Here is a 69,236-nt window from a genome sequence, read left to right as displayed (position 1 = left end):
CCATGTGCAGCTGAAAAGAAGGTGTATTCCTTTTTGTCCCTATTTATTTTTCTCCACATATCAATTAGATCTAATTTTTCTAGGACTTCATTTATCTCTCTTATCTCTTTCTTATTTATTTTTTGGTTTGATTTATCTAGATCTGAAAGAGGAATATTTAGATCTCCCACTATTATTGTTTTACTATCTATTTCCTTCTTGAGCTCTGCCAGTTTCTCCTTTAAGAATTTGGATGCTATACCACTTGGTGCATATATATTGAGCAGTGTTATTTCCTCATTGTTTATACTGCCTTTAATCAGGATGTAATGACCTTCCCTGTCTTTTTTAATCATACCTATTTTTACTTTGGCTTTGTCAGAGATCATGATAGCCACTCCTGCCTTCTTTTTCTCATTTGATGCCCAAAAGATTTTGCTCATACCCTTAACCTTGAACTTGTGTGTGTCTACCCGCCTCATATGTGTTTCTTGTAGACAACCTATGGTAGGATTTTGGTTTCTGAACCACTCTGCTATTTGCTTCCGTTTTATGAGTGAGTTCATCCCATTCACATTCAGAGTTACAATTGTTAGTTGTGTATTCACTGACATTTTTTGTATCCTCCCCTAGACCCACTCCTTCTTATTGCACTATTTTCTTTTACACCAGTGGTTTGCTTTCAGCCAGTATCCCTTATCCCCTCCCTTGATTGACTTCCCTTTCTGTCCCCTCCCTTGTTGTTCCCTTATTTTTGTTTTTTTTTAAAGACCGAATGAATTCCCTCCCCCTTCTTCTTCCCTCCCTTTTTGGCCTCCCCACTCCCCTGCTCCCTTTGGTTTATCCCTTCTGACTTTCTCAGTAGGGTTAGATGGAGTTTTTTATCCAGATGGATAATAAAGCTACTCTTCCTTCTCCGGGTTGATTATACTGAGAGTAAGGTTTGATTATTACCTCTTAATGCTCTCTTCCTCTCCTTCTTATGGTAGTATTTATCCCCTCCCCTTCCCATGCCCTCTTTGTGTGTAATAGAATATCTTATTTTTCTTATTTACTCGGATTTTTCTTGGTGTCCCCTACTCTTCCTCCCCTCTTTCCCACCCCCCATGTCATCTTAGACCATTTAGTATCCTGTCCTCTCCCTATGCATTATTCTTCTGGTTGCTATAATAGTGAATATTATAATAGTGTATAGAGTTCACTACAGAGAATTATACATAGCATTTCTCCACCTAGTAATACAGATACTTAGATCTTATTTATGCCCTTAAAGAGTCAAGCTTAAAAGACTATGAGTTTTCTTTCTTTTCCCTCTGTTTCTTATTTACCTTTTCATCATCTTTCTCTTGATATCTGTGTTTGAGTGTCAAACTTTCCAATTAGTCCCGGTCTCTTTTGTGCAAAAACTTGGAATTCTTCAATTTTGTTGAATGCCCATACTTTCCCCTGAAAGTATATGGTTAGTTTCGCTGGGTAGTTGATCCGTGGTTGCAGGCCCAGCTCTCTTGCCTTTCTGAATATTGTATTCCAAGCCTTGCGTTCTTTTAGTGTTGAGGCTGCCAGATCCTGTGTGATCCTTATTGGTGCTCCTTGATATTTGAATTGTCTCTTTCTGGCTTCTTGTAAGATTTTTTCTTTGACTCGAAAGCTCTTCAATTTCGCTATTATATTTCTGGGTGTTGACTTTTCTGGGTCCAGTTTAGAGGGTGTTCTATGGATCCTTTCAATGTCTATATTGCCCTCTTGTTGTAGAACTTCAGGGCAATTTTGCTGAATAATTTCTTTGAGTATGGAGTCCATGTTTTTATTAATTTCTGCCTTTTCTGGAATACCAATGATTCTCAAGTTGTCTCTTCTAGACCGGTTTTCTTGGTCTGTCACTCTCTCCTTGAGATATTTCATGTTTCCTTCTATTTTATCAGTCTTTTGACTTTGTTTTATTTGTTCTTGTTGTCTTGAGAGATCATTGGTTTCTAAATGTTCGATTCTAGCCTTTAAGGACTGGTTTTCGGCTTTAATGTTTTGGTTTTCGGCTTTAATGTTTTGGTTTTCCTTTTCAATCTGGTCATTTTTGGTCTTCAGTTGTCTTGTCTCACTTTCCAATTGCGAAATTCTGCCTTTTAAACTGTTATTTTCTTGCCAGATTTCTTCCATCTTCCTTAGCATTTCATTTTTAAACTCTTCCATAACTTGTGGCCAGCTTTCATTTTTTTGGGGAGGTTTGGATTTTTGTTTTCCCTCCTCTGTTGTCTGGATTTTCTCTGTGTAGAAGTTGTCCAGTGGTCCAGAGTTTCTCTTGATGGTCTTTTTCTTCTGGATTTCCTTATTGCTGGCCATTGTTAGCCCCGCCCCTTTTCCGCTTTGTCTTTGCACTCCGGGTCTGCCTGGGCCTTGCAAGCTTGTGGGGGGAGGGGGCCTCCGGTCTCCTCGTCCTCTGGGTCAGGCCTCCTGGTAGTTCCCGGTCTGCCCCTCTGCCCGAGGTTCCTTCAGCAGTCTTTGGGGCTGCTTCCACAGCCGCGCTCCGGTCTGCACCGGGTCCTCACTGGAGGTCCAAGCCTGGGCTGGAGATCGTTATTCAAGCCTAGGGCACTGCCTTTGCCTGTGCTGCTGCTCTTAGCGCCCTGCTTTCACCCCAGCAGAAGGTAGTGAAAGTCCGTGGGCTGGAGATCTTTATTTGCCCCTGAGGCGATGCCTTCAGAGCTTGGGAAAGGCTGAGGTTTAGGGGCCTTTGTCCTGGCCGGAGGCGGTGCCTTCACCCACGTGGGCGCTCAGGGAGAGTCCCAGCCACTTGGGGTCCCTCGTCTTGCAGCGCACAGGTACAGGCTCAGGGGCTGCCAGTGATTTTCTGGTTGCCCCAGTCCTGTTTACCCGCTTGTGCGGTGTGGGGGGTGGGGGAGGGGCTTCTTCCTCTCGTGTTTTAGTGTGAACTGTTTCACCCCTTTAAAGTGTGGAAGTGCCCCGATTCTGCGTACCTTCAATGCTGCGCCCTGTTGTGGGGTTCCTTCGTTCCTCTGGACTCGTTTTTATTTCCCCTTGAGGGGTTCTGTGTGGTTCGGTCAGGAGAGATCGAGCAGCTGCTCCTTACTCTGCCGCCATCTTAACCGGAAGCCTAGCTCAGTAATTTTTTGCACATTATTTTAAACTGATTTCCAAAGTAGTCAAACTAACTCATACCTTTACTGTCAGTACAGAAATGTGTTCCTTGCAGTCTGTCCTGTATTTGTCATTTTCTTCTTTTGTCATCATTGCCAATTTAATGGGTATGATTTGAAAGTTTAAAGTTATTTTAATTGGCATTACTCTGAATATTAGTGGTTTGTTCCATTATTTTCCATTATTTTCAGGGTGGCTGTTACCTGGGTAAAGTTTTCCACTTTTTGTTCTAAATGATTTATTGATTTATCTTCATTCTAATACTTTATACCATTTCTCTTATTTCACTTATATCTCCCATTTTTTCCCTATTGCTTTAGTTTTTCCAGATATTCTTTTTGGACAAGCCATTTTTTTCCTCAAAGGTTATACTTGGTATTACTGTGGAGCTACTCTCTTCTTCTAGGATCCAACTGACCAATATTCATTAAGCCCCTACTTTGTGCCAGGCACTGTGCCAAGTGATGGGGATATAAAAAAATGCAAAAGACAATCCCTGCCTTCAAGAAGCTTACTATCTAGAGATAGTAGAGAAAACATGCAAACAAATATATACAAAGTAAAGAATATACAGGATGAATTGGAATAGTCAAAAGAAGGGAAGCACTGGAATTAAGAGGACTTGACTTCCTGTAGAAGGTAAAATTTTAGTTAGAAGCCAGGGAGATCAGTAGTTAGATAGAAGAAGGAAGGTATCCTAAGTATGAAGGACAGCCAGAGAAAATTCCCAGAGACAAGAGATGGAGTGTCTTGTTTGTGGAACAGCCAGGAGACCAGGGTCTTTGGATCAATGAGTATGAGGTTTAAGATCAATGAGTAAGGTTTAAGACTAGAAAGTGAAAAACTATGTTTTATGATCAAATAGATAATTTGAGGCAACTTCTCTGAGCAAAGTTATGTTTTATTAATGGGGTCATTATCCACCAATAAAGCAGATCTCTTGGCCCCCTCAAGGGGCCAAAAGACCCCAAATTGGGAATACACTTTTTAAAATCTTTTTAAAAATTTTATTATCATGCAAAACACATTTCCATATTGGCCATTGTTATAAGAGCAAACTCATACAAAACCAAACCCCTAAAATAAAACTACAAATACATTGATACAAAAGATATCATGATTTGATCTGCCTCTATCTGACTCCAACACTTTTTCTCTGGAGGTGGATAGGATTTCCCATCATAAGTCATTCAAGATTGTCCCAGATCATTGCATGCAATACACTTTTATAAGCATAGAACAAAGAATGGTGCAAAAACACATTATTGATTTTAAGATTGGTAGCATCACAAATTTTGAGAATTATGGTTGTTTGTATAACTGATGCACAGAGAATGTGATTGGTTGGAAGTTTGGAATTGGGGTTAGCAACAATCTACCTTCTTTTCCTGGGAGACTAAGAAGGGATCTTTGTTGGAGTCCAGGTTAGAGCAGTCCAGACTTCTGGACAGCAAACCAGATATCCTTGAAGGATAGCTTAGAAACTAAAGATATTGGATCCAACTCCCTCTTTTTCTCACAAAATTCTCAAGGTTAGCAAAATACCTTGAGGTAGGAGAGCTGGATTTCTAAACTTAACATATTATAGACCAGTTGAATTCTGAATTGAGTTCAGAAACAAAGAACTATGACTTAAGCAGTTACAGGAAAAAGTAGTCCAGTCAAAATCAATTATTTTTAAATAGGATAAATAAGAAAATGATATGGGATCAGTTTTAAACTTCTCAAAAGTAGATAGGGGCTAGGGTTTTGAATTCCAAACAGAATACTTGCTTCTTGTGGCAATAGGAAGCCACTGGATTTTATTGAATAGAGAGGTGACGTGATTGGACCTGAATTTTAGGAAAATCACTTTAGTGGTGCGATGGAATGGGAAGAGACTTGAGACATGCAGACTCACCAGCAAGCTACTGCAATAGTGTTGGCATGAGATGATGAGGTCCTGCTCTAGAGTGATGGCAATGTCAGAGGAGAGAAGGGAGAGTATTCAAGAGATGTTGCAAAGATGAAATCATCAGGCCTAGTCAAGAATTTGGATATGGGGAGGTGAGAGACAATGAGGAATCTAGGATAATATCTAGTTTGCAAATCTCATTTGCATTACCCTCTACAATACTAGGGAAGGTGGAAGGGGATGGTGAGGTTAGGGGGAAAGAGAATGAATTTTGTTTTGGACCTACTGCGTTTAAGATACTTACTGAATATCCAGTTTGAGAAGTTTGAAAGGCAATTGGAGATGTAAGATTGGAAGTCAGTAGAGAGATTAGGGGAGGAAAGGTAAATTTGAGAATCATCTACATAGAAGTGGTTATTAAATCCATGGGAGATGTTATATAGAGGGAAAATAGAGGAAGGTCCAGGTTAGAGCCCTAAGGAGCTCCTATAATTAGAGGATGTGACCTAGAGGAGACCCACCAAAAGAGACAGAGAAGATAGTGGTTAGAGAGCTAGGAGGAAAAGCTGGAGAGAGTGATATAGAGAACACAGAGAAGATCAAGGAGGAGAGTGTGATCTACAGTGTCAAAGGCCACAGAGAGGTCAAGGAGAATTAGGATTGAGAAAAGGCCATTGGATCTGGCAACTCAAACACATGGGAATCTTGCTAGGGTCATATCACATTAGCAAAGGGAAGGGCAAACATATAAACAAAGGCAACATAGTTTTGCATAGACCTATCAGAATACTGCTAATCTTTAAAGATCCAGGGAACTCTGAGCTCCACTAGAATCTGAAACCTGTAAGAAATGCTGCCTTCCAAATATTGACTTTCTTTTTCTTTCCCAAGCAATTCAGTGTCAAGGTCCCTTCAATTCCCCTGGAATATGAAACTCTAGACTGTGAAGAGAGGGGGAAAAAAACCATACATACACAACAGGAAATTTGATCTTTTCCTTCACAAATAAAGACCTCTTTCTTGAACAGAGAACCTTTTCTGACTGAACAGAAAGAGTTAAAGGGAAAAAGAAACAAGTTCAAGATCATTTGTTCTGACCTCTGAAAGAAGGAGGTCAGGCTGTTGACATGCAATAAGAACAAATCTATTAGTATTTGTAATTAAAAGAGAGGCTTTATGTATTTTCCTAATGAACTGACAACATTTCCCATCCCCACACCAACATTCATTTATGATAGTCAACATTGACCAGGCTATTAATATCAGATGACAACTTTATACACATACATATACATACACATTAATGTTCCACAAAACTTTGACTCCTTTCGCAATATGTGAATCTTTTGGCCGGGGAAAGCTTTAGATCAATGATTACACATGTGAATCAAGAAGAAAGTCCATTATTCAAAATTACACTATGCTTTGGGAATGTGGATCATTTTTTTGGTGGGGGGAGGGTAGATGTTTAGGGAAATAGACCCATGTAGGTAATCCAGCATCTGGGTTCATAAAGATTACTGAGTTCAATGTGAGTAGTTGGAGGTTTGGTTAAAAAAGAATTTTTTTAAGAGTGGCTTACCATTCAAAACCAGACAGATAATATGGTGCATTGCAGGGAAGAAAAATTTCAAGTTTTTTTTTGCCAGTTTTTAGCATAGAATATCTTGCTTACCAGATCATATCTCAGGTATAATTTTACTCTATTATTATCTTTTTCCTTCCAATGCATTGTATTCTCAATTTAATATATAGCCTGAAACCTCAGTCAGTTCTCACCGAAAAAATCCGATTTTTAAAATCAAACCTATTTGTTCCCCCTTTGACCATCTTCCCTCTGTTCTCAATTTCATCTGTAACATTTAAATCTAAACAGGATAGATTTAAATGACCATTAATGTTTTAAAATATTGGCACATACACTTAAATAATATGACTTACCAAAATAAGTCTTTTAAAATCAGTGGTCACTAAAGTCAGAGGAAGGTGAGAAGATGGGAACAGAATGGCTATCTTCTCTTCTTTTCATAAAGCAAGTGGACGGAGAACAGAGGAACAGATCTTATCCTCCAGGAAAGCACAAGTTGAAGTCTCTAAGACAGACTCATCATCAGCCCCATTCCTATGTTTTGGATGGTTTTTTGTCAACAATGGAATTCTATCCCTGGATCCCCAAGGCAGGTCCCTTTCACTGGAGAGCTCTGATGTCTGAAAATGTTCATCTCAGAGAATACTTCAGCAGGGAAGATGCCCTGGCTTCAACCTCCATTATTTCCTCCCATTTACCAAGGCTGAAGTGACTCATCCTCTCACACTTTTGGCTTGATTTGCTTCTTTTTCTTGTACTCCTTTTTCAAGATCAGAGTCTGAGAATGGTCATTTTATGCTCAGGTAAAGTCTGAAATTCACTCAAAGCTTAGAGAACATTGGCAAAGAGATTGACTTATAGCAGGGAGTCCTATCCATGTCTCTAGCTCTATTCTAAGTCTTTTGGAAGAGTTCCAAAAGATGGAGTTCATGAGAAAGAATGTATTTGGTTTGAAGTCTTGAAGAACTGTAGCCTTCCTTTTTGTTGACGAATATTTAAGCCATTTTATTTGGAATATTCTTTCATATTGCTGTTGGCTTGCATTTTTTTTGAAACCCTTACCTTATGTCTTAGAATCAATACTAAGTATTTGTTCCATGGCAAAAGAGTGATAAGGGCCGGGCAATGGAGATTAAGTGACTAGCCTAGGATTACACAACTAGGAAGTGTCTGAGGACAGATTTCAACCAGGACCACCTATCTGCAAGCCTGATTTTCTATCCACTGAGCCACCCAACTCCTAGCTTGCAATTTCTTTTTCTTTTTTTAAACTCTTACCTTCTGTCTTAGAATCAATACTGTGTATTGGTTCTAAGGCAGAAGAAGTAAGGGCTAGGTAATGGGGGTCAAGTGACTTGCCCAGGGTCACACAGCTAGGAAGTGTCTGAGACCAGGTTTGAACCTGGAACCTCTTGTCTCTAAGCCTGGCTTTCAATCCATTGAGCTAGGTTGCAATTTCTTGAAAAACCATTTATTCATTCCTTTCTACCACTTGTCTTTTGGGAATGGCTTTCAGTCATCTGCATTACTTTTAGATGTCTATATATATCTTGAATGTCAAATTTTATAAAAAATAAATAATTTGACAAAATTTTTTTGCCTAATCAAATTATTCTATTAGCCCAGACATCTTCATGTTATTGGTGTAAAAGCTTTCCAATTTCATGTAACTGAAATAATCTATTTTGTATTTTATAATTGCTTCTATTATTTGGTCAAGAATTCATTTCTTACCCATAGCTGCAAAAATTACATAAGAAACTTCTAATTTTAAAATTGTATGATATTTGATTTTTAGATTGAGTTATCTATTTTGAAATTTTATTGTATAAGACAGATTATGATCTTGAATTAAGACTAATATTTGTCAACCTATTTTCCAGTTCTCCTGAAAGTTTTTATCCAATAAAGGATTCTCTCTAAGAATATTTTCTAATAAGGAGTTTTATATTATCTAAATAATTTAAGCTTTAGGGTTTATAAAATGCTAGGTTATTGAATCCCAGTATTTCTGACTCTTCCTTTTCTAACCTATTTCAATATCTACCTTTTTGTTTTTTATTCAGCACCATGTTATTCAATCAAAAACATATTGAATGTCTACTAAATGGGAGTCATTGTGCTAAGTGCTAGAGATAAAAATAAAAATAAAAGAAAATAGTCTCTGCTCTTAAGGATCTTATAATCTAATGGGAGAAGACATCAAACAAAAAGAAGGGGTAGAGAGAAAAGATAACCTTCCTGATAGAATGTTAGAGAGTTCCAAAAAAAGTCCAAAAGCAGTGTGATTGGTAAGTGGATACTTTAGAGCAGTGCTTCCCAAACTTTTTTGGCCTACCGCCCCCTTTCCAGAAAAAATATTACTTAGCACCCCCTGGAAATTAATTTTATTTAAATTTTAATAGTAATTAATAGGAAAGATATATGTATTAATGTTTCTACCTTTTTTGTAAAATGCACCTGTGGCCTTATCCCCCTCCCTGGATCGCTGCAGCACCCACCAGGGAGTGGTGGTGCCCACTTTGGGAATCACTGCTTTAGAGCCTCTTTAGAGGCTCTTGAACCTGTGACCATGCCCTCTAGTCCCAGAGTCCAACTAGGACAGTTAGTTAGATGTGAGCATATAGTTTGAAAATTGAGTTTGTAACTTTTAAATTATTTTCTAGATATTTTAGAATCTTGATATTCTAAAATCTTTGTTCTCTCAAGTGAATTTCATAATTATTTTATCTAGCTCTCTAAAATATCCCTATTATGCTTCTCTTAAGTCTTAAAATGAAAAATATGGCAAGTCCTCAAAGAGATGAGAGTATCAGATCATCTTGTTCCTGAGAAACTTCTATGTGGGCCAAGAAGCAACAGTTAGAACCAAATCTGGAACAACTGATTGATTTAAGATTGAAAAAGGAATATGATAAGAATGTATATTGTCACTTTATTACATTAAAAGTCAGAATTAAACTTGAAAGGAGAAATACTAATAATCTCAGACATGCAGATACCACTCTAATGGCAGAAAATGAAGAAGAATTAAGGAGCCTATTGAAGAGAGTGAAAGAAGAAAGTATAAAAGATGGATTAAAGCTTGATATTAAAAAAATCCCCAAACTAAGATTTTCACAACTGGTCTCATTATTTCCTGACAAACAGAAGATGGAGAATTGGAAGCAGCATCGGATTTTATATTCCTAGGCTCAGAGATCCCTGCAGGGGGCAGCTGGGTGGCTAAGTGGATTAAGAGCCAGTTTTAGAGACAGGAGGTCCTGGGTTCAAACCTGGCCTCAGACACTTCCTAGCTATGTGATCCTGGGCAAGTCACTTAACCCCCATTGCCTAGCCCTTTCCACTTTTCTGCCTGGGAACCAATATACAGTATTGATTCTAAGATCAAAGATAAGGATTTTTTTTTTAAAGATCACTGCAGATGTTGAATGCAGCCATGAATTAAAAGACATTTGCCTCTTAGAAGGAATACTATGGCAAATTTGGACAATATGGCTATGAGAGTTGAACTATGAGGAAAGTTGAGTACCAGAGAATCCATGCTTTCAAATTGTGGTGCTGAAGAAAAAATTGGGGGTTTCCTTGAACAGCAAGGAGTTCAAATGAGTGAAAATATTTTAAAGTTATATGCTTAATAACCACCACCATCAACAAAAATTTAAATAAACAAATTCATTTTAAATTTATGTGCAAATCCACAAACTCCATACTGTGTACAATTTGTTTCAAAATATGTAAATTACACATGTATGCTAATGTAAACATCTTCTGCTTTTGAGTTCCCTTTGGGTTTGTTTCTCTCAGATATTTTTTTCTCTTAAGGTTGTGACTGTTAAGTGTATTATTCTTATTTGCTTTTCTTCTCTTTTCATTTCTTCATATATTTCCCTTATTTTTCTTTATAGCCCCATTATTTGTCATTTCTAATAATATTATACAATCCATTACATTCAAATATCACTATTTGTTCAGCTCCCCCCCATTCATTGCATCTATATTATTTCCAGTTATTTTGTCAACAAAGTTTCCATGAATATTTTCATACATTCACAGTTTTTTATCCTCTTAATAATGCTGTTAGGCCCTAATCACAGTAATGAGACCCATAGGTCAATAAGCATGAATAGTTAAAAAGCTTTTAATGTATATTTCCATCTTGTTTTCTAAAGAAAAAAATTCACAGCTGCTTTAATAATATATTAGACCCATTACTCCATGTTTCTATCAGTTTAATTTGATCACTTTAACCTGTCTTGTTCTTATTTATCCCACATTACCAGGACCATGTTTAACTAGATTGCCCTTAGGTGACAGAGCCAATCTGTTGCTAGGAGCATACTCTTTCCAAAATCACATCTTTCTAGTGGAACTTTTGTTTTAGTGCTACAATTCTAAGACCACAGGAATGCAGGATCATTTCCATAGTATTATGAGTATTAAAGTAAGACTTTTGCAGAATATTTCTGTTCTCTAAACCACCGTTGACCTAGCAGAAACTATGCTTTGATTAGGCATAAGTTTAGGCTTAAATTTACTACTAATTTCATGTAAGTATTGTTATGTAGACATGGAAAGCATGGAATCCCTGCAAAATACAGGGACAGCCTCACCCAGAATTCCAGGGGACCCCCCCCTGGAGAACTTTGGGTGAGGGGGCAGTTGAGAAGGGTTGAGGCAGTTGCTTTGTGAGGGTTGAGATGAGCAGACTCACTACTTATTGCTCCTGACTTGGGGAGTTCACCTGAGTGGCCATTGTGGCATAAGCCATCGTGGTTTCTACTCAAGGGTTAGCTTGTTTATTAGGATTAATCCTTATCAATACCAATATAACAATTATTTAGTGACTTAGTGATATACACTATTTAGCAAGAAAGTCAGTTCAGCTAGGTGCCTTCACCCCCTCCTGTGGCGGGGAAGGGCAGCTTCAACCTAACAGATCAGGGTCACCTTTCCTTATCCAAAACCCCTAATTATCCCCTCTAACTTTTCTTTTTACTTCTTAATATAAACCTTACCTACAATATCTATGCCTGGGAATTATTTGGGAGATACTCACAGTTCAAGTCTGGTCATCTAGCTTGAATCCTGTCAGCTGCCAGATTTAAGAAGATCAGCTATCTCAGTCCTCAACATTTAGATAACTAGCTTCTTTTAGTCCTCTATCAGACCTGTGGGGAATATAAGTTAAAGAAAAGAAACATCATTGAGGTTCTGCCATAACAGAAACTTACCAGAAGTACCTCAGTCAGTCTCCATTTTTCCAACTGAAACCTCAACTGTGTGTGGGGAGGGGTTTGAGAGTCAAGAGTGTCTTACCCCCTCCCTTCTCACTAAAGCCTGTCAGTCAGTGTCTGTGAGAAGAATTGACTTGAAGGTTGCTGGCCCTGGCATAATCATCAGCTTCCCCAGAATATCTGTTATTATCATCATAACAGTTTGTAGGGGCTTTCCAGATATCTTTCACATTTAACTTATCTAAGAGTCTATTCAAATCCTTAACTTCTTTCTTATTATTTTTTTTGGTTAGATTTGTCTAGTTCTGAGAGGAGAAAATTAAAATCCCCCTCTATAGTTCCTATTTTCATCTGTATCTCATTTAGTTTTTCTTTTAAAAACATGGATGCTATAACACTTGTTATACAGGTGCATATAGGTCCTACAGTGATAATGTTTTCTTTATTCATAGTAACCCTCCTCACCAACATAATATAGTTACCCTGTTCACCCTTCCACATTAATTTTATCCCCAACTCTGTCAGAGATCATGACTGCTACCTCTGCCTTCTCTGGATCAGTTAAAGCATAGTATATTCTGCTCCAGCCCCTCCCCTTCACTTTATGTGTCTTTATCATTTTCAATGTGTTTCTTGTAAACAACACACTGTCAGGTTCTGATTTTTGATTCTTTCTGCTTTTTTATCCCATCTCATTATATCCACTGTCATAGTTACTAGCTGTGTATTTCTATCTATTCTGTTCCTCCTCATTGTTTGTGCCCTCTTCCTTTCTTTCCATCATATTCCTCCTCAGATGTCCAATTTCCTTTGACAAATACCTCTCCAATTCACACTCTATCCCCCAAACGTTTCCTTATCCTTTCCCTTTGTCCTTCTAGTTCCAAATTGGCCCATCTTTTCAAAGGTTCTTCCCTTTCCCTTCCCCCTTACCTTTGATTATTATTCTATCCACCTTTCTAAAAATTCCTTCTTTATTGCCTCAACTGTGCCCTCCTATTTCTTGAAATGAGTTTGGTTCTAAAAATTTCTTCCTTATCTTGTCCTAAGAGTCCCTCCTTACCTCCTCACCTCATCCTCCTACCTCTTGATAAGCACACCTTTCCCCAATCACTTTCTTATTCCATCCCTCTTACCACCTGTTTCTCTGTACATTAAGAAAAATTTTATCCTTCTAACTGTGTATATTGTTCTCTTTTTATCCTAGGTCTGATGAGAGATGGTTTCTAGTACTACTATTGCTCTACCCTCTCTTCCCTTCTTGGTGGCAGATCCTCCACTCATTCCTCTTCTATTTGAGATAACCATTGCACCCTACCTTCCTCCTCCCAGTCTATTTCACTACCATTTTGGCTCATTTCATTATATTCACCTCACCCTCAAGTCCTTTAATCTGTACACACCCCTTCAAAATAGTTCAATTCCAAAAGGCCAGAGATGACATTTTCTCATGTAGAAATCAAATAATTTGGCCTTTTAGGTTGCTTATTGTTAGTCTTTTATTACCTTTGTATGTTTCTTAAATTTTCTACTGAGTTCTGATTTTTTCCCTTAGGAATAGTTGAAACTACCTTAGTTCATTTTTTTTTATCATTTATAATTATGCTTATCTTGGCTGTATATGATATTCTTGGTTGTAAGGCAGTACTTTTGCTCTATGAAATGCCATGCTCCATGTTCTGCATTCTTTTCCTGTTGCAGCTGCTATATCTTGTGTTATTCTGACTGTAGCTTCACAGTATTTAAATTTTTTATTTTTTCTATTTACTTATAGTATTTTCTTCTTAAATTGGGAGCTAAGGAACTTAGCAATGATGTTCCTGTGCATTTTCATATTTGGGTCTCTTTGAAGCGGTGATCAGTGAATTCTTTAAATTTCAATTATACCCTCTAATTCTAGAATTTCTGGATAGTTTTCCTTGAAGATTTTTTGGAATTTGGTCTCTAAACTCTTTTTTAAAATTGTAACTTTCTAGGAATCCAACTATTCTTATATTGTCTCTCTTGGCTTTACTTTCTAGGTCAGTTGTTTTTGTGATAAGATGTTTCATATTCTCTTCTATTATTTCATTCTTTTGATTTGATTTTATTATTTCTTGTTGCCTTAGGAAATTGTTAGCTTCCTCTTGTCCAACTCTAGCTTTAATTTGTTATTTTCTTCTATGTGTTTCTGTATTGCTTCTTCCATTTGGATGACCTTTCATAATTTTCTTGATTTTCTTGCGGAGCTTTTATTTTTATTCTAATTTTCCCTCAACTCTCTTATTTGGCTTTTCAGATCTTCTTTAGGTTCTTCCAAAAGCTCTTTTTGAGATTGTATTTCTTTTCTGTTTTTGAAGTAGGTGTTTTTTGTTTTTTGTTTTTCACTGTCCTCTGAGTTTGAGCCAAGGTCTTATCTGTCCTCATAATAGCTATCAGTAATTGGGTTGTTTCTCCTCTGCTTGCTTATTATTTTTATTTATTTTTTTTTTAAATTTTAGTGGCCAAGCCAATAGATTTAATTATTGCTTTATTACTGGACTCCCATTGTGCTGGGATATGTTACCTCAGGATTCAGGATTTTTTTTTGTGTTTGTTTTTACCTAGGTCCTATTTAGTTATTCCAGTTTTTATAGTCAAGGGTCTGATAGAATCCTGGGTCCCCTGCTCAAGACCCAGTCTGTGACTGATCTCAGGTGTTCTGATCAGAGCCTGAGGGCAGTTCTGCCACAGCCAGTTCATCTTCCACTGTGGCAGCAACCAGGGACTGCAATCTCCCAGGGATGTCCACAGCTGATGGGCCGTTGTCTCACAACAAGAGCATTTGCTGATGTGTGCTCCTTCTTCATTCCCCCTCTCCTACTTCTTCAGCCCAAGAAAGAGCAGATATATATTTCATGTTCCTTGGGCCTCCAAAGTCCATGAAAATTTGAGCTTCTTCCCTTAGGGCCCAGTACCTGAAGACTCTGTGGTGTCCACTCCTTCAATCTCTAGCTGTGGGCCAGTAGTACTCTTCAGAGCCAAGGCTGCAGCTACTCCCAGGGTACCCTGCCTGAGGTTTCTAGTGGCATCTTTGGGGTTATTGGTTCCAAGGCTATTTATTCCAGTCTGTTTACTCTGTTCCTGCCCTCAGGGCCTATGGTAGTAGCACTGAGGCCAGAGAAATCCAAAACCTTCTTCCCTTTTTTCCCTCAACTGTTCACTTCACCCTTGACTCCTGTCTGTTTTTGCAGCTTTTAGCTTTGATTCTGTAAAGTTGAGGAGAGTGAGAAAACTTCATGCCTTACTCTGCCATCTTTCCAAAATGTATCTTTCTAAATCAGTGAAAATTTAAAGAAATTGATTCAGACTTTTCATCAGAAGATCAAATATTGAAGCTGAAGATTAAATACATAATGAGAAGACAAGATTCATTGGAAAAGATCCTGCTGCTGGGGGAAATTGAAGGCAAAAGGAAAAGGGAATGATAGGGTCATAGAAGCATCTAGACAGGCTTGGGGAAATAGTGGTTGATAGAAGGGCCTGGTGTGCTATAGTTCATGGGGTCATAAGGAGTCAGACATGACTGAACAACTTAGCAACAACATTATGGTTTTCAGGTTTTAAAAAAAATATCATGTTCTTTTGAAACATTTATGTTGTCTCTATGCATCCTGTCTTAGAGATCAATGGCTTTTGCTTATATAGAGATCATAGTTTTGTTTGTTTGTTTGTTTTTTAAACCCTTACCTTCCATCTTAGAATTTATACTACATATTGGTTCCAAGGAAGAGCAATAATGGCTAGGCCATGGGGGTTAAGTGACTTGCCCAGGCTCACACAGCTAGGAAATGTCTGAGACCAGATTTGAAGCCAGGACCTCCCATCCCTAGGGCCTGGCTCTCAATCCACTGAGCCACCCAGCTGCCCCCTCATGTGTTTTTTTTAAATTCTTGCCATTCACTTCTTTTCTTCCCTGTTGTCCTTACTTCAGTATATTTGCATTCCAAATTTATTGTTCTCCATTTTATTTCTTTGGAGAAATTTGCCACCATAAATTCAAGTATACTACTTTCTAATTATTTCTGCTACAAAGGCCCTAAGTTCTGACATTTGTTTCCTTTTAACATTTTTCATGGTTTTTATTTCTATTTTGAACTGTTCTGGAACATCTTCCATACTTTCTTCGGATTCAACAATGTTTTATGTTTCATTGGGTTTTGATTTAGTTAACTTTTAATATTTATTTTGACAAGTTTATAATCTTTTTAGTATTTTAGTGTTCATTCTTCCAATTTAAGTATCCATTATGTAGATTTACTTGCTTATGTTCTAGAGTTATTAGTTGAATTTTCTTGCTGCTGAAATATTTGATGGTTTTAGCTCCCCCCATATATTATCACTCATTTTATTCCCTTGATAGTGGGTATACCTTCAGGACTGAATTGAAATGGTGTCTTATATTCTTCCAGAGCTGAAGAATATGCTTTTAACCAGTTTTAGTCCCTGCTCTAAATAGATTCTTCAAAGAAATGACTAGTTCCAGTTGAGTTTTAGCCTTATTTTCTCCAAGTCTACTGCAGTCACACAGTGATCCAGTGTTCTAGTTCCATCCTTTCTTTCTCTACCTGGTTCAAATCAATATCTACCACTTTTTGCAGGATTGAAGGAGAGCAGAGTGGTGTTCTGGGCAGGATTTTTGTAGCTGTAAGGTTACATAACCTAGAGACTACCTCAGGCAAAGGGAAGCTTGATTCTCTGCTCTGATTCCTCCTCCTCTTCTTCTTATGTGCCTGGGAAGTGCCAGGGTCTATGTTTGTTGAAATGAGGTAGGTTCCTGGAAAAGTGTTTGTACCCACATGGAGAGCTTGTGGGGGTTGGGGAGGTGCCTAAATTAGGCCTTTAAAGAACCACATGGAGGCTAGAATGCAGGCCATTAACAAGAGAGTGGGGGTGGGTGGAGGGGGGGGCAATAATACTTCTCAAATCTCAAGCGGCAGCAGCTGCAGCAGTCTCCAAGTCAGGGCAGGGCTGTAGTGGAAGCAGTCAGCACTGTTGGGGCTCAGAACAGGACGAGCAGCACCAGCGAGGCAGGATCAGAAGCCAGCGGTCTGTACTGGTGGGCCAGGCAGGAATGGAGTCCAGGTCAGGAGTCAGGAAGATCAGTATCAGAGGACCGCAGGAAACCCAGGAGTCCGTCAGTGTCCATAAGGGCCACCAGGCACAGGGCATTGAGCAAAATAATTCGCAGCCCAGAGGTAATTAAAACCATTGTCCCTCTTCCCTAAAAGGTAGCCTAAAGGCTGGGGAAAATAGGGAGATGACTGGGTGAGGAAAAAGATCGTTTCTGAGACTCTGGGTCCCAGAGCCACATGGCTTCTTCTTAGGCTATCTAGAAAATTTAGAGTTCGAATTTTGACCTTCTGGTTTGCCAGAAAGATGCCTAAAGACCCTTCACTGGATCATGAAGACCAAAATTGAACTTTGGGTGCTGTTGATTTTGAACTATGGGGGTTGGATGCATTTATTTTGAATGGACAGTTTATGCCAGAAAGGGGGACTGCCCCCTTAATGGCTTTTTGTCAATGTACCAAACATTGGTTTTGTTCTTTCTCCCTTTTATCTCTAAATTATTGTAAACTCTAATTTGATTATGTTTTCCTGATCCATTAGGGAGATTTATCTCCCAAAGGATCACAGGGGGGTAATGTGTTAGTTAAAATCACCTAGGGTTCTATTTGGAAGGATTGAGCCTCAATATATGTATCAATATAGTGTTTGACAAACTTCTGTGGACCTGTGGGGGTTCTTAAAACTACATTTCCCATGATTCCTCATGGCAGACAGGAAGTGTGATGATTTAGAGAGGAGATAAGACTCCTGAAGTGACTTTGAACTGGGTCTTTAGCTACCGGGCGCGCGAAGATACGAAAAGGTAAAATGGCTGAGGCAGGAGTTTGAATACTTACAGGTGCTAGGTCTAATGATTTTATCTCTATCAGCATGGCTTTTATTAAAATACTATTCACCCTTTTAATATCTGCCTTCATCATTTTTAATAACAACAAAGGAAAAAGGTGAGGAGCTCAGAGAATAAACAATAGGTTTAGCGGGGGCATCTGGGTCAGGCTTAGAGATGGGAGGTCCTAGGTTCAAATCTGGCCTCAGACACATCCCGGCTGTGTGACCCTGGGCAAGTCACTTGACTCCCATTGCCCACCTTTACCACTCTTCCACCTATGAGCCAATACACAGAAGTTAAGGGTTTAAAAAAAATAATAGGTTTAGCACAGAGGCATGATTTAGCAGTAGTAAAAGATTTCAATTATCTAAGCATTTTGTTGTAACTCTGGCAAAATTAGAGAAGCTAATAGTTTCTTGGCTTGCCTTAAATTAGGTCTACTTTGAAATGTGAAGGATATTTAACATGTGGAGATCTGTCGTTTTAGACACAATTCTAATCCACAAAGAGTGAGGAATGATCGTTGAAGTAGACTTATAAGAATCCCAAGGAAAAGAGACTACTCCTTGTTAAAATTTGTCATAGAAAATAAGACAAACATAGACTATATTTTTAGATTAGATTTCCAAAGGTTCAAAGAAAGGACAAGTTGGATCTGATGGCCTATATCTGGTGTACTATCTGATTCTACAGAGGAAATAAGTTTGGGAGGGATGGGAAATTCCCAAGAATAATATTCTGAAGACAGGAAGAGAAACAGTTCTCACAAGGAGGGTGTGTGAGAGTCATTTATAGATAGATATGTGGGTGAACATGAAAATCCTTGGCAATTGAAATGGGCTACCTCCTGAGATAATGAGCTCTTACAGAGAATTCCAAGGGTCTTTACTTCACTTTATGCTGGTAAAAATTTAATTAGTGACTTGAAAAAAGGCATAGATGGAATTCTTAATACTTCTACTGAAAACAGAAAACTGGAAGAGGTAGATATTTACAGCAACTGTCAGGATCAGCAAAGTTCTTGGCAGGTTAAAACAGTGGGCCATATGAAATGATATGAAATTTAATAAGGATAAATATAAAATTTTACTTTTGAATTCAAAAATGATTTCATAGGTGCAGAATGGGACTGGGTTTAGTTGGAAAGAAGTTCTTTTGGAAAAGATTTGGGGATTTTTGAAAACGGTAAGCTCAATGAATCAGCAGTATGATATGGCCACTAATGCAACTTGAGGTCAGATTTAGAGGCATAGATAGCATCCAAGTATAAGTAGCTGATAATCTTCCTGTCCTCTGTCTTGATAAGACTACATGGGGGGGGCAGCTGGGTAGCTCAGTGGATTGAGAGCCAGGCCTAGAGACAGGAGGTCCTAGGTTCAAATCCGGCCTCAGACACTTCCCAGCTGTGTGACCCTGGGCAAGTCACTTGACCCCCATTGCCTACCCTTACCAATCTTCCACCTATAAGTCAATACACAGAAGTTAAGGTTTTAAAATATTAAAAAACAAACAAACAAACAAAAAAGACTACATGGGAAGTATTGGGTTCCGTTCTGGGCATCACAATTCAGGAAGAACTTTCATAAACTTGAAGATGTCAACAGGATGGCAGATGGATTGGTGAAGAACATCCAATCCATGAGGATTAATCAAAGAGACTAAGGATGTTTACCCTAGAGAAAATTCTTGTAATAAGGGAATATTGTGTTTCATCACTTGAAAGGCTGTCGTGTGGAAGGATTAGTTTTATTTTGCTTGGTCTTAGGGGTAAAACTAAGATCAGTGGGTGAAAGTCAGGCTTAATGTCAGGGGAACAAAACAGGATAAAACTTCCTAACAATTAGTGTTATCCCCAAATAGACTGGGCTGCTTACAAGGTCTCTTATTGCAGGTCTTCCACAGTTTAGGTGTATTGCTACAGGGATTCTTTTGGAGGCTAGGTATTGACTGAATGATTATTTTTTCCTTCCAGTACTGATGTTATATTATTTTGTAATTCTCTGATAATATTTGAGCACAGTTTTCAACTGTGTGAGGGTAGTGACTAGCATGATGGCTGTTGGCCAATACTTCAAACTAATCCCTGAGTGAAACAAATCATCACTTGACCCTCTGGGGTCAAACTGGTTTTCTATGTTCCTTTCCTAATTTTTCTGTTCTAATTCATGTTCTAATACTGTTCCCAAGTCTCCTGAATCTGGATTCCTGATGTCTGACCATGATGTCTAGTATGCCCCTGGGATTTGTTATCTCCTAACCTTTAGATCAGGACTTTTGATCCTTTTTATTGTTTTGTCCTACTGGCTCCTTGGCACTCCAACTCAGAATTGAGGGCCATATGTGACTTTGCTAGCTCCAGATTACTTATTTGCTAAATGACCAAATTTGAATCATACCTTGGCTGATCTCCTATATACTAGTGCAGAGGATTTTTTACACACTGTTTTTTTTCACAATATCCTAAGTATAACAAAAATTAAATGCTATTTATTGATAGTTTACCCTCTCCTCCTAAATTACAAATTCTCCTTTCAACACCCTCTATAAATGATCATTCAGGGTTTACTTGAAGAACTCCAGTGTTGAGGAACTCACTACCTCTGGAGGCAACCTATTCCATTTTTTGGTAATTCTAAATGTTAGGAAATTTTTCCTCATGTTTAGATAAAATCTATATCCTTTCAGTTTTTACCTAGTTCTGATTATGCAGACAAACAAAAACAAGTCTCATCCCTCTTCTACTTGATATCTCTTCTTATCTAAACTGGCTCCCTGTTGCAGGAAGAGCACAAATACTATTCTTTTCATTTAAGTTTGATAGAGACAATAATCTCAGTGCTTCCAGTCAGTAGATAGAAATTTATTTGTAACATGGCTACTATGTGGCATATAAGTAACTATGTAAGTAGAAACAGGAAATAATTAATGAAGGAAAGGAACTAGAACTAAAAGGAATTGGGAAGGATTTATTGTAGAAGTTGGGATTTTAATTGGTAATTGAAGGAAACCAGGAAAGCCAGGATGAGGAGTATTATCAGCATGAAGAACAGTCAGGGAAAATACCTGGAGCTGAGAAAAGCATCTTGTTTGCGGAATAGCAAGGTCAGTGTCAATGGATCAAAAAGTTAAGCTGTAAAAAGTCTAGAAGAGCATGGAGAAGCCTAGCTTAGGAAGGGCTTTGAATATCAAATATAAGATTCTATACTGATCTCAGAGGTGATAGAGAACCACTGAAGTTTATCTAGCCAAGTAGTGGAGTAACATGGTTGGATTTGTATACCTGCTCCCTTATTCTCGTATTTCTTACCCTCTCTCCAATAATCCACTCTAAAGTTATGTACCCCTTCCACTGTTTCAAATCTTTTCCTTTCCTACTCCTGCCAACCTCTGACTCACATTGAGACCTGACTTCATTCTGATGACACAACTTCTCTGGTCACTCCTTCCAGCACTGGTTACACTTTCACTCGTTTCCCTCCAATTCACTGCTAAAAAGGGAGAGTAAGAAGATTCCTTGCTCCCCATTGCTGCCTCCAAGATTTCCTTCTAACACCATCACTAAGTAACTTCTCCTCCACTGAAGTTCACACAGTCCAAATCTATTGCCTGATCAAAATTCTGGTAGCTGTTGTCTACCAACCTCCAGTACATTCATTTTCTTTCCTCACTAAATTTAGTACCTGGTTCTAAGTCTTTCTATATTTCCCAACTCCTTCTGCATATTAGGGGACTTCAACCTTATTCTACTATTTATCTGTTTCTCATTACCTACTCTTCTTCCCCTCCTCAGCTATACACTGAAATGTTAATACCCTTGATTTTGTTGTCATCATCCACAAATACACCATTTCCATATTTATGAACTCTGAATTTATTTCTCTTATCTGTTCATAATATGTTGTCATTCCACTTCTTTCCTTTGTCTTGAAACTCCAAACCCTATTCATCTTTATCATGATCTTTAATCCCATGCCTCCTCCGTTCTTTCCCAGAACATCACCCCTGCACTGAGTACTGTCTCTCCCTTTCACAATCATGTCCCTTTGGTGAGCCAATTCAATTCTACACACTTTCTTTTTAGTCCTTTTCTTTTATATATATATATATATATATATATATTATATATTACATAATATATATATATTTTAAACCCTTACCTCCCATCTTGGAGTCAATACTGTTCCTTGGCTCCTAGGCGGAAGAGTGGTAAGGGTAGGCAATGGGGGTCAAGTGACTTGCCCAGGGTCACATGGCTGGGAAGTGTCTGAGGCCAGATTTGAACCTAGGACCTCCCGTCTCTAGGCCTGGCTCTCAGTCCACTGAGCTACCCAGTTGCCCCCTCTCTCTTATATTATCAAAGATATTGACCTGCCAAGCCTCACTCCCAACATCTACTCTATTTGCTTTATTTACATGCTAGTAAATGAAACTAGAAAAAAAATCATGACGCCAAACTAATTGCTTTTACTACAAATTTTTATTACATAGTCTCAGTTGGTGATGTTAATAGGTAGATGGTACAGTGGATAGAATGCTGAGATCTGAAGTCAGGAGGATCTGAATTTAAATCTTGCTTCATACACTTACACGTTGGGCAAATTATTTAACCTCTGTTTGTCTAGGTTTCCTCAACTGTAAAATAGGGATAATAAAAAAATACTCATCTTCCATGATTGTTGTAAGAATCAAATGAGATAATATTTGTAAAACACTTTACACGGTGCCTGGCACATAGAAGGTACTATAGCAATGTTAGCTATTTTTAAAAATTTTTATTTATTTTTTAAAGTATTTTTCCATGGTTACATGATTAATGTTAGCTATTTTTATTAATGTCAATTGAACTCTCACTGATGCAAGGTAATCCTTTTATAGCTCCCAAATTGACTTGCTATCTCACTAGAGGGACTTTATCAAACTTTTAATCCTTTTTCAAATCTTCCATGGTTTCCTCTCCTCCCACATTCTCTGCTAAGAATCCTGCCATATATTTCATTGAAAATATTAAGATAATTTCCTAAGAGCTCCCCATTCTCCTCTTTTCCTTATCTCACATCACTCAGATATCTTCAACTGTCTCCTCCATTTTTGTTTCATATGAAGAGATGATATTTTTCCAAGAGAACTTGCAAAAGAGAACTTATTCCATCCTTTCTTCTCCAGGAGATCACTCCTTCTACTGTCATTTCTCTCACTTCTCTTCAGTCTCTCCCTGTTTACTAGCTGCTTCCATATGGCTTTTTATTTACTCTTATTTATCTCATTCTTAGAAGCTCATCACTTAATTTGGTCATCTCTGCTAGCCATTGTTCCATATCTCTCCTCCCTTTTGTGATTAAACTTCTTGAGAAGGCTATTAATAATCCTTGCCTCCACTCCCTTTCATTTTTCTTGATGATTTTCTTCTTAAGGTCCCAACCAGAAATCTCATTTTATCAGGATTAGCTTGGACTAGATGGGGATAAATCCCAATATTTTAATCTACTTCCCTCCAAGAATTTTATCATCCAATCTCATTGCTAGAATTTGAGTAAACAGAATTCAAATACAAATTTGAATAGCTATATAGATTTTAATATATAACCACATACACACTGAGAAAATACTTTAAATAATGCCGTTTTCAAAAATAGCTTTTTTAGAAGAGGTCATAGATTATGGCTGAATATGGAATAGTTTGATCATGAGCTATGGGGCTATCTTCTCTTCCACCTGGTTCTCCATTAGGGAATGGGTAAGCATGGGAGTTTGTTGGATAGCAGCAAGTCAGAGGGTCTCCACTCCCAGGAGAGGGAGGAGGGGCAAAGTGTCAAGTAGTGCCACTACAGTCTCATTCCTGCATCTTGAATGGTAACTTCTGAAATTCTGTTCTTAAGCCTATTATATGGTAATAGTAATGCCTAACTTAGCTTAACCTTAAAAAGCAGAGTTCAGAATGTAGACTCCAACTGGGATGGGGCTCTGATTCCAACCTCTCCTATTTTCCATCCATTGCCTAGGTCAAAGTCTTTGATCCTCTAACCTTGCTTCTATTCATCTCTCTCTTTTTCAACTTGGCTACTCTCCTTAAATTTTTCATTTTTTTTAAATTTTGTTTTATATATTCTTGCTGCCTTGCCAAGTCATTTGCTTCTAGTTGTTGAGTTCTGTTTTTTAAAGACTGAATTTAATCCCTGGCTTTTTGGTCATTCTTCTTCTTCTGGTCTGATTTTCTTTGTAGATCATCTTTTACCTTCTTTGCTTCATTTTCAAGCTGGCCAATCCTGGCTTTTAAGATTTTATTTTCTTGTTTTAGTTCATGTATTTCCTTTTTCAAATTGTCTTTAGTCTCTCTTGCCTCTCTTGATTGCTTTTTGAATTCCTGAAGTTCTTCAGTTAATTGAATTTTGAGTTCTTCCAAAGCCTGTGTCCAATTCACTGGAACTTCTTCCTCTTCTATTTCTATTTCATTTGCTCTCTTTTCACTTCCTTGAAAGAAGCTGTCAATTGTCATTTCTTTGATCCAAAGATCTGGGAGAACAGAGCTAGAAGAGGCAATTTAAGAATTATTGATTTACCAGAACATCATGATAAAGGAAAAAGTTTACACATCATCCTACAAGAAATTGTCAGAGACAACTGCCCTGACATTCTCAAACAAGAGGGAAAAGTGGAAATTGAAAGAATCCACAGATCACCTCCTACATTTAATCCACAACTGACAACTTCCAGGAATATTATAGCCAAATTCAAAAACTACTAGACCAAGAAAAAAATATTACATGCTGCTAAAAAGAAGTCATTTAGATATCAGGGAACCACAGTTAGGATAACACAGGAACTACCAGCATCTACATTGAAGGACTGGATGGCATGGAACATAATATTTTGGAAAGCAAGAGAATTGGGTCTACAACTAAGAATCAACTATCCAGCAAAACTGACTATATTATTGCAGGGGAAAGAATGGTCATTCAATAAAATTGAGGACTTTTAAGCATTCATATAGAAAAAACTGGACATAAACAGAGTTTGCTGCCTAAACACAGAACTCACAAGAATCACCATAAGGTAATTAAGAGAAAGAGGGGAGGAGAAACTCTTTTCTTTAAGGGACCCAATAAGTTCAATCAATTTGTATCCCAAGAAGAAAAGAAGATATTGGCAAATATTAAAAATTGTTATTATCAAAAGGGTAACCAGAAGAAGTTTACATAGAGGGAACAGTGACAAGCTGTATAGGATGAAATTTCAAGTGATACACACACACACACACACACACACACACACACACACGCACATATATATATATATATATATATATATATACATATACATATACATATACAAAATTAGAGGGGGGGAAAGAAGGTAATATTAAGAAAAATAGGAAAACAAACAAAACAAAGTAAATTTATATTCCATAAAGAAGAGCATAGGGCCAACAGGGAAAAATAACAATACACTGTAAGGGTAAAGGTATTGGAGAGAGGAAATATTTAATACTTAAGTGCATTGAAATCAACTTAAAGAGGAAAGAACAATCAGATCCATTGGGGCAGAGAATTGATTCACACCCTATAGAGAAGTAGAAGGGTAACAAAAGGACTGCTGGAGAGGGAAATAAGATTAGGAAAGGAGAGGATGGGGGAGCTAGTTTAAAAAAATCTTAAAGAAGAATAAGAGGGGAATAAGAAGGGAGAGGGGAGAAAGGGAAGTACAATAAGGGAGGGGATTAGGGGAACTGATTAAAAACAAAACACTGATATAGAAGGAAATAGTGAAAGAAGAAAGGACAGGACAGAAGAGAAAATCAAAATGTTTGGGAATACACAGTTGATAATTATAACTCAGAATGTGAATGGGATGAACTCACCCATAAAACAGAAGCAAAGAGAAGAGGGGATTAGAAACCAAAATCCTACCAAATGTTGTCTACGAGAAACACACATGAGATAGGCAGACATACATAGAGTAAAAATGAAAGGGTAGAACAAAATCTATTGGGCTTCAAATGAGAAAAAGAAGGCAGGGGTTGCCATCATGATCTCTGACAGAGCCCAAGTAAAAATAGATATGGTTAAAAGAGATAGGGAAGGTAACTACATCCTAATAAAAGGCAGTATAAACAACGAAGAAATATCAGTACTATTAAAAACACTAGAAAGTATAGGAATAGAAGGACCTTTCCTAAAAATAATTGACCAGTATATATCTAAAACCATCAACAAGCATCATATGCAATGGGGTTAAATTAGAAGCCTTCCCAATAAGATTAGGCATGAAATAAGGATGTCCATTATCACCTCTATTATTTAACATTGTACTAGAAACACTAGCAGTAGCAATTAGAGAAGAATAAGAAATTGAAAGTATTAAAATAGGCAATGAGGAGACTAAGCTATCACTCTTTGCAGATGATATGATAGTCTACTTTAAAAATCCAAGGGAATCAACTAAAAAGCTAGTAGAAATAATCAACAATTTTAGCAAAGTTGCAGGATACAAAATAAATGCACATAAATCATCAGCATTTCTATATATTTCCAACACATCACAGCAGCTAGAGTTAGAAAGAAAAACACCATTTAAAATCACCCTCGACAATATAAAATACTCAGGAATCTATCTACCAAAACAAATACAGGAATTATACGAAAACAACTACAAAACACTTTCCAAACAATTAAAACTAAATATAAGTAATTGGAAAAACACTGATTGCTCATGGGTAGGACGAGCTAACATAATAAAAATGACCATTCTACCCAAATTAATTTACTTATTTAGTGCCATACCTATCAAACTACCAAAAACCTTTTTTACTACATTAGAAAAAACTATAACAAAGTTCATTTGGAAGAACAAAAGATCAAGAATATCAAGGGAAATAATAAAAAAAATGTGAAGAAATGTGGCCTAGCAGTACCAGATAGTAAATTATACTATAAAGCAGTGGTCATCAAAACAATATGGTACTATTTAAGAAACAGAAGGGAGGATCAGTAGATGGACTTGGGATAAGTGACATCAGCAAGATAGTGTATGATAAACCCAAAGAGTCTGGTTTTGGGGACAAAAATATACTATCTGACAAAAAACTGCTGGGAAAATTGGAAAACAGTATGGGAAAAATTAGGTTTAGATCAACATCTCACACCCTACACCAAGATAAATTCAGAATGGGTGAATGACTTGAATAGAAAGAAGGAAACTGTAAGTAAATTAAGTGAACACAGAATAGTATACTTGTCAGATCTCTGGGAAAGGAAAGATTTTAAAACCAAGCAAGAGTTAGAAAAAATTACAAGATGTAAAATAAATAATTTTATTATACTAAATTTAAACAGTTTTTGTACAAACAAAAACAATGCAACCAAAATCAGAAGGGAAACAAGAAACTGGGAAAAATATTTATAACAAAAAATTCTGACAAAGGTCTAATTACTCAAATATAAAAGGAACTAAACAATTGTATAAAAAACCAAGCCATTCCCCAATTGATAAATGGGCAAGGGACATGAATAGGCATTTTCAGATAAAGAAATCAAAAGTATCAATAAGCACATGAGAAAGTGTTCTAAAATCTCTAATAATTAGAGAAATGCAAATAAAAACAACTCTGAGGTATTACCTCACACCTAGCAGATTGGCTAAAATGACAGCATTGGAGAGTAATGAATGTTGGAGGGGATGTGGCAAAATTGGGACATAAATGCATTGCTGGTGGAGTTGTGAACTGATCCAAGCATTCTGGATGGCAATTTGGAATTATGCCCAAAGATCACTAAAAGAATGCCTGCCCTTTGATCCAGCCATACCACTGCTGGGTTTGTACCCCAAAGAGATCATAGATAAACAGAAAATATTTACAAAAATATTTATAGCCACACTTTTTGTGGTAGCAAAAAAACTACCTCTACCTCTCACATCTGACCCCTCATCTTCACAGATTTTTCAAAGTTATGTTTCCAAAAAAGTAGTTCAAACAATTTGTTCTCAGGTAAATCCACAAACCTTTAGAGTTGGGAAAACCTTAAAAATGGGGAATGCTCTTTTACAGGCAATTCTACCTCATCTCCCCTTCTCACAGACCTATAGCCTAAAAATTTGCTCTTTTGGGGAGTTCTGAAATATGAGCTATAAAAATGAAGTACTTTCCACCTGATATACTGTAAGAACTAAGATTTTGTAAATCTATGATCTTTACTGAAGAATAAATTTCAATTCTGAAATGTATGCAGTCCAATGCAGGTGAGAATCTATAAATTTAAGCAAGTTTGGTCTGAGAATATGTCAGGATACCTAATTATTTGCTATATTTTGGAGATATCATTAAGACAAATGATCTGAGAGCTGTGTATCATATTTGACATTTTTTTTGTTCTTTAGCCAAAAATATTTAGTTATATTTTGTTTTTTTCTCTCTCTGTTCTTTTCATAATAATAGTGTTATAGGTAGAGATGGATCTAAATGGTCATGAACCAAAATAAAATCAATGTCAAGACTTCTTAGCTGTGTGACTCTGGACAAGTCATTTAACTCCATTTGGCTAGCCTTTGCCCTTCTGTCTTAAAAGTTGTTACTAAGACAGAAAGTAAGGGTTTTTTTTTTTAATAAACCCTTGTACTTTGGTATATTGTCTCATAGGTGGAAGATTGGTAAGGGTGGGCAATGGGGTCAAGTGACTTGCCCAGGGTCACACAGCTGGGAAGTGGCTGAGGCCGGGTTTGAACCTAGGACCTCCTGTCTCTAGGCCTGACTCTCACTCCACTGAGCTACCCAGCTGCCCCAAAAGTAAGGGTTTTAACAAAAAAAGAAATTCATTTCAAGAAGAGATTGGCTGGCGTCAACTTAACTATTTGAGTCTGTGATTCAATGACTTGCCAAGTCTATAAATTAGAATTCCAGAAGAATTTCAGAGGTTGAGTTGATCTCAGGAACCATTGGGTCCAAGCAGTGCATAAATAACATCCCTGAGAAGAGAGAATACAGTCTTTGCTTAAAGATTTTCTCCTAGTTGCTGAGGCGTCTCATTCCACATTTGAATAAAATTCCAGTTATTGAAAATCCTTCCCCAACATGTAGCAATCAGCTGTTTTGCCTCTCTACAACATTTGCCCATTGCTTCACCATCCCATATCCTGACTCCCTGCTGATGCTTCCACTTTTATGATCCCCTTTAATGAGAAATTCAGGAATGGCTTGTTTCTGGGCCTCTTAAAATCACTTATTACTTGCCACTAATAATGTTAACTATGATTAATAGTTGTGTAAGTTCTTCCTTATTTGCTTAATAACTAAGACAAGAAGATCATAATAGAATCATAATTAAATATAGAGAAACACAATGTAATTGGCAAAGAAACTTGGAAAAATGTCATGCCAGGATTAAGTTGAAGGGTCTGGGGATATTTGTTCTAGAGAGCAGAAAAGAATATGTCCTGGGTCATGATTACTGTTTTCAAAAACTTGAAGGGCAGTCATGTGGGAAAGTGATTAGGCTTATTATATGCTCAGTCCTAGTAGATCAGTGAGAAAAAGTTACAAGGGGTAGACAATGGCTCAATACAGTTTAATTCAATTCAACCAATGCATTGTTTATATATGGATGTGCATACCACTTTCTAATAGGTGCTGAGGCTACAAAGAGGAAAATGCACATAATCCCTGCTCTTAAGGAAGAGTAGGGGTCTAATAGGACAATATATATGATGTATGCAAGTAGCAGGAAAATTATCTTAATAATTAGAGGAATAGGTAGAAGAGGTAGTGAGAACTTCAGTTCTAGAAGTATACCAGATGGTCACTTGTTGGGAATGTTGTTCCTGCATTTGGTAGGATCTTAAACTGGATGAATAGATGTCCCCTAAGGTTAGTTAAAACAGTGGGATTCAGTGATTATACTTCTCAAGGGGAAAAGTGGCAAGGTATGGGGAACATCATGGTGTTCTTCCTGATTTCTTAATGCTTCTTTCCTTAATTTTTTGGCATCCCCAAAATTAATGGTCAGAGACTTGGTAATTTTTTTTAATTATATTTTTAAAACTCTTACCTTCCATTTTAGAATCAATATTATGTATTGGTTCCAAGGCAGAAGAGCAGTAAGGGGTAGGCAATGGGGGTTAAGTTATGAGAAGATTGCAAACTGAATGCAAACTTGGTGAGACAAATGCCATGTAGGGATGGAACTAAATTTTGGATCTAATCTACACCACATTCCATCACTTTGAAATTAACATGGTCTGGGGCAGGACTATGCTCCCAGTGTGTTGGGGGAAAGGTTTGTATACTTGTTCTTTACACTGGTTATTCTCTATGCCTGGGATACTCTGTTATATCTGTGAAGTGAATACCCCTTTGTAAAACCAATTGATGTTAAGTGGTTAAGGGCTGGGCACTGGGCACTCTTAACAAATGGAGGAACATAGTGGGAATTTAGGGCAATGGCATTAGAGAGATGACTAACGTCCCCCCTCCCTAGACTCTGAGAATTGTGTAGTCTGAGAGACAAGGACCGGAGTATCTATGCTACATATGCATTTTATTTCTCCTTTGAACCATTCTGGAGGTTTTTGCTATTTCATAATATATAGAAATTCACTAAGTCCTTTTATCAGGCAATGTTGGTTCACTTTCCTTCATATTTCATATTGGTTTAAAGTTCTTTGGATTTGTAAACATATTGATGTGGTTACAGGCACTGTAACATGCATGTTTTCTCTGGAAAGAAAAAATATCAAATAAAAAAAGTACTGCTAAAAAAAACAACGTTCTTTGGATTCATTTAGAGGTTAGAACTCATTTTTACATCTGCTTCTAGGATCTTCTTTTAGGTTTATTTGCATACAGGCTTGACTTTTATTGAGACATTTTCTCTTTATATTTTTGATATTTTCCCCTTATATTTCCCCTCACTTGTCACTAACCTTTCCCCTGAGGATGGGCTACTTACAGCCTCATCTTCTTTGCCTTGACTAGAGTTAGTGGCATGCCTCCTCTAAGTGACCTCAAAGATAAGAGACCTTTTTTCCAGCTTCCTTTTTGTCAGGCCTGATCTTCCCAATCCTGACCACAGCTGGGTGGTGGTACATTTTGAGCTTATTAGATTCCTCCTCCTCATTTTCCTTTGTATGGCTAGGCTGACTAAGCACCTGCCACTTCTTGAGGCACAAAAGATGGAAGAATGTCAAGATAGAATCACTGAAACTGTGTGGCAACTCTATGTCTCCATTTCTAGCCAGGAGCTTTCAAATTTGCTTGTGTTGTCTGCCAGGGCTAAGAGAAGTCTTCTGCAGGAAGGGCTATGAGGAGATCATGGGGAAGGACCCAAGAAGCACAAGTGCTCAAAGAATCAGAAGTCAGACAGTTTTTTTTCAGATAGTTTATTATTGAGGTGGCTTAAATATACAAAGACGAATACCCCAACCAAGAGCCCAGGTCTCAGAGCCTCTGATGTTATATTTGAATTTTGTTGCTGGGCATATTCACAGGGACTGAGCAGGATGGGGATCTTAGCCAGCGAGTGAACGTCCTGGACTGTGACTCCACTCATTGACCACAAGGCCATTGTGATTAAGAAAGTTTTGTCATTTTTCTCTTTATTCATGCCCAATTCTATGTGAACCTATGGACTTTTGTCCCTGGGATTTTCTTGGCAAAGATACTGGAGTTATTTGCCATTTTCTTTGCCAGCATGTCCTCACTTTACAAATGAGGAACCAAGGTAAACAGGAATTAAGTGACTTGTTGAGGGTCACACAGATAGTAAGTATCTGAGGCTGAATTTGAACTCAGAACTTTCTGACGCCAACCCCAGTGCTCTATCCATAGCACCTCCTGACTGTTCCTAAAAAATTAACTAGCCCTCAATACCTGGAGTAGATGAAGTTTACTAAATTGATTATGATTAGAAGCATTTTGAATTCTTTGAAATAAGCCAAAACATTAGGAACTTTGTAGCACTTTGGAGAATCAATCAGTGGTCAAACTTGTAGTTACTTCTTTCAGCTAATGCTTAGCAAAAAGCCAGACCTCCCAGAGGTACTGAATGAGAGCTTTAAGTATTACATTTTTTTCTTGGGGGGGGGGTTAATTCTTCAGTATTTTTAACCTCGTATAAAGGTTTTTTTTCTAATCTTATTTTTTAAAGCTGTAATTATTCTATTGATGTGGGCAGAGAAATTAGGATCTTGTCCAAAAAAAGTAATGACTCAGGCAATCTCCATGGTAAGGGAACAAGCTTTATTGAGGGAGGGAAGAATGACCCTGGCGATGGAGTGGCTGTGGTGATGGATTGGCAATGGAAAGGCCCTGAAAGATTTTTAGAGATGCTTTATATTCTTGATTGGTTACTAAGGAAGTAACTGTTTATTTGGTTGATTCCCTGCCATTCCCAAGGAACTGAAGCCACTTTATCCATAGTTCACCTTGGTCTGCATGGCCTTCCACATGGTTCACCTTGTTTTTCCAGTGTTGGAGGACAGGGTGTTAGGGGGAATTTAAGAGGAACATATTAAACCAGAGTTGATGGAAGGAAGGGAGCTTTTTGCTAAGAAACCAGGAGATGAAAGGGAAGTTCTCAGAACCCCGAATTGGAATTCAGAGGAGAATAACTGCCATCGAGAAGCTGGGTTTGAAATCTGGAGAGAAAATCATCTCCTAAACCCAGCTGTGGCCTCCTGGTGATTTTTCCCATTGTTCATGAGAGAAAACAGCTAGTTCCCAGATATTCATCTAATCTTTGACATGAATACAACACCTGAAGAAGTATCAAGAAGGAATTTTCAGCACTTGATCTGAACTGATTGGTTTACCTTGATGGACTGTGATTTCATTAAGGTGGACAGGGTCAAACCTGGAACCTGACTCCACACTAATCTTATATATTTTGGGTTTAGTTTAGATTTAGTTAGATTAGAGGAGAAATTGAGACAGAGAGAGTAGTTAGTATAGCCTTAGCTTGGCTGAGGAAAGAAGCGACTTTGTGAAAAGCCAGTTGGTGGGACTAAGACAGTTTTCATTATGATTAGGGAAATCCTCAGCCCACATACCTTACCCTTCCACAATCATCATCATCTTCTTCTCCTCCTCCTCCTCCTCCTCCTCCTCTTCTTCTTCCTCTTCCATAAACCTGTTATCTTTAAGTGCAGTAAATTCAACTGACCTAAGACAGAGAGCTGACATCTTGCCTCTGTTATTGAAAGAATCATCAGTCCTGACTGGGTTAAGCAAAACCTCAGGCATCCGTTCTTTATTTATCATTCTTTCAGTCATCCTTTTCAGTTGGAGAGCCAGGCTAGGTTTCGAATCTACTCACATTTGGACAGATTTGAAGTCAGAAAAGTAGTTTTTGATCACAGGAAGAATTGGGCCTACGAAAGCCTGAATAACAATGATGGCCATATTGGAAATTTTCCCCTAAGCTTGAGTTGCTAATTCTACCTAGCAATTGAGTTATCCAATCAGAAGACCACATAACTTCTGAGGGAGGGAAATCTGTAAATAGCCAGACTTAAAGACAAATTTTCCTGTTTTGAGGCTTGTTTAATCTGCAAAAAGGTGCACAAAGTCATTGTATTCATAGGGGTGATGGCCACAAGGCAAATGGGATGCACAACACCCCACGGTCACTTTAGGTTACTTTTGCCTGATTCTTGGAAGACTCCAAAGGAGGTGTGCCTATGCTGATTGGCCAGTCGCAGACTTCCTGTGTACATCTTTATAGCAGCTTGCCCACATCTGTGCATCAATGTCTACATGGCTATCTTTTGTGAATAATTCCTTTCTCTGATGTTTGGGATTGAAAATATTTTCACATATGTGTATTCTGCAATCTTGATGGCCAAGAATTCCCATGAAACTATTTTTTTATCATCCTTGCAGGTGTCATCCTCCAATTTATCATAGTACTTTGAACCTATATATCTAAAACCTTTTAATTTACATTGTCATCTCTTTTACTAGAGTATAATTTCATTGAGGGAAGAGATCATGGTTTTCTTCCTATCTTTTGCAACAGAATGATCAAAGCCAAGAATTTTAAAAGGGTCTAATAAATGTTGATTGAATAATCATTCACATATCTATAACATTTTCAGGTTCACTAAATACTTTCTTCACAACAATCCTATGTTATTATCCCCATTTTACAGATGAAGAAACTAAAGCTCAGTGTCAGAAGAGGGAATGAATGAATTTAAAAAATGTGTTCAAAGAATTTGTTTCTTGATGATGTATTTATTTATTATAATGAAAAATAAGCTTAATATTTCATTTTTAAGGCAATGGTGTCCAAAATTTGTCAAGCATTTCCAAACTATTCCAAAAGTGTTTATATAATCAATACACACTTCAAGGTATGTTGAGAGGACTTTTTTTAAAACAGATGTAGAAGGTCATATTTACAGAGAAGACAGGGCTAGCCCAGGGTCACCCAATATATGACAGAGTCACCTGGGATTAGATATCCTGTCCCCTTTAGTTCCAAGTTTGTTAGTTTCTGGCCTGCCATCACCTTCTTCTTCAAGAGGACTGTGCACTATTAGGGTTGACAACTTTCCCCATAAAAAGCATTATATCCTTATATATGACTGTCAAGAATGGTCTATTGAATGAAACGACTGGAACTAAAAAAGCTGATGTAAGTACAAACTCCATGCCTGTGGCAGCTGCAGCCTCTGTTCCAGCCTCATCTACATCCATCACAGCCTTGTGGGTCACCTGTAAAGGGGAAAACAACATTATAGAACTTGGAGATGGAACTACAGGAAACCACAGCAAGAAGGATCCTGGGAGAAATCCTGGATAGGCCTTAGGTATTGGGTCCCTGTAATTCTTGGGGGATCTTAGGACCAAGTCAAACGAGATTGCCAGTGGCAAATTGATTGCTAACGAAGATGCTAGGTTCACTACCATGTTGAAATCAGTGCTTGGAAAAATAAGGGTGAGGAGGCAGAACTTTAATAATTCTCCCATATTTCTAAGAAACTTAAATTATTCCAGGTAATTGCCACTACAGTTTCTTCTATCTTCACTCTCCTCATACAGGTTATTGTAACTCCTTCCAATATCATTCTTTCTTCCTTATTCTCTCATTATTATCCTCTTCATATTTTTCTTTTCACCTCACGTTTTCTCTCTAACCTCTTTCTTCTGTCAATATGCTGTCTCCTTATCATTCTAATTTTCTCATCCTTATTTTTCCTATCCCACCCTTATCACACATTCCACAACTGCTTTACTTATCATCCTCTCTCTTAGTCTCTTCTTATCTCTCTCTTCCACTTACTCCTCCTCCCATCCTAATCTTTAGTCTCTCCCTCCTGATCCTTCATTCTTTCCACCTCATCCTTTCTTTCCTGACTTTCTCATCAACCAAACAACAAGCACTTATTAGCCACCCATTATGTGCCATGAATGAAAGCAATCCTTCCTCATCTGACTTATCTCTCCCTCATTTCTTGAACTTATATGTCACACATTCATCTCTTTTTCCCATATTCTTATCCTTCTTGTAATACAATATAGTAGAAAGAGTCTTAGCCATGGAATTAAGAAGATGAAGTTTTAAATCCTAACTTCAACCCTTGCTAGCCATCTGATCACAGATAAGTCATGTTTGTTTTCTGGGCATAACTTCCCCCATATATAAAATAGACACAATCAAACTTGTACCACAATATTGTAAGTATCACAGATTCACATAGGATCACCCAGAATCAGATATGTAGAGATGTAAGGGAACCTAGAGGTCATCTGGACTAGTTTCCTCATTTTAGAGATGAGGTCACTGAGTCTCATAGAGGTTGGATGTCTTTTCCAATGTCACACAGTCAAATCAAGTCAACAAGTATTTTTTAAATGCTCACAAACTGCCAGGCACTGTGCTAAATGATAGAAATATAAACACAGAAAGAAAGACAATTCTAATTCTCAAGAAGTTTACATTCTATTAGGGAAGAAAATGTTTAAAAAATTTAATTAACATAATGTTATAACAAGTATTGAAATTCAGACACAAAACTAAAGCTCTCTCCATCATCCCATGTTTCTTATCCTGATAATAGACCCAGAAGAGACAATTTAAGAATTATAGTACTACTAGAAAATCATGAAAGTAAAAGCCTGGACATCATTCTACAGGAAATTATCTAAAAAACTGCTCCAACATTCTTGAACAAGAGGGCAAAATGGAGGTTGAAAGAATCCACATATCACCTCATGCATTTAATCCCCAATTGACAATGTCCAGGAATGTCATAGCAAAGTTCAAGAACTATCAGACCAAGGAAAAGATACTACAAGCTACTAAAAAGAAACCATTCAGATATCATGGAACCACAATTAGGATAACACAGGACCTGGCTACATCTACAATGAAAGACTGGAATGCATGGAATATGATATTCCAGAAAGCAAGGGAGGTAGGTCTATAACCAAGAATCAACTACCAAGCAAAATTGACTATATTCTTGTAGGGGAAAGTATGGTCATTTAATAAAATAGGAGACTTCCAAGCATTCCTAAAGAAAAGACCTGAGAAACAGAAAATGTGATGCCCAAACACAGGACTCAAGAGAATCACCAAAAGGTAATTAAGAAAGGGGAAAAAAACAAAAAACAATCAAAAACCTCTAATAAGTTTAAATGATTTGTAATCTTATAAGAAAATATGATATTGGTAACTCTTAAAAATTGTTATTAACATCAGGGTAGCTAGAAGAAGTATACTTAGAGAGAAAAGTGACAAACTGTATAGGATGAAATGTCTATATATATATACATATATATGTGTGTGTGTGTGTGTGTGTGCATATATATGTATACATATATACATATGTATATATAATATATAAAACTAGTGGTAAAAAAGAGGTTAATACTAAGAGAAATGGGAAAAGAGATAAAATGGGGTAAATTTATATTTCATAAAGAAGTACATGGGGGGAGGGGGAGAAGACCAATATAATAGAAGGGTGAAAGAGGTTGGAAACAGGTCATACTTAAATCTTATGCACATTGAAATTGGCTCAGAGAGGGAAGAACAATCAGATCCATTGGGGCAGCGAATTAGATTGTGCCCTATAAAGAAGTAGAAGAGTAATAAATGGGCTGGGGGGAGGGGAGCAATGCAAGGGAGGGACAGGGTGGGGGGGTCAATTAAAAGGCATTATAGTAAGAGGGGAATAAATAAGAGGGGAGGTGATGGGAAGGGGAATAACATTAGGGAGGAGAAAGGGGGAAGACTGACTAAAAGCAAAAAGTTTGAGGGGACAGTAAGAGTGATAAAAGAAAAGTCAGAGTATAAGGAGGAAGTCAAAATGGAGGAGAATACACAGACAGTAATCATAACTGTGAATGTGAATGGGACGAACTCACCAATAAAAACGAAGCAGATAGAAGAATGGATTAAAAACCAGAATCCTACCATAGGTTGTCTACAAGAAACACACTTGAGGTAGGTAGACATATACATGGTAAAGGTAAGAGGGTGGAGCAAAATTTACTGGGCTGCAACTGAGACAAAGAAGGCAAGAGTAGCAATTCTGATCTCAGACAAAGCTAAAGCAAAAATTGATCTCATTAAAAGAGATAAGGAAGGTAACTCCATCCTGATGAAACACAGTTTAAATAAAGAAGAAATATCTATACTCAACATTTATACACCAAATGGTACAGCATTTAGATTTCTTAAGGAGAAACTAAAGGAGCTTAAGGAATAAATAGATACTAAAATCATACTAGTGGGGCACCTCGACCTCCCTCTTTCAGAACTAGATAAATTAAACCAAAAAATAAATAAGAAAGAAGTAAGGGAAGTGAATGAAATGTTAGAAAAATTAGAGTTAATAGATATCTGGAGAAAAACAAATAGGGATAAAAAGGAATATACTTTCTTTTCAGTAGCATATGGCACATATACAAAGATTGACCATTTACTAGGGCATAAAAATATTGCGAACAAATGCATTTTTTTCAGACCATAATGCAATAAAAATAATAATCAATAAGGGCTTGTGGAAAGGCAGACTTAAAATTAATTGGAAACTAAATAATCTAATTCTTTAAAACTGGTGGGTCAAAGAAAAAAATCAAAGAAACAAATACTGATTTCATTGAAGAGGATGACAACGAGGAAACGACTTATAAAAATCTATGGGGTACAGTCAAAGCAGTACTCAGGGGAAAATTTATATCCCTGAGTGCATATATCAACAAACAGGAGAGGGAAAAGGTCAATGAATTTGGCATACAACTTAAAAAACTAGAAAGAGAACAAATTAAAAATCTCCAGTGTAATAAGGGGATTAAACAGGTAGGGTTGTAATAAGGGACTAAAGCAGGTAGGGTGATAAGGTAGTTGTAATAGGGGATAAGGCAAGTGGATGAGGTTTTTAGATCCCTAAGTCAGAAGGTAGGAAAGGAAGGTGCAGTAGTGGAGGTAATAAATTGAGGCAGTAGGAGGTGTGAGGAAATGACTGAGTTTTGTAAATATAAACACTGAAGTATAAAGAGTAGCAAAGGGAGAGGATGAGGTAATTGGGCAAGCAGCTGCAGCAGGGAGACACAGACTGGGTACACAGGTTTGAGACAGAGACACTGAAGGGAAACAGACTGAGCCCACCAGGTAGGAAGGGCATTTCTACAGACAAAGGGTGAGAGCCAGCCAGAAATGGCTTGAAACTGACTAGAGGGCTTTCTAGTCAGTTTCTCAGGTTCACAAATGAAGAGTCCAGAGGAAGTATAGAGATCACCACTTCCTCCAAGATGGACACCTCCAACTCCCTTAGGACCCAGAGAGAAAACTATTCTTTCTCCCCTTCTCCCTCTTTTATCAAACAACCAATGATTTAGCCAAAGGTTTGATTAAGTGACAACAGGGTTTATTGAGTTTCAGGGTTGATTCTAAAGGACAGAGGGATACAAGGTATCTCTAACAACTGCCTAGAGAGAAGCTTCAGGTGGGGGAGGGAGACAGGAATGTGAGACTGAGAAAGGACCTGCCTCATTCTGTCCCAGGAGGTTTTGTTGCCTTTAAGGTTAGGAAAGTTGCATACAATGATTCAGGAGATAATTTGTATCAAGGGTAATCCCTTCTTGACTATGGGGAAAACTAAGTCTTCAGAGTTTGCTTACTACCACCCAAATCCACCCTTCTCCCCAAACAACAGGAAATTAGGAAAGAAAATGGTGATTGGAATAGGGAAGGTCAGGGAGATCCAGGGAAATTAGCTAAGCTACAAATCTTAAGAGAAAAGCTGCAGAATCAAGGCCAGGTAGTCAGCCCAAAGACCGAGCTCAATTGACCCTCCTGCTCTGACCAAGACTCCAGGATCAACTGCCTCTAGTCAGGGTTCTAAACCCTTTTCAACTGTCAGAAATTCTGCAGTAAGGCTATGCAGGGTTGATTTGCACCTTTTGCACCACACCAGACAAAAACTAAATTGGAAATCATAAAAATCAAAGGAGAAATTAATAAAATTGAAAGTAAAAGAACTATTGAACTAATAGATTAGGAGCTTGCACTTTGAAAAAACAAATAAAATAAAGTACTGGTTAATTTAATTTGAAAAAGAAAGAAGAAAACCAAATTGACAGTATCAAAGATGAAAGGGGAGACCTCACCTCTAATGAAGGGGAAATTAAGGCAATCATTAAAAACTATTTTGCCCAATTATAAAGCAATAAATATAGCAATCTAGGAGATATGGATGAATATTTACAAAAATATAAATTGCCTAGATTAACAGCAGAAGAAATAGAATACCTAAATAATCTCATATCAGAAATAGAAATTGACCAAGCCATCAAAGAACTCCCTAAGAAAAAATCACCAGGGCCTGATGGATTCACAAGTGAATTCTATCAGATATTCAAAGAGCAACTAATCCCAATACTATGCAAATTATTTGATATAATAAGCAAAGAAGGAGTGTTACCAAATTCCTTTTATGACACAAATATGGTACTGATTCCAGAACCAGGCAGACCAAAAACAGAGAAAGAAAACTATAGACCAATCTCCTTAATGAACATAGATGCAAAACTCTTATATAGAATACTAGCAAAAAGACTCTAGCAAGTTATTACAAGGATTATTCACTATGAGCAGGTGGAATTTATACCAGGAATGCAAGGCTGGTTTAAAATTAGCAAATTAGGAATTAGGAAAAAATTGGGAAATTTTTCATTTAATGAAAATATAATTAATCCATATAATTAACCATATCAACAAACCAACAGAAATCATATGATTATCTCAACAGATGCAGAAAAAGCCTTTGACAAAATACAATTCTCATTCCATTTATTCATTTTTTTTGTTTGTTTTTTTTTAAACCCTTGTACTTCTGTGTATTTTCTCATAGGTGGAAGAGTGGTAAGGGTGGGCAATGGGGGTCAAGTGACTTGCCCAGGGTCACACAGCTGGAAGTGGCTGAGGCCGGGTTTGAACCTAGGACCTCCCGTCTCTAGGCCTGACTCTCACTCCACTGAGCTACCCAGCTGCCCAATTCTCATTCCTATTGAAAACACTAGAAAGTATAGGAATAGAAGGGCTTTTCCAAAAAAATAATCATCAGCAAGCATCATCTGTAATGGGAATAAGTTAGAAGCCTTCCCAGTAAGATCAGGAATGAAGCAAGGATGTCCATTATCACCTCTATTATTTAACATTGTACTAGAAACACTAGCAGTAGTAATTAGAGAAGAAAAAGAAATTGAAGGGATTAAAGTAGGCAATGAGGAGACTAAACTATCACTCTTTGCAGGTGATATGAAGGTCTGCTTAAAGAATCCTAGAGAATCAACTAACAAGCTAGTAGAAATAATCATCAACTTTGTCAACTTTATTTTAATCAGCAACTTTAGCAAAGTTGCAGGATACAAGATAAACCTAAATAAATCATCAGTATTTCTATATATTTTCAACACAACTCAGTAGCAAGAATTAGAAAGAGAAATTCCATTTAAAAATCACCCTAGATCAGTGATGGGCAAACAACAGCCTGTGGGCCAGATGCGGCCCCCTGAAATGTTTTATCAGGCTCTGGGACATTATTCCTAATCTGACGAATACGATGAGTAGGATACAATACAATGAAACTTGGAAAGAGTTGCCTTAGAAACAGACTGACAGATGAACATTTCCTTTCCTTTGGCCCCCTCTTTAAAATCTTTGCCCATCATTGCCCTAGACAATGTAAAATATTTAGGAATCTATCTGCTAAGACAAACACAGGACTTATATGAACATAACTACAAAACACTTTCCACACAATTAAAACTAGATCTAAATAATTGGAAAAACATTAATTGCTCATGGGTAGGATGAGCTAATATAATAAAAATGACAATCCTACCCAAATTAATTTACTTATTTAGTGCCATACCTATCAAACTACCAAGAAACTTTTTTTTAATGGAATTAGAAAAAACTATTAAAAAGTACATTTGGAAGAACAAAAGATCAAGAATTTCAAGGGAAATAATGGAGAAAAAAATGAAGGATGGAGGCCTAGCAGTACCAGATATTAAATTGTACTATAAAGCAGTGGTCATCAAAACAATATGGTACTGTTTAAGAAACAGAAGGGAGGATCAGTGGAAAAGATTTGGTGTAAATGGCCCCAGCAAGAAAGTGTATGATAAAACCAAAGAGTCCAGTTTTGGGGACAAAAATCTACTATCTGACAAAAAACTGCTGGGAAAATTGGAAAACAGTATGGGAGAGATTAGGTTTAGATCAACATCTCAACCCTACATCAAGATAAATTCAGAGTGGGTAAATGACTTAAATATGAAGAGTGAAATCATAAATAAATTAGGTGAACACAGAATACTTTATCTGTCATATCTGTGGGAAAGGAAGGAATTTAAGACCAAGCAAGAGATAGAAAACATTGCAAAATGTAAAATGAATGACTTTGATTATATTAAATTAAAAAGGCTTTGTACAAACAAAACCAATGCAACCAAAATTAGAAGGAAAGCAACAGAGTGGGAAAAATCTTTATAACAAAAAACTCTGACAAAGGTCTAATTTCTCAAATCTATAAGGAGCTAAATCAATTGTACAAAAATAATCAAGCCATTCCCCAATTGATAAATGGGCAAGGGACATGAATAGGAAATTTTCAGATAAAGAAATTAAAACTATCAATAAGCACATGAAAATGTGTTTGAAATCTCTCATAATTAGAGAAATACAAATCAAAACAACCCTGAGGTACCACCTCACACCTAGCATATTGGTTAATATGACATCAAAGGAAAATAATAAATGTGGATATGGCAAAATTGGGACACTAATGCATTACTGGTGGGATTGTGAATTGATCTAACCTTTCTGGAAGGCAATTTGGAAATATGCTTAAAGGGCTTTAAAAGACTGCCTGCCTTTTGATACAGCCATACCACAGCTGGGTTTGTACCCCAAAATACATGTCCAAAAATATTTATAGCTCTGCTCTTAGTGATGGCAAAAAATTGGAAAATGAGGGGATGCCCGTCGATTGGGGAGTGGCTGAACAGATTGTGGTAGCTGGTAGTGATGGAATATTATTGTGCTGAAAGGAATAATGAACTAGAAGAATTCCCTGTGAACTGGAATGACCTCAAGGAGTTGATGCAGAGTGAAAGGAGAAGAACCAGTAGAACATTGTACACAGAGACTAATTGTCTCTGTGTACAATGTACAGTGTACACTGTGGTACAATCAAACATAAAGGACTCCTCTACTAGCAGCAATGCAAGAATCTAGAGCAAGGCTGAGGGACTTATGAGAAAGAAAACTAGCCACATTCAGAGGAAGAACTGTGGGAGGAGAAACACAGAAGAAAAACAACTGCTTGAACACATATGTAAAACCCAGGGGAATTGTGAGTTGGCTATGGGGACGGGGTGGGGTTGGGGGAGAGGGAAAGAACATGAAACATGTAACTATGGGAAAATATTTGAAATAAAAATTAAGAAAATAAAAATTTCCTAAAATTTTCTTTAAAAAAATAAAAATTAAAAAATATCCCCCCACACTCCACTATCACAGTTTAACATATTTGGACTTTTCCTGTATATGCATGAACATGTACTTTTTTAAAGTTCTCATCCAGAATGTGAATGTCTTTTCCTTCTAGAAGCATTTCTATGAATACATAATTAGAAACACAAGACACAAAACAAACTTAATTGGTCTAATCAAAGATTTAGGGGGAGGATGCCTGCATTCCCACAGAGGGACTTGGGCAGAGCTGCTCCTTTCCCCCTCTCCATTGTGCCTGATGATGGGGTAAGGGTTGGGGCAGGGAGCACCCGATACTTGGTTGGGGTGAGGTGCCTGGTATGCTGTCTAGGTGGAAGCATGGCACTCTGTCACTAAGAGATTTGCCATCACTGCCCTAATCCATGATTTACATTTCTTCTATATCCACCTATTATTATGCCAATTCATTTGTTAAAATCCTATTCTCTGTGCTTTATTAAGACAAATTCTCATAGATCCCTAACTCATTTCTTATGGTGCAGTAGTATTCCATCACAATCATATACCACAACTTGTTTAACCATTCCCCAAAAGATGGGTATCTTCTCAATTTCCAATTCTTTGCCACCACAAAGACTTGCTATAAATATTTTAGAATGTGTAAGCTCTTTTCTTTTTCCCCCAATCACCTTAAAAAACAGACCTTATAATGATTAATTAAAGTAACTGCTGGATAGTTGAGTAGTCCAGCACTTTTTCTGTTGCTATATTTTCCAAAGCTGATTTAATTTATTTTATATCAGTTTGAGGGCACCTTATTGGAGTCTTTTCCCTAGTATTCCTGAATTTGGAACTCTTCCTTGGCATCAGTGTGTTTATATTGTAAAGTAAACTTGAGATTAAAAAAAAATTTACCTAAGACCCAGAAATGGCTGTTTGCATGGCAATAAAAATTAGGAGGCCATTTTGGTAGGAACATAGAGAAAATGAATAATGGGAATTCTGTCTGACAGATGGATTAGAACAAGATTGTGATAGACTTTAAATGTCAAACACTGAAGATTCTCTTTGTGGCAACAAAGAACTGGAAATTGAAGGAATGCCCATACATTGGGGAATGGCTGCACAAATTGTGGCATATGATTTTGATGGAATAACATCTTTGTAAGAAATACTTTGTAAGAGATGAACAGGTTAATTAAAAAAAAAACAAACTCTATAATTGTATATCACTGAATTTCTAGCATTATCTTATATACCTTAAAGAATAACAGCTAATTTATCTATTTCCTTTATGTTTGCAAAGCATTATCCTCACAACTGCTTTATAAATCCAATGCTGAAGAAAATGAAGGTAAGAAAAGTGAACTGGCTTCCCTATAGTCATATAAGTGGGAAATGAGAAGTTTCTGGTAGAGTGGATAGTTACTGGATTTGGAATCAGGAAGACCTCTGCTTAAATTCAGTCTTAGAAATGTAATAGTTGTGGGGCAGCTGGAGGGCTCAGTGGATTGAGAGCCAGGCCTAGAAACAGGAGGTCTTAGGTTCAAATCTGGCCTCAAACACTTCCTAGCTGTGTGACCCTGGGCAAGTCACTTGACCCCCTTTGCCCACCCTTACCACTCTTCTTTCTTGGAGCCAATACACAGTATTGACTCCAATATGGAAGGTAAGGGTTTAAAAAAGAAAAAAAGAAATGTAATAGCTGTATGACCCTGGGGAAATTATTAATTTTTCTTAGTCTCAATTTCCTCATCTTGAAAATAATAATAGCCAGCATTTTAGATAGTCCTTTGTGGTTTGCAAAGTGCTTTACATATATTATTTCATCCTCACAACAACCTTTGTGTCATGGGTGCTATTATTACTCATAGTACCATATTGAGGAAACTGAGGCATAGGAAGTTTAAGTGATTTGTCCAGGCTCACCCAGCTAGAGAATGTTTGAGGCAGGATTTAAACTCAAGTCTTTTGAATTCCAAGTCCTGTGCTGTCCTCACTGTATCATCTAGCTTTGAAACATATACCATTAAAATAATTATATATATGTATATGTATATATGTATGTATATTTATTTATAAATATACACACACAGGGTTACTTTTGCAATTGAACTTGAGTCACAGCCTCTCTGGGCCTCAGTTTCCTTATTTGTAAGGTGAGGATGTTTCTACCAGAAAGCCTCTGAGAACCTTTCTAGTACATAGTGAATACAACCTATGACAAGCAATTAAAAAAATTAATTTGAGTTCTGGATTTTCTCCCTCTCCCCACCTCTTCCCTAAATATTTAGAAGGCTAGAAATATGATACTCATTATACATTTTAAGTCATGTAGAACAGATTTCCACACTATTGCAAAAAAGGAAGAAAAATAAGAAAGTGAAAAAAATGTCCTTCAAATTTACTGAGTTCATCAGCTCTCTTTGGAGGAAAGCAGCACAAACCAAACTAATATAGCCAAAATTAGAAGGCAAGAAGAAAATGGGGAAAATTTACAGCAAGTTTCTCTGAAAATGGTCTCATTTATCAAATATATTGGGACCTGAACCAAATTTATGAAAGGAGCCATTTCTCAATTGATAAATGGTCAAAAGACATGAACAGGCAGTTTTCAGAAGAAGAAATCTATCTATGGTTATTGGAAAAAATGCTCTGAGTTACTAATAATTAGAGGACATTAAGCACATTAAAACAATTCTGAGGTGCCACCTCCTATCCATCAAATTGGCTAACATGACAGAATAGGAAAATGACAATTGCAGGAGAGGATGTGGAAAAATAGGAACACTAATGCTGTCTTATTCTTTATACTCTGAACCTCAACCAAAATAGTACTGGTTTTGAATCTTGGCACTTCCATTCTTTTGTTTTGTGTCTTTGGGCAAATCACTTCTTTGCCCAAGTCTTCCTTAATTAGGTCAGAAAGACCTGAGTTTATACCTGAACTCAAATATTTCATAGCTATGTAACATGGTGGCAATTCTTTAGAATAATTAATTAGGTACCTCAAAGGATTATTGTAATGAAGGTATTTTGTTAACCTTCAGTCTTTCTAGAAATATGTACTATTACTATATTTCCAGGGAGCAGGATTGTATGTGAAAACATGAATTATAATAACAAACTATCTTGTATTGGGTTCTATGAAATCTACAAGAATTGTGGGAAGCCATGGGATCAACCAGCACATATTTTTGCTCTTATTTATATCACTGCAATGTTACCAACATGAGCATAGTTAACCTGCCTCACTAAAGCAGAACTCAATATTCTTCCCAACTCAAACTCTGCACCTAAAAGTCTGAAAAGGAATTATTTAAAGTTGTTGTACCTACTTTGGAAACTTTCAGGTTATTTTGTCCAGCTATGCCAGAAAGATTAGCTTGGCTAGTAAAGACTTCTTCAATGCCTATTGTGGGAAGAATCTTCTCAAGCTGATAGTCACTAGAGAGTGAAAATTTTGGCAAGAAGAGATCGATATATCTGTAAAAAAGGAATGAGAAGAGAGTTTTATGATCATTTAATTTTCCAGCATCTTTGGGATGAGTAAATTCAAAAAAATCATCTTGACATTCTGTTGAACAAATTTTTATTAAACACAATAAGACCCAGGATAGAGACTCTTAGAAGTGAACTTTGTGTTAAAACTGAAATGTATCTTCGTATTCATTTCCAGCGATATGTGTTAAGCAGTAACCTAAAAGGTCTAAAAGTTCTTAAAAGCTGCTGACTGTAGTGTCTCCTGAGTGGTAGTTCTTAGCTTCAGGTTCAAGGAAAACTTTTACATTAGACATTTTGTTCTCTTTTAGGAAAGAGCCCTAATTGGGCCAATTTTACCAGCAGACAAGTTCTGGGAGTGATGAAACTGCCCAGTCATGGGGTAACATGTAAGATGGCTAATTAGCAGTCCTTCAAATTCTTATCTACCAGTTTCCAAGCAAAATGTAGTCAGAGTTAGAAGTCCCTGAATCTGTTTAAATCATTCTGATAAAGCATGCTGTGATTCTATTAACTATAATATTGCTTTCTATGAGGCAATAAAGTACCTGTCCCATACCTTATTCATGTTATTCATTGGGAATTTCTTTTGCTTTCCTGCTTGGGAGAGTCAGATTCAAGCCCTAATTCAAACTACAATCAGCATTTCCCAAAACTTGTGAAAATGAAGAGCCTAATCCTTCTAATTTATTAGAGGTCAGGTTTCATTTGGAATGAATTTAGTACACAATCTCAAGGTTGGATGGTACAGGGAGTGGAACAAATCATGGCCCTTATGAATCCCAGTAAAGTGGTGTTTTTATGATGGAAATATAAGAAAAAAAATCGGTAATTTTCACTGAATTCTACTTAGCAAGGTAGTAAAATGGATCCAGTTTGTGTATTTTAGAAAGACTACAACATATAAAAGGATCTAAAGCTAATTTTCAGCTATACCCCACCAGTTCCATCTAAACAAAGCCATCCCCTCTTTCTCCCACCGTATTTTCAAAGCTTTCCATTTAATCTAAGTCAGTGTCTTCATCTTGGATCTTTGAGACTTATTTTTTTTTTATTCTCACCAATTTGAGAAAGATCTGTATCCTTTACTTTCAAATTGTGAAACTGATTTTTTGACTCTAGAGACTTTGACTCTACAGCCTTTTGTTTATTCTTTCTTACTGCCTTTCACATTCTTTCTAGTATTAATAGACATTTGGATATCTATCATAGCCACCCTACTAAATCATGAGCTTCATTAAGTCTGGGACTTTTTTTTCATCTATTTATATTTGTTTGTTTTTGCCTCTTGCTCTCCAAATGTCCTTTACATGGTAGCTTGTATAGGTTTTCCTTGAATTGAAAATTTTAGAATATTTGAATTGAGAGAAATTCTAGAGACCCATATATCAAGTTAAACCCACTCCTTTATGTGGAGAAATTAAAGTGGTCTAGAAAGAGGTGACTCAATGAGGCCATGCCAGTAGTGGCTGAGCTGGGATTCCAACAAAAGCCTGATGAACATTAAGTCAGTGCTTTCTCTGCTCTGCTATTGCCAATTTAACTGAATCAGAAAAATTAATTAAATTGAAAAAATAAAACTGATTTATTTCTTAATATGTTGTGACAATTGGTGTACAACTAAGTTATTAATGAGTTGGTTTCTCCTTGTTCTTGGGGATATTTTTGATTTCTAAGAGTCTTGTAAAAAACTTCGGACAGGAGGCAAGAATTACTTGCACTCTCCAGAAAAGGCTTCAGTTTGACTTAATGGTGAAATGGAAAGAGCCTAGATTAATGGTCAGGACACCAAGAGTCTAGTCCAAGTTTTAGTACTGAATTGCTAAGTGATCCTCAGTTTTCTTAGCTATCAAATGAGGGAAATATTATATACCTCTCAAGGTTGTTGTGAGAGAACACTGTAAAAATTAAAGTTTTGTGAGTTTATTCATTCATCAGATCTATTACCTATTTTCCAATGAAATGATAGGATTGTTTCTAATGCAATATTATGAGTGATTTGCTTCTATGGTATGTCAGAAAGAATCCTAAATTTAGAATCAATATTTGAATCTTTTAATTGTAACCTTGCTCAAGTCACTTCAGTTTTTGAGTCTCAGTTTCTACATCTGTAAAATGAAAGTATTCAATGACCTCTAAGTTCTTTTCCAACTCAAAAATCTATGTTACAATTTTACTTATTTTTTAAAAAAACTTTCGAAGGAATATGTCAGTTTTCAATAGATACCTTAGTTGAGGTCATTGGCAAATAAATAATCAAGCCCTGGGTGCATAAGAGGCACAAAAAACAGAATGAGTACCTAGATTTACTAATTCTCAAAATTTTACTGAGGACTAGCTGTATTTACAGTAAAGGCATTTTAGAAAATAAAAGACTTTTAAAAGGAAAATAACAGAGTTGTTAGAGATGAAAAGGACACTAGACTACAGATTAAAATATAAAATAAGTGATGTTAAAATTATATGGGACCCTAGAGATCACCAGCACCATCAGTGGATAATTACCTTTCTTCAAGTGAATTTTTCCATTTTTCCAGAACTTCTGGGGAGAGAGAATTTTCAACATCCTTCATTTTCTTTTCATCAGGAAGGATAAAAAGTGCTGTAGCATTACCCTTATATGGCAGTTCTACAACTGTGCAGAAAAGCTCCTTGTCATGAAAAACACGGGTGTAAAAATTATCCAGTTTCATCATGGAAACTTTAACAATCTCGTCTTTACTCACAAAGAAGTTCTGCTCTGAAGTGTAAGATGACTTAAATGGTTTTTTCCATTTAGCTTAAGAGAAATCAGAAAAGATACAGGAAAATGTTAAACACAAGAGCCATTTTATACATTATCTATTTTATATTATTTTATATTTTATATTATCTACTCTTAGGACAAGCTGAACCATAAGTCAGGAGTTCTTCACCTTCTTTAGTGTCATGGAACCCTTTGGCAAAGTCCACTGGAGTCTGAATAACATCTTGTCATCAACATTTCTAATTTTTTTAAAAGCTAAAATTTGGTTAGAAATTAATGAAAACAATAATGTACATTTTTCCTATCCAATTTTATGGAATCTCAGAAATCTCTCCAAGGATTCCTAGACTCCAGGTTAAAAACTCCTACCCCAAATTGCAGAGTCATAACATTTTTTTAAGTTAGCAGCTAAAAAGAGCATTAATCAATGTCATTTAATTTAAAAAAATATTGAAACTACTACCTTCCCCTTTCCTCATTGCATTTTTTTTTCTTGCTTCATATTTTTTGGCATGGGTCAGAAATTTTGAAAAGGAATAAGGAAAAAAAGATAAAAAACATAATCCTGGACCCAAAGATCACAGATTTGAAGAGTGAAGGAGCCCCAGAATTCATCTAATACAGCATCATCTTTTTTCCTGATGACAAAGATGAGTTTCATAGAGGTTAAGTGACCTTTCCAACTCACATGAGGGTTAAAGTGCAGAACCAGGATTGAAACCTCAATTCTCTGTTGAGAAATCCAATTTCTCTCAGCCATGCTGCCCTTCTATGAGACATGGACTGATTGAAGCAAAAGATGATAGACTAAATTGCAACATCCCAGGAAGATAGCTGTCAGATAAGTTGATCTGATAGAAACAAAGATTTAGGAATAGAAAACCATCTAGTCCAAGACTTCTTATATTATAGATGTTAGTAAAAAACAAAACAAAACAAAACAAGCAAATTCAAACTTTCATGGAAATTGTAGAAGCATAGTGTCTAGAATGAAAGAGGGATTTGCCCCACTGTCCTTCTCCCTGGCAGCTGACAGCTAGAACATTTTGTTCAGTTCTGGGGAAAAAACAAACAAAAAAACAGCAACTAGCTTGAATAAAAATCCAGGGAATAGATTTCAGGTTGGTGAGGGAACTGGAGACCATACTGTTGTTGATCAACCAATCAAAATAATTAACAATATAGAACAATGATATCAAACAAAATAGAAACATATCCTTATCTGCTGTATATTGGTTTAGAAAACCACAAATTAAAAATATTATTTCTGTTGTATTCTATTTTTATTTATTTTATTAAATATTTCTCAATTTTTCAATTTTAATCTGATTCTGGCTGTACTTTAGAGTACTGTGGGCCACATATGATCTGTGGGCAGCATGTTTGACACCTCTGATGTAGACTATATTGGATTTAAAACAAGGATGAAAGCATGATTTAAACATTTGTTAGAAACAAATTCTTAATGTTAGAAACAAAATTCATAATAATTCATAATGTTAGAAACAAAAGCCTCTCTCTCAAATCACATGATAATATCAATAGATTCAGAGAAAAACATTTTTACAAAGCATAACAGTATTTATATAAATATAACTGGCTGGCTAAGATCTAGGAACAGAGACTTAGAATAGGGTGTATCATCAATAAGCCTGCAAAGCCTTTAGAGGGCTTTCATAGAAGGAAAGAGAATTTTGCAATTTTGAATGTTAATGGACATCTTTCTTGACCTCTCATCAGCTTTTGACACTTGATCACCCTCTATCCTTTTTATTCTATCTTTTCTCTAGGTTTTCATGACACTACTCTATCCTGGTTCTTCTCCTAACTGAATTCTCTTTCTCAGTTCTTTTTGCTAGGTCATGACCAATTGATCTCATCCATTATAATGGATTCAATTTATATCTCTATATAGATGATTCTTAGATCTATTTGTCCAGCTCTAACTTCTCCTCTGACCTCTTGTTTTTCATATTTAACTACCTATCTGGCATCTCAAAAATGGATGTCTTAAAGACATCTTAAATTCATCACTATATTAGTATGCTTTTCTGTCCTGAATCCCTCCAAATCTGAATATTTCCATCTTCTGTCATCTTTGCTAATTTGCACAGGGTGAAATGAACCTTTGGGGTTGGTTTGATTTGTATCATCAGAATTTGGACTTATAGTACATAGCTGATGTATTTTGGTTGTTGATATGTTTTGTTTTATATAACTTTCATTTCTTTATATTATTGTATCCTTTCCTCAAATTTGAGAGAAAACACTAAAAAAAGAGAGAAAAAGAAAACAATCTAGCAAAACTAACAACATAGCAACCAAACTCAACAATACATATAGTGTTCCACAACCACAATCCCCTGCCTCTGAAAAGAAGAGAGGATGCTGCATTCACATATCTTTTCTTTGGAACCAAATCTGATCAATATAATTACACTGTTTAGTTTTTATTTGTGAGTGTTCTTTCCAATTATTTGGTCGTAATTATTGTGTATAGATTTTCCTGATACTGCTTACTTCATATTAAATCAATTCATATAATTTATTCCTGTTATTTTTAGTATTCTTCATATTTCTCACTTCTTGGAGCTCAGCAATATGCATACACCACATTTGACTGTTACATTACAAATTACTTGTCAGAATTGTTAGAACAATATGCACCTCCTTCAACAATGTGTTAGTGTCCTTCAATGTTTACTTACCTTTCCAACAATTTCCATTTTTGTCACCTGCAATCCCTGTACCAGCTCATTGGATGTGAAGTCTAGTCCTAGAATTGTTTTGATTTTTATGTCTCTCATTATTAGTAGCCAATAACAATCTTGAATGGTCCTTTATGATTTATAATTCTTTTGTGTGTTGTACCTTCGAATTCAGGTAATTCATTTTTAGTTTCTATGTGGTATAATATACTAGTCTAAATTTAATTTTTGCCAAACTACTAGTGTTCCTAGCAGTTCTTCTCAAATAGAGAATGCCTCCCAAGTTATTTGTGCTTATTGGCTTTTTGAATACCATATTAATGTTTGGTTTTTTTCTGATGCTTACTTTTCTACTGTCTTCCACTAGTGAAACTTTTTTTAGCAGTGCCAAATAGTTTTGATGATTATTACTTTATTATATAATTTGAGATCCAGAAGGGTTATTTCCATTTCATTCCTATTTATCAAAGAGACTAGGAGGGAATTGGTTAGCCCTTTATGGGGATCACTTTTGCTGCAGGGATCTTTAGAAAATTTTAGTGGGCTCTGTGTAGAAAAGAACACTTTGTTTTGGTGTGCACCCCATATAGAAAGGGCCACTTTTTGTATAGCATTCAAGTAGGATGGCATTATACACTGAGGGAATCTTTGGAGGAATTTCCACTCAGGATAGTTTTCTCATTTGAGAAAAATGCTAAGTTGACCCCAGGTTCCAAATCCCTATAAGGAGAGCTTTACATGGCTTGGAGAGCTCAGTATGAACCAAGTTTCTGTTGAAAATAGAAATCAGCTTTCTCTGTCTTTGTGCTTCCTTTACTTCAGGATTGAGAAAGGCTCTATGAGGCTAAGAAAGTGAAGCAAGTAGAGATAGTTGGTAAACACTGTAAAATGTTTATTTTGTTTTCTTATTGGGGCAACTTTGGAAGAAGTTGCTTCTTCTCGAAGTCTGAACAAATTTCTGTTTGTAGGTAATTGATTTTCACCTGGACATATGAAAATATAAATATTTAACTTAAGAATTAACTATCTGGCACTAGGGAAAGGACATTACTTATGCATTCTCAGAAAACATAAAAAAACTATCCTGAATTCAACATAAAGAGTGTGAAAAAAGTATATATGTGTAGGTACACATACAAATTTATCTTTTTTCTGGGGACAGAAAATTTCATGCAGAGGAAAGTGTATAACCTGGCTTTTGAGCATGACTATTTTCCTGAATCTACATAGAGCTTGATGGGTCCCTACCATGTGGGTGGGGATAGCCTCTTCAATTGTCTGCTTGTGACTTCAAAAATTATGTAACCAAGCTATTTGTTCTCTTTTCCCACCATCTTTTTTTGCTGGACTCTTAGGTGCCACATCTAGCATAGATGCCCATGAACTGAACTGGACTGGAGAAAGTAACTTGCCTTATACCTGATCTCCCTCTTTTATACCTAGCACCAAGAAATGGGCCTGGAAGTGGTTGTTCCTCCTTTGTTTTATTTATCCTCAGTTTTAGGTTTTAGAAATGATCCCTAAAGACAAGGAGTTTGAGCTAAGATGACCTTAGAGCCAGTACTGCAGGCAACTATCTCAGCATGAAAATCCTGAGAAGCCAGGGCACCTGGGATTCAAGTTTCAGAGGGTTTAAACTTGGAACTAGATCTGTGCATTATAAGAATCGAGCTAAGCCATAAATTTAATCTCCTTCCCCTCTCCAGACACTTAGGTAATGGTAGAGGAGATAGAGAGATTATGCCTCTCACATGTTGGGGGAGGTGTTTTGTTATTTCAAACCAAAATCAAACTCTCTAACTTCTACCCATTATCTCTAGTTGTATTCTTTGGAGCCAAGTAAAGCAAGTTTAAGCCTTTTTCCATATGATATTTCTTCATTGACTTGAAGAAATTTGTCACCCTCTTAATCCTTCTATTCTCCACTCTAAAGATCCCTAGTCCTTTCTTTTTCCAACAAGTATTCATTCATATATTTTGCTTTTTATATAATCTTCATTTATGACTATATCCCTCCTTCTCCTACTCAGCAAGTCAACTCTTGGGACAATGAATAAAAAAGAGAGAAAAAAGCAATTCTACACCCCCAAGTCTGATAATACATGCACACCTATAGTGCTCCTCCTCATACACCCTGCCTAAAAGGAAAGTAAGTATGTTTCCTTACCTTTACTCTGTGGCCAAGCTAAGTCATAGTGTTTAATATTGGGTTTTGTTATTTCCACTTCCATTTATAATGCAGTGGAGCTTTTAATAAAGACTAAAGAGCTGGAGATCCCTGATGGGTTGCTCTGAAATAACCTACCAAGACTGACTGGTTTTGTGGCTGGGACCAATACTGCCAAAATAATCTCCCTCCAGTCAGAACAATTGCTGGTCATGTAGCCAGACCCCAAAGCAAGAACCCTGCCCAAAGAAGGATACTTCTAAGTATGTCCTAGGGATTCAAGATGTCCTAAAACTGAATTCAGTGCAATGACCAATCATGGCTTCAGAAGACTGACAGAAAAACAGGCCTCCCTCCTCTCTTCAGGATGCTTGTGGTATAGACATCGCTATAGAAAGACGTGGCATGAGGCATATGTTGTTAGTTATGGCCAATGTGTGTTTAGTAGTTGTTTTTTTTTTGGTTTTGCTTTGTTTAACTTCTTTTTACAAAGGAGATTCTATTGATGACAAGAAATTCATTGGGAAGAATCAGTAATTTTTTAGAGCATCAAAATATTTTTTTAAGAGATGTTTTTCTATAGCCGTTATAACACACAAAAATGTAATGGATCAGCAATAAGGTGAACCTATCCCATCTACTGAATCATAGTCAAATAGCCAGGCTCAAGGAGTGAGTTCAGGGTTCATTGATCACTCCACTTTAAAAAGGACCAAAGACAGTATCAGAAGCAACTGCAACCTATAATTTTGGTTTTTAGTTGGGATCTTCCCCGAAATAAGGGAGTAGCCTGGGTAGATAATAAGAACCAGACTCTTCTGGTTCATAGGCCAATTGTGCCTCCCACAATAAATTAATGTCTTGGTCTTCTCATCCAATTCATTCTCTCTCATATGAGCTTGGGTAGCATGAGTCAACAGTCCCAGAAATTAGTTACTCCTCACTGAGTCAACCCAAAGAAATTGTGATTAAACCTTGGGGAATTTGAAATGATTCTGGAAGCCTAGTGCCACCATCAGCCTCTCCCCTTTCTTTTCTAATATACTTTTCTTTCTGTTGCTATGAATCTGCTACTTTAATGGTTTGAGATCCACAGCATGGATAGATTAGTAGATGCCTTCACAAAAGTTCTCTTGAACTGGGAGTTAGGAGACTTATGGCATAATTCTTGATTCACTGTGGGACTGTGTCTCAATTTCCTCATCTGTAAAATGAAGATAACAACTACTGTCTTCTTTACACCTACCTCACAAGACTGTTGTAAGAACCACATAGGATAATATGCATGAAGTTTCTTTTAAATCCATAAAGACTACTGTAATGTGGAAACTATTATCATCATTAGTCAGCCAATCAGTCAAGGATCATTTTTAAAAAACCCTTACCTGAAAGAACATGAATCATGTAACCATGGGAAAATATTCTAAATTAATTAATTAAAAAATAAAAATAAATAAATAACCCCTTACTGTCTGCCTTGTCATCAGTTCTAAGACAGAAGAATGGGAATGGAAAGGCATTTAGGATTAAGTGACTTGCTCAGAGTAAAAAAACTATAAAGTGCCTGAGGTCAGATTTGAACACAGATCCTCCCAGTTTCAGGCCTAGTGCTCTATGTACTGTACTATCTAGCTGCTTCAGTCAAGGATTTAAGTACTATGTCAAGTACTAAAGAGACAAAGAAAGGTAAAAATAGCCCCTCTTCTCAAAGACTTCACATTCTAGTATGGAGAACAAAATGAGAATAACGAGTTTCTTTAGTCATGTCCAACACTTTGTGACTACATTTGGGGTTTTCTTGGCAGAGGTACTAGACTAGTTTGTGATTTCATTTTCCAGCTCATTTTATAGGTGAGGAAACTGAGGGAAATAAGGTTAAATGACTTGCCTGGGTCATGCAATCAGTAAGGATCTGAGGTTAGATTTGAACTCAAGAAGTGAGTTATCCTGACTTCAGGCTTGGTGCTCTATTCACCGCACCACCTAGTTGCCTATGAACAATTAAATATATATGAATAATATATAATAATATAATACAATAATATATGAGAGATGATAAAGGCATAAACAGCTACAGAGACCTCTTACAGATGGTGGAATGTCAACTGAGTCTTGAAAGAAGTCAAGGAAGCAAAGAGGTAGAAATGAGGAAGGAGAGCATTGCAGGCAGAGGGGACAGCCAGCACACAGGCTTCATTTGGAAAATGGGGTATCCTGGTTGAGGAATACCAAGTAGGCCAATTTAGCTGAATTATAGGGTGCATGAAGGGGAATAAAATGTAAGACTGGAAATAGGAAGGGAACAGATTGCGAAAGACATTAAATGTCAAACAGAGCACTTCAAATTAGTCCCATCAGTAATATTAATCTCTCTCTCTCCCCATTCTTATATCTGGTTTCCCTCTGCCAATCAACTGAGTTGATAAGAATTATAAATACTGGAGTTGAGCCAAGGATTACATGTCCATACCTACTTTCTAATGAATCAGATTGGCAGAAAATAGATGCTATTTCTAGAGTTCATTCACCTTCAAGCTCTAGAAACTTTAGCACTTTGGAAAAACATAATACAATGGTTGTCAAATGACCATCAAAGAATGCACAGTCATGGCTGTGGGGACCCATGAAATACTATAGGAATGAATGGAATTTTGTTTTTATACAATAAGATTTTATATAGGAATCAAATCACAACACTCACTAAGGAATAGCCTAATAGATATGAATAATTGGAGCAGAGATAAATATTTAAAACTTTACTGACCGAATCAAGGGAGTCAGAAGGTATACTCTTTCACCTGAGATGCACTAGCAATTCTAGGAATATACAAATATACAGCAGAGCAAGATGGACAATTCAAAATTGTCTTTCACAAAGTTATTATCCTTATTTTACAGATGAGGAAAATAAGACAAAAAAATTGTCAAACGAAAGGCCTGGAACCAATTGGTAAGTTGGGGGTGACATCAAAAGTCTCCTAACTCCTAGATCATGATTTTTCTCTTTGGGGAAAGCTTCTTCCAACCTGTCAGTTCTGTGTATTCCAAATCATTAAAGCTTCCATGGCTAAATTGAAGGAAAAATAATGAAAAAAAAAACAGTGTTAGATGCGAGCTGAGCAGGTCAGAGGAGGAAATTTGAGTACAAAGAGGGAAGACTAAAGAGATCATAGACAAGGGAAAGGGATTTACATGTAAAAAAATATAGCATGTGTTCTCAAAAAATTGGAAACTGAAGGGATGCCCCTCAGTGGGGAAATGGCTAAAAAAGTTGTGGTATATGAATTGTGTTTCCAAACTCTCATGCCCAATAAGGGGTGTATCCATGCTACCTCCCCCAAACAAATGTAAGCTATTTGAGCTCAAGAATTGTTAATGTCTTTTTATGATAGCATCTATGGTTCCTAGGACAGAGCAGACACTTAAGAAATGCTGATGGATACCATTGAAATGGTACTGTAAGAAATCTTGGAATTAAGTTAAACTAGGAAATATAAGCTATAATTTATTAAATTGAGAAAGAAAACAATTCTTCCTATCTGGGTGTGGTCCATTTTTCCATCCCCAAATTCTAATAACTAACTGAAGAATGCTCATTGACTTTACAGCAGTTTCCATAATCATAACTGGCTAAGCCAATACACAAATAGCCTGTAGTGCCAGACCTTACCCTTCACTGGTGAGGAATTGGCAGTATTTGCCTAATGTTAAAATATTTCTTCTATGAATACAGATTCTAGAAAACCCCAAGGAAGAATCAGTGAAGACTAGTATGGTATAAAGAAAGACTGTTGGATTTCATATAAGAAGATCTGAGGTTATGTGACCATAAAAGATCACTTAAAGCCTCAGATGTCAGTTTCCTTATTTGCAAAAAAAAGGGGGGAGGGGAAGGGGAAATAATTATATTCACATCCCTACATGTGATTATACACACAATTATACACAAGATGTATATAATTATATACACTTCTTGAACCGATACTATAAATGGACAACAAACAGGAAACAGAAATGACTAGAAGATCTTATTGGATCACATTTGGAAAATGCTTCCATAATGATTCAAAGCCACTTTTTAGCCTAAAAACCTAGCTCTTGAACCCCATCTATGTCCTAGTGATGATAGCATATATGAATGATGGACAACCATAATTCCCAAAAGTCATTGTTTTGGGTAACTCAAATGATAGAAATCAGGAAGCTTCAGCATGATTTGTATCTGTGAGAAGGCATAAAATACATGAACATGAGTATGCACTACCAGAAAGGGAGGTGAGGCTGTCATGTCATGAGAAGAAAGACTAATAGAGGAAAAGATCAAATGCTACTCTAATAGCCACAATATAAAAATAAGGGGGAAAAGGCTTTAGCCCATAAGTTGGCTCCTTTATAGAAGCTTTATGAACAACATGAACAATAATTGCACAGGATCAAGGTGTATGGGTCAGTTGTGATTTGTATCAGTGAGGAAGTACTATATCCTAGATGAATCCAGAAGTGGAATTTAAGATAGAGGACTAAAGTGAGAAAAATGCACTATATGTTTTAAAATGCTTTATGATTGTGAGTTATGATAGTTAATAGCAGGGAAATAAACAAAGGTGAAGATCCAATTGTTAATCATCTCACCACTTCCAAGAAACTATAAAGCAAGGAAATGAGAAGTAGGCGAGAGAGATTTTGAATGGAAAAGAAAATGGATCTAGTGATCTTTTTTTTTCTTTTTAACCCTTGTACTTCGGTGTATTGTCTCATAGGTGGAAGGTTGGTAAGGGTGGGCAATGGGGGTCAAGTGACTTGCCCAGGGTCACACAGCTGGGAAGTGGCTGAGGCCGGGTTTGAACCTAGGACCTCCTGTCTCTAGGCCTGACTCTCACTCCACTGAGCTACCCAGCTGCCCCTAGTGATCTTTTCCTGGGAGCACTATTGGCCAATGGAAAGTAATCACTGTAGTCTAGACTTCATGGATTTTGGCTATATAGTTCCAGAGAGAATGTCCTTATTTTATCCTATGGCAGTAGGTGGGGAAGCCAAAACTTCACCTACAGAGCTGAAACAGTTGGTCTAAGCAACAAATAGGTTTGCTTCAACAAAACTCATCAGAATAGGACAGGTCGAAAATTTCAAGGGACTTGAATCATGTAGAGCTCCAGAGTGGTACAGAAAACCTGAACTAAAAAGGAATCTTTTGAAGCTGCTTGGTGAGAGACTTTTTGCCCTAGGATGTAAAGGTTTTAGGGGACTCATAGTCACAGAGGCTTAAAGTTGAGCAAGATAATTTCAAATGTTTGGTAAATTATCTGAATCCCAGAATGTCTAATTTCTTTAAACCCTTACCTTCTATTTTAGAATCAATACTAAGTATGAGTTCCAAAGCAGAGGGGTGGTAAGGGGTAAGCAATGGGGATCAAGTGACTTGCTCAGGGTCACACAACTAGAAAGTATCTGAGGCCAGATTTGAATCCAGGATCCCTTGTCTCTAGTCCTGGCTCTCTATCTACTGAGCCACCTAGCTGCCTTGGAGGTCTACTCTTAAGAAAATGAGATGGGAAAGAAAAAAATATCTTGACAAAATCCCGAGTCTCCCACATACATAACTCAGATTGACAACACAGGTTAGCCTTGCCAAGTGGAATGGATTCTAAATTAGCTGGAAATTTAGAGTTTGATCTAAAATCCATTCCAGAAGGGACTGTGCCAGCTTTCTTTGAGGACACAATCTGTAAGAGTTCAGTCCATCAAAGGGAGAGAACTAAGAAAGATTAGTTTCTTGTATTGTTTATACCAAGGACCAGAATTCACACATAACTTGGCAACTTACAAATATCCTCTTTGTTCATTCTCATGGCCACCTCTGTGGTTCCTCCCTATTACCCCTAGGATCAAATCTAAAGTCTTATTTTTGGCATGTAAATCTTTTCCCAATTCAGTTCAATTTTGCTTTTCTAATTTTCTTACAACTTACTCCCCTCTATGCACTCCATTGGGCTTCCTGCTGCTTTGTTTAATGTTTCTTCACACATTTCCATATCTTTGCACAGGCTATCCTCCATGCCTAGAATGCTTTGCCTCCTCACTGCTTTCTCTTATTTTCCCTGATTTCATCCAGGACTCAGCTCAAACCTCACCTTCTACAGGAGGCCTGTCTCAGAATGATTTTCTTTCTCTGATTATCTTTCACCAATTCTGCATAAATCTTTTACATATATCATTATTTTTAGTCTATTTCTTTCATTCAAAGGTAAGTTCTTTGAGAACAAAGACTATTTTGACTTTCTTTGTATGTATCTGCAGTGTTTAACCCAATGCCTGGCACATAATAAATGTTTGATAAATCCTTATTGATCAACTGACTGATATGCAGCCTTGAATAGCAAGCATTGGAGTTGGTATCAAAAGACTAAGTTTTAAGGCTCAGTTCTGGCATTTATTTTATGTGTCACCTTGAGCAAGTCCCTTTACTTTGCTAAGCTTATGTTTACTCATCTAGTAAATAAAGGAATTGAATTAGATGATCTATTTATGAGGTCTCTTCCAGCTTTAATACTCTATGATCCCATGATTACAATAATAACAACAAAAACAAAATGAAAACCTATAAGAATAGCTATATGTTAATAGTCAAGAGTTAAACAGAAGTGGAGGAAACAGTAAAAAACACTAAATTCCTACCCCCTTTGCTGCAGGCAAATTGATCACAGATCTGAGAGCTCACACAGTTCAACTCCCTTGTTTTATAAAGAAAAAACAAAACAGACTCGATGAGGGAAAGTGATTAGTACAGAGCCATTGAGAGGTTCAAACCCAGATCCTGTAAGTCTAAATATAGGAGATTTGATCATGAGGACCTCAGGCCAACAGGAAAAGTGTTATACAGTCAAGAAACTAGTAGAGGACTCCAGTGGAGCAAACCTCCGGGGCTTGCAGGTGAGAAAAGATACGAGGCCACAGACCCAAAAGCCTTATTATAAAAGAAATTTTTTTGCTTGTGAATAGAGTAAGTTTTCCAGATGAACCCATAATTCTTACCTTTAAAGAATATATAATTCGTAAGTACCATTATTGTGTCTTTACTGAGGCTCTTGAACAACTCCATGATTTTTCCTTGGGTTTGCTTCTTTACATAATCATTGATATATTGTTTTGCCAAACCAGAATCCTGGAAGTCAGTAGAAAAAACTTCGGCTGAATAAAAAACTTTACTGTCATTCTGGAACTTCTCTAGCAATTCCATACTTTTGTCAACAAACAAAGCATTTCCTGTGCTTAATTGGAACTCATCATTTGGGAGATTGTGAGAGTAAATGAGTTCTTGAAAGGCTCTGTGAATTTCAGTCACTGAAGTCTCTGTCAAGTTGAATCTCAGGCCTTCTAATATCTGAGTCTGGGTGCTTCCTTGGGCCCCCAGAGAAAGGAGGGCAAAGGCAGTGGATAGACTCAGGGGAGAGAAAAGGACATTCTTGTCAGGGTATTGTGAAGCAAGCTCCTTGTATAGCTTGAAGGTAAAGTCAGCGTTGCTGGTGAATATTGCAGAGGAATCTTGATTTATCCTGCCAGGTTGTTTCTCCTGGACCTGGTCATCAATCTGAACTTTCTCCGGGTCGGTGGAACACATCCCAGAAACACAGAATACAGCCACCATCAGCCCCAGAAGGTAGGAAGGCGTCATTTTCCCAACCTCTACTCTGTGGAGAAGAAGAATCCATGTAATCATTGCAGGCAAAATGCTAAGCAATATTAGACTTGGACAGCCAGATGGTACAGAGGCCTGGAGTCAGGAAGACATCAGTTCAAATTTGACTTTAGATACACTATTATGTGACCCCAGACAAGTTACTTACCCTGGTTTGCTTCAGTTTCCAGATCAGTAAAATGAGCTGAAGAAGGAAATGGGAAACCAATCTTTGCCAAGAAAACCCCCCAAAAGGGATGGGAGGTTGCAAAAAGTCAGAAAAGACTGAAAAATAACTAAACAACAACAAACAACTAGACTGAAAGAAAGTGGCCCACTGCTATCTCACAGTATCAAACAAGGGACACTTTCTCTGTTAACTGGCTTTTGCTTCCTACCCATCAGTCTTTGGGCATAAGGAATCATTCCACATTCAAAGAACCTGGCTAGACTTTTAGTCCCTCCCAACTATGGCTCCATTTACTTTCTATAAATTCTGTCCAAAGTCCTCCCTCATTGACTCATTATAATGAAAACAACCCAGAGGTCTGGGAAACTAGGCTAGTAAAGTAAATAAAGGCTCTGAATATCCTAGAAACATAATAGGACATAGCACATTCATTGATGAGAAAGACTTTGAATATGCTTAATAAAGAGCTAATATTTATATACCTTTTCTTTTGCAGCATGTTTTGCAAACATTGTCCTCATAACAACCCTGGGGGGAGGTGTTATTATCCCTCTAGTACAGATGAGGAAACTGAGGCAGATAGTGGTTAAGTGATTTGCTAGTAATTGCCTGAGATGGTATTTCAGCTCTGATATTTTTGACTGCAGATCCAATACATTATCCAATTCACCACCTAAGCACCCCAGTTACGTACTGTGTGTCTATTGCCTAACTATCATTATGCCTAAGTCTGGAGAGTCATCACTAGATGAATGGAACCTGGTAAAGAAAGAGTTGATACTCATTAAACCATGTACTTAGGTATGGAATGGTTTCAATCTACATCACTGATAGAAATACCTGCTCCAATGAAAGTACACCTCCTTCCCCAACTTCTCCCACTGAGACCAGTCCTTTATTTACTCTACTTTTCCTCCTTTGAGGAGATCACTTATTTCTGAAGCTTTCTTAATCAATAACATTGACTCAGTTCTTTTAAAGGGTCCTGGTCTGGGGAGTCAAGAGATTTTGATTTGAGTCTAGACTCCTTCATTAATAGATAGCAATCTGCAGTCAGTAGACACTTAATGCATGTTTCTTGAATGAATAAATTATTGAAAGTACTAAATTAGGTGCCTGACCTTGAACCTATCTCCTTGCCTATAAAATGAAGAGATAAGTTTAGATTATTTCTAAGGATTCTTAAAGTTCTAACATTCTACATACTATCTCTAAAATCCTTCCTATCTCTACATTCTATGACTGTTCTGGTTTCTTCCTATCTGCATGTCCTGAAACAACTAAATTTTTAAATAGAAATCTTCATTTTCTTTCTCCCCTTATTATTTCCCTTTTTCCTACTTTCTAGTCATTATCAAAGGCAGTACTTCACTCTCTCTTTGAAAGGGGTGTCTAAATTATAGTCTTTCAACCAAAGAACATGGCACGTCAAGTGATAGAATGTGAAGTTTAGAACATAAAATATGAGACCACAGAAAACAAGATCAGAACCAGAAAGATCATAGGGTCAGAGAATTGTAAAAGTAGGGCAGAACAGAAACCTCAGGGATCAATAAGTTCAATCATCTCATTTTGTAGATAAGAAATCTGAGGACCAGAAAGGTACGTGGACTAGTGTAAAGTAATAATACAGGTAGAAAATAGAACACCTCTCTGGAAAATTTTTGGAACAGCAGATTCCAAAAGCTATGACTGGAATCCCTTAACTATCATAAAGAGATTTCCCCCTAAGATCTTGTTTAGATAAAATTTGCTTTCAGAAACAGCTGTAGAAAAAACCATGAAGTTTGTCTTTGGTACTTCCCCATGAACTTTTCTTCCTCCTTCCTTGTTCCTCTCAAACCTCCCAATTCTGATTCTAGTAACTGAAAATACCGTATTTGCCTGTAGGCTTTTGAACCATTTTCTCTCTTAGATACTCTATTAGCTTTCTTTGTATAATTTTATTCTCTATGAACTGTTTTACTTGCATATTTTGTTTGACTAACTTAAATTTAGTATTTTTGAGTCCTAGCATCTTATTGAATATAGTTTTTGGTATGGAATGTGCTTTTTTATGCTTAAAAATGGAACTCTTCTTCACTGCCCCATATAGTCTCTCATTGCTACTAATATCTACTAAAATATTAATTGATAACTGAAGCTCAGCTTGTTGTATAACCTTCTCTCACTGGGAGATTTGTATTTAAATAAGGGTTACTCAAAGACCAAAAGCCTTTGCAGACTCAAAGGAATTTGCTGATCATTTCATAGGATTGATGGGATGGGTGAGGATAGTAGTATTCTATTTCAAATCATGATCTATTCCAGAAAATACATAGAAGATTGGAGAATGCCAGAGGGGACCTTAGAACTAAGGTCATCTCATCTTCTTCTTATGTTATAAGTAAGGGGAAAACTGATACTTAGGAAGGTTGCACCTAAGATCATACAGATTCCATTGTAGACATAGGACTAGCAGGATTATTAATCTAATTTAATCTTTAATTCTACTTTAATGCTGACAATAACCTTGCCATTGTTCCATCATATCTGACTCTATGAAACCATGTACCATATTGTCCATGGGGTTTTCTTTGCAAAGATAATAGAGAAGTTTAATATTTCCTTCCCTGATAGATTAAAGCAGAGACTAAGTGACTGGCAGGGTCACACAGCTAGTATGTGTCTGGTTCTGGATTTGAACTCAGGATTTCATGACTTTAGGCTTGGAGCTCTATCCACTGAACTACCTACCTGCTATGTTCTATCCCTACATTATCGTTAATATAAGGCACCTATCATTAAGGAACTGAGAGAATATCTTGTCTTCAACCCCAAGCTAATGACAATGAAAATTCTACCTAGGTGTCAGCTAGGTGTCTCAGTGGATAGAGAGCCAGTCTAGACACAGGGGGTCCTGGTTCAAATCTGGCCTCAGACACTCTTATGGTGAAAACTCTGGTAGGTACTTAAATATTATCTGGGTTCAGAGAAAGGGTGAGGAGGAGACAAGACAGAAAGGACAGGGCAATAGACTGAGAATAATTTAACAAGTTTGGGAAACACAAATCAAGAATGGGTTTGGCAGTTGAAGGGAGTCATAGTTAGGATCCCAACTGCCTTTTAGATCCACCTAGCTAGGGAGTCTATGAAATCAACAAATAAGTGAGTAATACTGGGACAAAAGGATTTATAAACACAGGTTTAATAATGGCTAAAGGACTTAGGGATAATGGGGAGAGGCCACACTAAATCTAATCACTAAAAGACCAACACAAGGGCTGGGAGATGGGTTATAGACTTCACTGCTCTAAAACAGACTTTATCACAGGCTGGAAGGGAATTGGGTCTCTCACAGAGTTTTGTCCACTTCTGCTCCTCTTGATGGTACAAGAAAACAGGTTCACAGGAAAGTAAATCCAGGAAAGTTAAATCAAGGAGCTTGTCTCATACTGGGATGTCCGCCACCCCAGTTAGATCTTCTTGCTCACTTGATCTTTCACTGGCAAGTCTTCCTTCTCTGTGATAAATCCACACTCCTTGGGCTCTCCACAGGGACAGGTCAAAGCAGCCTTCTCCCTGTCTCAGTCTTGACCAGAGACCTCAAGGAAAACAGTTTCCTTCCCTTCATTCCATGGTTGGAATTCTCAGATCTTTAGAGACAGCCTGAGTGTTATCCTACATTAAATATATAATTTTCTAATTTCCTCCTAACAATACCTCCTAACTATGGGATCCTAAGCAAGTCACTTAACTCCAATTATTTAGCTCAGTGCTCTTTTACTTTGGAACCAAAACATAGTATTCTAAAATAGAAGGCAAGAGCTTTCAATAAATAAAATACATTATCCTATCTACATTACAGAGATCATTCAATTCCCCTCAAAAATGTCATCAGTAGGGGGATAGTGTAACTGGGAAAAAAAGATCAAGGTACTGAAAATCATTTCATTCTGTGCTTAGAAAAGCATGTTCCTTTGGTGTAGGCTAGCCTTCAGTAAGCCACAGAAGCCAAAGAAGTCAGAGCCGGAAGGAATTTAGCATATAGAATGTTTAAAATATAGAAAATTGAACATAGAATGTTAAGAAATTGAAGGCACCTTAAAACCAAGAATTTTAGAATTGGACAAGACCATGGAGAATAGGATGTCAGAATCAGTGGGGCTGGGTAGGCTCTTAGATCATTATACCTATGCTTGTTTCCATATCACTAAGGTTTACGAATCATTCCCCCCCCCAAACAACCCTGTAAGGTAGATAATGCGATTATTAATATATGTATATTTTACAGATTATAAAATTGAGGTAGAGTCACACACAGAAAATTATCCTGCTTTTCTTGCCATGGTGGCTTCTCTCCAGTTAGTGGTAGAGTTGGAATGGGAAGATGAATTTTTGTTGAATGAACTCCTGGGGTACACTGGGAAGAGCTCTAGATTCAATTAAAGGACCTTGATTTTGAATCATTTCTCTACTACTTAAATCTGTATATTTAAGGATATTGTTTTTCAACTATAAGTCTCAGTTTCTTCATCTACCAAATACAGGAGTTGGACTAAAGCCCCTTTTAGCTTTGATATTCTCTGATTCAACTAACCCAAATATCAAAGAGCAAAGAGATTTATTTTCCTGAGCATAGGGCATTAGAAGAGAAAAATTTTACTTACCTCTCACTCCCAAAGTAAGCTGAGTGAAGCTGACTTTACTCATATGGAAGATCTTTACCCTTATATTACTAGAAAGAGCTCCTCCCCCAGCTTACAAAACAGAAAATAGAGCAATAGGGGGCCTTGATTTTTGTGCTGACACTGGCAAAATGACCACTTCCAGTAATTCGATCTTTCCATTTATTTGCATAGGTATTAAGGTTTAATATATTTTGAAACGCATTTCCCGTATTTGAGATCAGTTAGAAGAATTACGAGAACATAGAAAAGCTGAAGGCTATTAGCTATTGCAATCAGAAAATTAAGATTATATCTATAATCTTGGCAAGATTAGCTGCTAACTCAGGATCGTTTACAAATGTAGAACAATCTATGCTTCCTGGAAAATGGCAAATTATTATTTTTATTAACTATTTCATTCCTCAAGGTATTATGTTTTTGTTGTTAAAGCTCATTTTTTCAAGCTTGATTTTGAAATGTTCAATATCTGACAACTTATTAGGTGACAGAATTGGAATCCTAAAAGGTCATAGAAAAATCAGAGCCAGAAGGAGCAAAGAAAATCATCTACTCTAGTTCCTTCATCTTACAGATGAAGAAATTGGGACTAAGAAAGATGAAATGACTTTTCTAAGTTAGAGATGGCATTCAAACCCAGAACCTGTCTCCTGATAAAGCTAGGGCTCTAATCATCCACACTGAGTTGATTTCACAAACTTTAAATCACTGGATAAATGTTAGCTATTATTATATAGAGACAGCAAGATGGCACAATGGATAGAATGTCAGGTCTAGAGTCAGGAAGACTCCTTTTCCTGAGGTCAAATTTGACCTCGGACGCTTACTAGCTGTGTGATCCTAAGTAAGTCACTTAACCCTGTTTGCCTCAGTTTATGAATTGGAAAAGGAAATGGCAATCTCCTCCAGTATCTCTTGTGAAGAAAACTCTAAATGAAGTTGCAAGGAATTGGATAGGACTGGAATGATTGAACAACAAATTATTTCATGGAGCTTTAAAGTTTTCTAAGTGCTTTACATATATTTTCATTAGATCCTCCTAACAATATTGGGAGATAGGTGCTACTCTTATACCTACTTTATGGATGGAACTGAGGCAAAGACAGACTAAATGACTTGTTCAGGGTCATACAACTAACAATTGTCTGAATTAGAATTTTAGCTCAGGTGTTTTGAATCTAAGACAGACATTCTGTGCACTAAGTACTAGATTCAGTATTGTTAAAGAAATGTGGATAGAGATGGAAATATAAGCAATGATGTGTATCTGTCAACTGCAGTTGGTGGGGATGAACACCTACTCCTCTCACCCTGGCTGCTGCTGTAAATTATCCCCTTCTCCCTGGTTTGCTTGATAACCTGTCAGTGATTCCTTTAACAACTGCCCAAGTAAGGACCCTTGAGAGGTTAGATGGATGGTTAACCTCTCCAGGCCCAACCTGGGGTTGGATAGATTGGTAATGGGCTATTGATTAGCTTTGGATAATAATTAGGATCTGACTGTGTATTTGAACTCCCTTCCCAAGGGCTGTGATATAAAGACCACTCAGGAAGGTACTTGTTATTAAACACTGGTTTATCTATAAGTAGGGAAAGGATAACAAGGTCAAGGATTGGGGATTGGAAACCCTATTGCTCTAATGTCTATTAAACTAATTGACAAGCAGGATTGGAGGCTGCAAACTGGTGGAGGCTTGAGGTCTTCATCCTCTATCTCTGGCCAGATCTGACCACAGCCAAGCCAGAGAATAGGGAAGGCTATTGCTGAAAATAGATATTGATAATCTTTATTCTCTCAGCTCTCTCACCAATACTGTTGATGGTTCACTAGCTCTCACAGTCTAGCAAGAAATAGATTCAGGCTTTTCCTACCCTCTTCTTCTTCAACCACCCTTCCACCCTTCAGCCACCTTTCAGCCACCCTCTGCCCAGATTAATCCACAGAGGTTTGCTCAAGTCTCAATTCAGAGATCTGTGATCTCCAGTTCTGAGCCCCTGAGACCAGAGACTTCCTTCACTGTCGCTGTCAGGGGGTATATATAGGATGGGGCTAACTGACGTTTTCCCCTGGCTCACAGCATCTGGGAACATTCCGAATCTCTCAACTGCCATCCCTGTCAGTCAAGCATCCATATCATCCCAGATTAATGATTATAACAGTATCCAAGATAAGGGAAGAACGAGTCCCATTGTTCTTTGCTCTGCTCTGGTTATCACAATTCAAGAAGATTTTTTTTTAAGTTGTGCTATATCCAAAGGAGAGAAACTAGGATAAGGTTGGGACTGAAGATGGTGCAAAATGTGAATCATTTGAAAGAACTCAGAATGTTTAACCTAATTCTCATCTCCAAATACTGGAAGGATGCTCTGTGAAAGAAATTTTAAATTATTCTCATTGGGATCAAAAGGCAGAATTGGAACAGATAGGTGGAAGGTAAAGAAAGGTAGATTTCGAGTAACTGTAATTATAATACCTCTTTTGACCCATGACCCAAACAGGTACTCACTTATATGTAGGATCCCACAGAGAGCAGCTACTATTCCCTCTTAAGATTCCCTCCATCCTTGATTGAATCTCTGCTAAATTTGATGTATCCCTGTGCAAATTTGTGTGTGTGTATGTATGTATACATGGGGGAAAGAGTGTAGTGGGCATCAGTAGACCAGTCTCATTTTTATCTGAAGCAGAAAAAGAAAAAGGAGGACCAAACATATATATATATACATATATATATATATATACACACATGCACAAAATTTGCTTTTTCTTTCTTTCCTTCCTTCCTTCCTTCCTTCCTTCCTTCCTTCCTTCCTTCCTTCCTTCCTTCCTTCCTTCCTTCCTTCTCAAT

At 37.1% G+C, this 69,236-nt stretch overlaps 1 protein-coding gene across 2 annotated transcripts; it reads right to left on the bottom strand.

Annotated features, from left to right (window-relative positions):
- Window positions 1-33,973: 33,973 nt before the first annotated feature.
- On the bottom strand, window positions 33,974-66,400 carry LOC123237582 (alpha-1-antichymotrypsin-like). 2 transcript variants are annotated; one of them, XM_044664577.1, is made up of 5 exons: window positions 66,370-66,400; window positions 60,888-61,543; window positions 48,740-49,013; window positions 46,072-46,219; window positions 33,974-34,473 (listed from the first exon to the last, which is right to left on the bottom strand). In XM_044664577.1, exons 2-5 carry the CDS (start codon window positions 61,525-61,527, stop codon window positions 34,276-34,278), a joined length of 1,260 nt encoding a protein of 419 aa, XP_044520512.1. In that variant the 5' UTR covers window positions 61,528-61,543; window positions 66,370-66,400; the 3' UTR covers window positions 33,974-34,275. The 2 variants fall into 2 exon arrangements, with proteins under 2 accessions (XP_044520512.1, XP_044520511.1); XM_044664576.1 differs by lacking the exon at window positions 66,370-66,400 and adding an exon at window positions 62,954-63,151.
- Window positions 66,401-69,236: the final 2,836 nt, after the last annotated feature.

Source organism: Gracilinanus agilis, chromosome 2 (genome assembly GCF_016433145.1).
Source record: "Gracilinanus agilis isolate LMUSP501 chromosome 2, AgileGrace, whole genome shotgun sequence".
Classification (NCBI taxonomy): domain Eukaryota; kingdom Metazoa; phylum Chordata; class Mammalia; order Didelphimorphia; family Didelphidae; genus Gracilinanus; species Gracilinanus agilis.
Note: the sequence above shows the minus strand (reverse complement) of the source record. Positions and strands in the feature narration are given on the sequence as shown.

Coding starts and splice junctions, on each gene's coding strand:
- LOC123237582 (XM_044664576.1), bottom strand. CDS start 62,988: ATGCAGATAGGAAGAAACCAGAACAGTCATAGAAT. Junction 49,014..60,887: donor GAATTATATATTCTTTAAAG/GTAAGAATTATG, acceptor ATTTCTCTTAAG/CTAAATGGAAAAAACCATTT. Junction 34,474..46,071: donor ATAACCTGAAAGTTTCCAAA/GTAGGTACAACA, acceptor TCCCCTTTACAG/GTGACCCACAAGGCTGTGAT.